The sequence below is a fragment of the Papaver somniferum genome, unplaced genomic scaffold (genome assembly GCF_003573695.1).
Source record: "Papaver somniferum cultivar HN1 unplaced genomic scaffold, ASM357369v1 unplaced-scaffold_35, whole genome shotgun sequence".
Classification (NCBI taxonomy): Eukaryota; Viridiplantae; Streptophyta; class Magnoliopsida; order Ranunculales; family Papaveraceae; genus Papaver; species Papaver somniferum.
The window spans coordinates 5,869,529-5,941,617 of NW_020645971.1; the positions used below are offsets into that span (position 1 = coordinate 5,869,529).

The window sequence follows — 72,089 nt, forward strand, 5'->3', positions numbered from 1 at the left end:
GACGGATATTCTGGTTACAACCAAGTAGCCCTGGCAGAAGAAGATCAACAACACACATTCTACACCCCGCATGGCCTTTATTGCTACACTAGAATGCCCTTTGGACTTCGAAACGCAGGGGCAACTTACCAGAGAATGGTCGATGCTATCTTCAGCCATGGATTGGTAGTACCCTAGAAGTCTACGTTGATGACATGCTCGTCAAAAGTAGGCTGCGCAAAGATCACCACCAGGACCTGAGAGATATTTTCGAAGCAATGAGGAAACATCACATGAAAGTAAATCCAGAAAAATGCACCTTCGGTGTCACCTCAGGGAAATTCTCGGATATCTGGTAACAAAAAGGGGTATTGAGGTAGACCCCGAAGATTCAGGCCATAGTGGAAATGCCATCTCCGAAGAATTTAAAAGAAGTGCAAAAGCTCAATGGGTCCTTAGCAGCCTTGGGCAGATTTATTGCCCGATCCTCGGACAAATGCAAACATTTTTTCAATATTCTCAAAAAAGGGAGTAAGTTTGAATGGACCGCAGAATGCGAAGAAGCCTTCCAAAAATCAAGGAATACCTGGCTTCAATTCCAATCCTGCAGAAGCCTGATCCTGATGAGGTTTTGGCATTGTACATAGCAGCGACAGAAGACGCAGTTAGCGCAGTGTTGGTCAAAACCAATACGAAGATAGAACAACCTATCTATTATGTCAGCAAGACCCTCAATTCTGCGGAAAGGAATTACACGAAGATCGAACAACTCATCCTGGCATTAGTATGGGCTACTCAAAAGCTGAGAACCTATTTCCTAACTCACTTCATCCGCGTCCCATGCAAAGCACCATGGAAGCAGTCCTCAAAAGCGCGGGAAAAGTAGGTAGAATAGCCAAGTGGAACACCCACCTGGACCAATTCAACATCATTCATGAAATTCAACATCCCAAAAATCCCAAGTATTGGCGGATTTCTTAGCAGACCTCCCCCTGGACAACGATGAAGAGATTAGGGGATACCAGAAGCCGACGAGGAAAGCAAGGATCCAGTTGATGTCCTCGAACCCGAGTCAAAGACATGGGAAGTCTTCGTTGATGGTTCCAAAAATAAGGAAGGGGCAGGAATAGGCATTGTCATCACCACCCCAACTGGAGAAAGGATCGTACAGCACTCAGGTTAGAATTCAAAGAGCATACTAACAACATCGTCGAATACGAGGCAGTACATGCCCTCCGCTTGATAATAGAGATGGGGGTAACTGATGTAAGACTGACAAGTGATTCGCAGCTTGTCATACGGCAAATAGGGTCGAATACAATGTGTACGACGACACCTCTCAGCTTACATGGCCTTGGTCCAAACATTGGCATCACAAATTCCGAACATCAAGTTCCGGCACTTATGCAGAAGATCTCAGGCACGCGGATGCCCTAGCATATATATCATCCATGCTGAAGGACAAGATATCGAAGCTATCAAAATAACAAGGGTATACGAGCCTTCGATTGCATCACAATTTTCCTTTGCTACAAATCAAGATACAGTGGAAGAAAATATCGAAGATCAGGTGGGAGAAGACATCCATAACGATTTTGACGAAGAAGATATCCTGTCAAGAGCAAATCAAGACGAAGATTTCAACACGAAGATGATTGGAGAATGATGATCATGCGTTTCTCAAGGATGGAACCTTACCCGCGGATCATAAACAAACCAGGAAAACTCTCCAAAGTAGGAAGATATGATCTTCGGGATGGGGTCCTGTACAAGAAATCTTTCCTCGGACCGTTACTACGTTGCTTATCCAGGAAAGAGGGGCATCGAATTCTAAACGACATCCATTATGGTGACGCAGGGAATCATAGCGGCATGAGATCACTAGCCGACAAAGCAAAAATGCAAGGATATTACTGGCCCACAATGATACAAGATGCTGCAAGAATGTCCCGACGATGTGAAGAATGTCAGCGTTTCGCCAAAAAGATACACGCACCAGCAACAACGTTGAATTCTGTGGATAGTCCGTGGCCATTTGCAAAATGGGGCATAGATATCGTTGGGCCTTTCATCGAAGGATCAGGGAAAAGACGATTTTTGATAGTAGCCACGGACTACTTCAGTAAATGGGTGGAAGCCAAAGCCTTAGCCAGGATCAGAGACGTGGATGTTTACTTTCATATTCCAAAACATTATTTGCAGGTTCGGCATACCAGCGGAAATCGTGTCCGATAATGGTAAACAATTACAGGGGAAAAATAGACATGCTCTTCGACACTTTCAAAATAAGGAAAACAAGTCCACCCCCATATACCCTCAAAGCAACGGACAAGCGGAAGCTACTAACAAGACCCTCGCCCTTATCCTCAAAAAGCAATTAGACGAACAAAGGGGCGATGGTGTGAACAGCTACACAATGTATTATGGGCATACAGGACAACACGAAGATCTGCCACTGGGGATCCCCATTTCTCCTCACTTATGGAGCTGAAGCAGTCATCCCAACAGAGATCCTCATGCCAACCACAAAGACCGAAGCATGGGAGAAAAATCTCACAACAGACATGATGTTAGAGAGACTGGACGACCTGGAAGAAAGGAGGGAAGCAGCATTGCAAAAGATGGAAAATTATCAACGAGATTAGCGAGAGAGTACAACAAAAAGGTTAAGCTTCGAAATTTTGTAGAAGGGCAGTATGTGCTAAGAACAATCCCGCAGTATCAACGAGAGAAGAAATGGGGAAAGTTAGCACCTACATGGGGAGGACCTTTTATAATACACGACATTGCGGGAAACGGTTCCTACTATCTTCGCAATCTGAAAGGCGAGGTCCTGACCCCTTGGAATGCTAAATGGCTCAAACCGTACTACCCATAGGAGCAGCGCAGCTTTGCATCTGCGTGAAGAATACCAGAAGAAGAAGGCAGCGTAACCGCTTTACATGTTTCTATCTCTGGACGAGGAGTAGCAGGCCTCAACCTATCAATCAAACAAACTTTTTGGGAAATCTTCAAGCAAACGAAATGGTCAAAAGGCCCGCTGGGTGAACGCATGTACATTACATAATAAATTAACAATATTGGGGAAAGTAGTTAATCTACAATCTCTCAGGGCTCCCCTATCAGTGTCTATGAGTGTAAGACCAGGGGGAAGGCACCCAGCAGAAAGAGATACCCAACCAATTTTAAGGCAGCGGTCGACGGAATGGGTGCATGTAAATATTTCAAATAAGCATCCCATATCCTAGAACGCTGCCTCGGCCCCCACCGTTTGGGAATCCTCTGGCCCAGGATTCGCCAGCGGGGTGACAGGTCTCAAGACGATCACGAAGGTATTTACCTTCGATGTCGCACCCAAACACTCTCAACTTTTTACAAAGCAAGTTATTTCTATTTAACTTCACAATACTTAAAATAAAATGAATTGATAACGCAGGTATGCCAAAAGGATGATCCATTTCATAAAGAGTTGATTACAAGTTCAGCAAATATAGAGCAGAAACACATCAAAAAATGATCCGAAATTATATAATCAACAAGGATCAACTTTCTATGACTAATAAAAGAAATCTACTTGGACGATACAGCTCCATCAACAGGGTTGTCTTGCGAGATGAAGGTACGCTACCACCTGAAGAAGGCCCAGAAGAACCAGGCAAGGGCGCGGGAAGGGGACGACGCGGATAATTCTTGACAAGACCATGTTCGACTTTAAGATCAAGTTCAATCTTGTCTAGGACTTTGTTGGTCTCTCAGCCAACTGACATCGAGCTTTATAAGTGATAACAGCGGTCCGCTGGTGGCCTGAGACAACAATGCAGATAGGCGTTCCGCCTCTTTGGAGGCAATCTCTGCTGCTTCCTCACGAGACGCGGCCAACCCTTTGAAATAGTTGGCTTGTCCTTCCTGCTGCACTAAGGCAGATTGAGCTTTTTTAAGCTCATCATTTGCTGCGTGAAGCTGTCCCTCGAGTGCTGAAAACAAGAAATACCAAGGGGTTAAAACAAGAAATAACAGAATCACACTCGATAAAACGAGGTTATACCTTCGACATTAGCCGAAGCCTCTTCATACTCATTAACAACTGCGTCCCGAGCCTCATCAAGAAAGTCATATTCGTCGGATAGTTTCTTATAATCCGTTTGAAGGTTCGTAAGAGCAAATTGACTCGCGTCTAAGTCTACCTGCTTCATTGAATCCAAGTGACGAAGATGGTTGACTTCATCATTCATCTCCCCCATCCTTTTATGGAGTCGATACACATTCACTTCAAGATCTCTTTCAGACTCCACTTGGCGAGCAACATCAGCTCGAGACGCTGCTAGGGCTTTACTAAGAGCACCAACCTCAGCCCTAGCATTATCTCTTTCCTCGGAAGATGCAGCATACTATCCCTAACCCCGGGGCCTAAGAAAGAACGAGCCTGTTGTAACTCTCCTTCCAAAAGCGCACTCTAGCCTCTAAGTCCGAAGCATGTCCTCGAGCACGCAGGTTGTCACGTCCATAGCAGCGTACCATTAAACAGACACGGTCATGATTGTACTTATTTTGCATATCAACCATCAGTGTTCGCTTTTCACGCCACTCAGCTGCTAAGGCGTTGTGCTCATCAGCACGAGCATTCCACTTTACGGCTTCGCTTTTCAACTTACCCACCAACTCTGCAATGCGGGATTTCTGTCGTTCCCTTTCTTTCCGAAGCCATATCAGCTCGGGGACTCCACCCACTGAAGATAGGGTGGGGAGACTCAGACAGAACACCAAAGTACAAATAGGGAATCACGAGGAGTGAAAGATCAAAATACGAACCTGTGAGGGACGATACATTTCTACGAGCTGCTCCAATTCGTTGCGGACTATAGCAAGTTCCGAACGGAGACTCTCCTCAGCGTTACCCAGCCATTCCTTTTCCTTCAGGCGGCCCCTCAGTTCACTTATTTCCACTTCAGCCGCAGATAGTTCCTCTTCTCTATGACGAAGCTTAGCCTCCAACTTTAAAGACTTTGCTTTGAAGAATTGGTATTGAACATGGTTACAATGTTCGCTCATCATCATCTATGTCACAAACAACAAACATCATTATACCCAAGGGATCGGATATCACGAAGAATACAATGTTCGGATATCATAAATACAAGGATTTATGATATCGTATTGGTACCCATCAGCTATGACCATCATATCAGCAACAGAGGAGGGAGGGTCAACCACTAGGTTAGCTTCCGAAGCTCTCAGATTCTTCTCCCACATCTCAGCAACGTAGTCTTCAGAAGACAATTGCATCATCTGACGAGTATAAGCGTCGGAATTCTTCTCACCAGGGACCACTGGGGAAGGGTTAGGGACGAACATCAGATTCTTCTTCGTAAGCCAAGCCAAACTGGCATCTTCACCTTCAGGCATTAACGAGTAAGGAAAATCCTCTGAAGGAGACTCAACCGCAGACTTACCTTTGGTTGTTATCTCTTCACCCGCGCAAGTCTCGACATCACCAGCCTCAGCATGACCACCTGCGTTTTCAGCCTGCTGACCAGTAGCACCTTCTTTACCAAGATTCCCAAGCACATCCCAATCATCATTTGGGGAAAACAATGAGAGTTCTTCGGCAAGACCCATGGCAGCGTTCACATCAAAGGAATCCCACGCGGAATATATCCTACCAAAAGAAAATTCAGGGGAAATAACGGGAAGAGTACCCACACCACCAATATTATCGCCAATAGGGGCAGATCCCCCCTCGCTAGTACCACCTGCGGTAATATTACCCTCAGACTCACCTTCACCACCCGCGGAAACTTCTTCTTCACCATTTCCATCCTCGTCATCAAGAGGAGAAGTATCAGTACGCTCTTCTCCATCATACATTTCTTCATCCTCAGCATACCCTTCGTTTATAGGACTCGTAACCTCCTCATAAACCTCAGCCTCACCGGTCACAACAGTAGAAGATTGTTTGGGTTCAATTTTCTTCTTCTTCGACACCTACAAACCAGTACACGTCCCAAAAAAGGCTCATTTTCTCCCTCGCTTAAAAAAAAAAAACTTTTTTTCAACCAAGGAAAAATGGGCAAATGGAATAGAGAATATAGGAAGAAACTGTACCTTGGCAGTAGGAGCACTCTTCGGTGGATGGGTATAGCACCAGAACCCTTCTCCTCATCTCCATCAACGACATCAAGAGCGTAAGGAAAATTCATGCCCGCAAAATTCGGACGCCAAGGACAGAAATCCCCATAACGAGCAGGAGGAGTTTCACGAGGCTTGTTGTTTTCAGAAGGACGCCAAACGCGCGGACCAGGAATCCAACCGTAAGCCCAAGGGTCAACTACTTCAATAACAGTAGCATGCCACTCATAATCATGATCAAGCTTAATCCTTTCACGAGCAGGAAAGAGTTTCCGTTTAGCAGATCCCTCAGTACCAGGAACATACTTCAGCTTGGCATCACTCACCTCACTCAAAAGACGAATTTCACCACGAGGAGCAGCAATGTTACGAAGACTAACACTCCACGGCTTACGGTTCCTACTGTTGACATAATCCCCAAAGGAACTGTTAAAATTTTGAGGAGTGTACCACTCTCTCTTAGCAGGATTTGGAACGTAGCAGGTCATCATAGTCTCTCCCTTGCTCCGCATGTAACATTCCTTCAGTGCACGAAGATAATTCCCAGACAGTTGTGACACGGAACGATTATGAGTGTTTGTGGAAGAACCTTCGCGACTAGCCAGCACGTCATAATAAAAGGAGTCACCCGACTTATACAGGGGCAACATGAGACCCGCCTCAAAGGCTCCAACCGTAGTCAACAGATGGAACTCATCAAACTGATACTTAGAGAGGAGCTCGTAAGTGATATCATCGTCAGGGGCATAGAAGCGAACCTCAAAAGCTTGAAGCTCATGTTTTTCCTTGAACATATCAAGATCAATATGCTTGAAAGTGACCTTCTTCTTACCAACTGAAACGTTGCGTATCACGGGGGCAGTTTCTTCCTCGTCTGTGGAATCTGACGTAGGACTCAATTCTGAAGCTTTCCTTTTGGAAGGAAGATTTTTAGACGGATCAGCTTTCGACATAGTACCCTTGGAGTACTTCCCTTTGAAAGAAACCGTTGGAGGAGGCGGCAAAGAACTCTGCAGGGGCACTGAAGGAGGAGCCATTGAACGAAGGGGCGGAACATCCAATGTTTCATTACGAGGAGGAGGAGCCCGCGTACTCCTAGAATCATCACGAATAGGAGCTTGTGTACTGCTAGAATCTTCACGAGGACGAGAAGGAGCGCGGTTAACAGCATACCTAGACCTAGAAGGACCATTCGGTAAATCCCCTTTCTTAGTAGGCAAATCCTTCGCACCAGATGAAAATGAAACCCTATGACCACGAGGATCCGATTGCGAAGATTTATAAGAACCTTCCCCAAGTGGATATCTTTCAGAATCCCTATGCGGAGGGGATCTTGGCGGACTAGACGGCGGGGTTTGGTAAGGAACCCGCGGACGATCAGACATAGCTACAAGGAAACACAAAAACAGTTTAGAGGAGAATATGAGGAGATCACTAAAGATCAAAAAACCCATAAACTGATGGTTCATCCGGATTAACATCAAAAACCTTAAAAACTGAAAATAACCAGAAATACCCCATCAGACTCCAGAGATGATACTTAGATACAGACTTATAGACTTTGTAACAAAGAACAGGGGCAAGCATATATGCTTCGACCTATGTGTTCTTCATCACAAAGCCAAAAGTACAGCAGCAGAAGACAAACGGGTAGATATAACAATAGAAAATAGATGAATCAATGATGAGCAGCTGATGAAAAACCCCATACCTGTATAAAAGAGGACGACAAGCACCAACCACAGTCGAAGATAGAAAGATCAGAGATATCAAAAGCAAGTTATCTTTGATACAGGGGCAGCAGCAGTCGAGAACAAAAGAGTTAGAAAATTGAATGATGTTATCTTCCTCACAAGAACGACGATAAGAAATGACTAAAGAACAAGAATAGAAAACAAAAAAAGGATGAACATTGACAAGGAGAGGATGAACACTGACAAGAAGAGGATAAAAGTTTTTTTCACATTCTCTTTCCTATTTATAAAGCTAGAGAAGACAATAAATGTCCCTCGTACCAAGGAGCAGTTATGGGGGAAGTTAATGCAAAAGTGGGAAACGTGCCCGTTTTTATAGGGTAAGTTATTTCAGGAGAGATAAAACGTGTATGACGACTTTTCTTCTTCTAAACTGCAAAATACGCCCAAGTCAGAAGAAGGGGGGCATATTCTATGTACACATTTCATCATCCACCACGTGTACAGGAAGAGACACGTGGAAGGCATGCAAAGCGAGACATCAAAACATGATGACAAGAAATCATAACCTAGAGGAGCATCTCATCAGAAAATATCACCGGTCAGCAGATCTGACGGTCAGGGACTGAGGATCACAGAGGTATGATGGCAAAGAAGAACACCATATAATACCCCTTGGGTGATAGTACATCCTATCCCGAGGAAGATCCCAGATCAACGGATGGGAGAGAGTTTGACTGACACAGATGTGACCAGACTAAGAGACACTTGTCTGACACGAGCGGACGTCCAACTGCCCGCATTGAATACCAAGAGATATATACGTGTCAATCAGCTTGTGGAATAAGCGAGGATAGCTCTTCGTATTCAATCTTAGACCGCAGCATATGCCGAAGACCTCTGCGTAATGGGCACAAAGCACAAGAAGATAAGGTTGCAACGGCATCTCAAAAGTAGGACCCACGTTCCAACCGTATAAATACCCCTCTCCACTAAGAGAGACGGGGTCGACCAATCCAGAGCAATTATATGAGAATATTGGAGAGAGAAATAGGAAGAGTAAGTAATCCCCCTACTTCCGCAAACCTATGTATACTCTAAAGTCATTCGACTATCTTTGTAATCATTCAACATATAGTGAAACACCAGCCCCGTGGATGTAGGTCTTAGTGCCGAACCACGTAAATTTGTCTTATTTACGTTTCAGCACTTTACATTCAGCGTTGAACTTCATGTGCTTTACATTTATACTTGATTCTCTGTTTATTCCTTTATACGAACATTATTTATGATAATATTCGACTAGACAATGACAAGCTCGAAGGCTTTGAGTCGATGAATCGATATAATCATTCCCTTTACATATACGGCGTACAATTTTAGAATTAGAATGTATGCGAATATTGTTTGTGAACACGTGGATGGCTTCGTGATTTATTTGTTCACACATACAGGCCTATTATAACTCACGAAAGTCTTTCTTTTCTTTTAACCCAAGTCTCATAATTCTATTCTTTCACCGGAATTTTCTCACACGTTGTTTTGTCTAAAAAGCTCTGTAGAATTGATATGTACGTATTTTAGGAGAATATTGACTTCTCTTTCACACGTTATTCCCAAATACAACTCCAAACCCGTAATACTCTTCTTTCTCTGTTTCGAAGAAATAAATATGGAAACTTGTTTTTCTTATGAGTTTGACCCAATTAGCTTCCCTATTTACACTCCATGTTTGTGATATATTCGAACCTAGGAGAAGAATCTCTCCTCTTTCACCTGTAACTTCACCCAAAACCAATCCCGGGAAAGTCTCTCCCTGTTTTATCGTGTTTATGAAACCAAACGTGTACCAACCCTTCTTTAACTAACCAACAGAAATACCGAAACTTCCTCTTTTAATCTGTTCACCGAGAGAACCATGGAATCCTCTTTTTATTCGACTCTTGAGAACACACCTATCCTGTTTTAGCATAACAGGATATTAACAATCCTAATCCAAGCAAAAATCGGACTAAATCTCTCCCCAATGATTCACAGAAACCTTCGCAGACGATGACTCAGTTTCCCGCCAAAATCTGGTTTTCTGAAAATGAAGAAGGTGCGCCCCTAACCAGAGTAGGGGTGCACTTAGCCGGGGGTGGAAATAGTAGCTCCAGTGTGCAAATAGCGGTGGATGCCCCTTATCGCTAGGGTACCCCTTATCCAAAATGGGGGTCCGAATAGTAGGTGTCCTCCGGAGGTGCCTGCAGCAACTTTCCGAGCCGATTTCTCCATGCATGTTTATTTCTCCAAAAACACCTACAAAAACATAAAATAGCAAAATAAGTCCAAAATCGAGTACTAAGAATACACATAATTGAGAACAAAATAGACACATAAATGCGTCTATCATATAGTCAGGTTGCTTCAAAACAGACTTATTAGGTCTTAAACGTGTTTTCCTGCTCTGATACCAATTGAAAACACGGGGGTACCAAAATACACCACTAATTTTTTCTTAGGAAACCTGTATGGACTAAACTCAAATATAATTCTACTTAAACTTAATGAATCTCAATTAGGAGATATATGAAGAGCTTATATCTCTTTCTCTCACAATCTGAATGTTACAGAGACTAGTCTGTGAACCTGATTATACCGTGAGAGTGCTTGGACGATTCCAAAGATCAATATCCAAGAATCAATCAAGTCGTTTCCAACAATTGCGATGGACTTATCTACTTGAACTGATTTTCACGTACAACCTGTGATATTTCAATTATAAAGATAAACGATATAATGTGGAAAGGAAACAACACAGACACCAGAAATTTTGTTAACGAGGAAACCGCAAATGCAGAAAAACCCCGGGACCTAGTTCAGACTTGAATGATGGGATTTTATTTATGCCGCAAGCATACGGCTGCCGATAAGACAGTATACAATGCGGTTCGTTCTGCAGGGACTAAATTTGTTACCTTCAATTTAAATAAAGTGCAAAAGATAATATATAAGATAAAAATTAATTAAAGTTATAATAAGAAGATAAAGAAAAACCCAGGGCTTTGATCATCACCACTATTATGTATTCCAGATGATTCAGCTATAACTCTCTACAAAACTCCTCAAAATATTACTCGAGACGATTTAGGACCGATTTGTACACCTCAGAAGATATATCGTTACATTCAATTATATTTCTCAAAATATTGACCACCCTCTTCATTTAAAATGTTAATCTTTAAGAAGAAAATAAAATCGTGATTAAAACATGAGGACACATGAAAAGAGTTATTATCGTTACTAAACGAGAATTAGGATCAAGAGAATTGTTATAAAAAAAGTATTGTAGAATTATCTATCGTACATCATAGGGCTTAATCTTAGCCCTAGTAGAAAGATTATCTAGCCATTACAAAGAAGAATAAATAAAAATGAAAATGAAAACTAAACTACAACTCTTTTGGAACACCGCCCTCTCTGGACTTTATGTACGCTTTTCTATTTATAGTGGTAGTAGATTCATTTGTTTCCTGAAATATACTCCCTCCGTCCCTAATAAGATGACCTACTTGGTTTTAAACTTTGTCCCATAAATAGATGATCTATTTCACTAATCAAGGGATATTCTAAAACTACCATTTTAATTGATTATTTTTTTTTATAAAAAACCGTGGTATAGTTTAAGAGATAAATCGTTTATAAATTTTACTAATTATTGCTCATAAGGGTATGATTATAAAAAATAGTTAAATATACTTCACTTTCCTCCTTGCCTTAAAATTTGTGCAAACTACAACTAGGTCATTTTATTAGAGACGTAGGGAGTAAGATAATCAATTAACTCCAGTTTCGAATTTCTTCTAGCCTTCAATAGACATTCCAAATTTCTAATCTCTTTATTGGGTAATAAAAATATACGCCAATTCAAAGTGGTCGTGTCGACATCACGTATGCATATCTTCAACAGCAGTAGGCAGATGTATACAGGCATTAAATTTAAATATCTTTTCATGCATGTAATCATCATTAACATGGGTCCTTCTTTCCTTTGAATGAAATGTAGCAAGTCCAACATTTAAGTAACAATGCGGCTTGCTATGATATGAACGTGACCCCTTTGTCTTGCTTTAGTATTCCACAAGCACTACTGTGTCTCGAAATGTTTAACTTGATACTGTATGTCTTTTCAACTTCCCCTAATTTGGACTCATTATGGCACATGTCATTGGATGGCATAAGATCATCACAATCTTCTAATTATTTTGTAAACGCTCATATATCACGGACGCCCGTACTTCGAGATATCCGAGTAAGTTGGACCTGTATTTAATTGGCGGGAATAATTTGGTGTTTTAAGTCCGACGAGCTTTATTTCCGGGGAACTGCAAAAGCAAACAAATGATATTAAATATGTACAAAAATGGGGATAATAAATATAAATTTGAGTGGTAAATACGTAATAATTATGCACTTATTATGGTGACGATGAAAATGGTGGTGCTAACAGTGTTGGTTGCAGTGGTGGCGTAAGAGATGGTGGTGGTACTAGTAGCAGCGATAGAGAAGAGGTTGTTGCTTTGGTGATGGCGGAGGAGGTGGTGATGGAGAGAAATAAAATTAGATCTGAAAAGAAAAGAATAAAAACGATTTATTGTGTGGGGAGGATAAATATGGAAACAAAAAAAATGTTAATGGACCCCTTATGAACTTATAGACAGAGAACGATAAATTTAAGGATATTTGTGAAACCCTTCTAAACAAGGGACAGTTATATAATTCAAAACGAAATGAATATACTTCAATAAATTCAAACTAGCACCGCAAATAATTATTACAACAAAACCATCTCTTTGCACAATAATACCCATATACAATAACACTCACATAAATGAAAATACAGAAGGATATAAGTATGGCCTTGTTTCGCAAAATTTATGATTATCTATTTATGATTATAGATAATCAAAAATAGATAAATGATTTTAGTATAATCATTTTTATAATAAATTTTCACAAACACCTTTATCAAATAATTGATTATCTTTAAAAAATGCTCCCTAAAAGTAGTGGAAAAAATAATGATTTAGAACTTTTTTCTAAGTTCCCTAGTGTTTTTTTAACTCTCTCTTGATAGTTTATAGAAAATAAGAGGAATAAACACAACTCAATTTTATTAAGAAAAAATAATTAATTATAATAATTTTTAAACAACTTTTTTCTGTTTATGGAAATAATTGATTTTTTCAATTATGATTAAAATAAGCAATTATTATAATGGTTACCAAACGCATATAGAATCCATTATAATCTGCATAATGGATTATTGGATGATAATCCATTAAAATAATGGTTACCAAACAGCCCCATATGGGTCCAGATCATGGGACTTCCCATTTGAACGCATAAGTTAGACACATTTTTATAAACGTCGATTATGGTATATCCTACGGCAGTACATTTCAATGAGATGGCATTTTTTTTAAGCTATACGGCTTTCATCCAAGCCGAGCCAACAACTTAATTAAATACCGGTCTAACTAACTAAGGAAATATATATATTTTCCCATATCTTCTGCTGTAACTTCCCATATTTATCTACCACGATCTCTTTCTTTACGTTTCTGCTTGATTCCAAATTTTGTTTTTGGAGAAATTCTTTTCGAACTTCTTCTTTGTTTCTACCGTGATTTTTTTTCCCTTTCTTGTTTATGATTATTTTCCCCTTTTTCCTTGCGATTATCATCAGATTATCACGTCAAAATCTGGTATAGACAAGCCGCCAAGTACTTTCACTTGTGGTGATGATCAAGTTCAGAGTGATGAGACTGAGGCCATGAATCATTCTTCAAATGGAAAAAATGATGTGAGCAATCTGGAGATTCTATATGAAGGAATGCATTTCAATACACGTGAAGAAGCGCAAGAGTATTATACCGAATATGGACGGAGAAATGGATTTTCAGTTAGGGTTCGATCAACAAACAAAACACGCGTTGGTGTAGACGAAGTGACATCAGTTTATATGGTCTGTGCTCGCGAAGGGAAAAAAAGAAAGAAGAGAACATCGAAGGAATAGATAAAAAATGGAGAAGTTGCAGTACGTTCAAATGTGAGTGCAAGGCAAAGATTCGATTTCTTTTTGACGGAGAACGCAGTAAATGGATAGTAACAATATTTTCAGATGAACACAACCATAAATTTGTATCACCAAGCAAGAGGAAGCGTATGCACATTAACAGATGCATGCCAGATGGTGCAAAAGATTTGACAGAGGCATTTAATAGGGAAAACTTTCAAATTTCCAAAGTCCCATCCATTTTTGGTGGTGCAGACATAGGGTTTAGTCGAAGAGATTGTTGGAATCACTGGAATTTGGAAGTTGGTGATGCCCAGTCAGTCATCAATTATTTACAGATGAAACAAAGTGAAAATCCGCAGTTTTTTTATGCGGTTCAAGTTGACGAAGAAGGTAGAGCGGTAAATTTTTTCTGGGTTGATGCTCGATCACGAATGTCATATGAGCAGTTCGGAAAAGTGGTTTTCTTTGATACTACACACAGGACAAACAAATATGAGATGCCATTTGCTCCATTTACAGGGGTGAATCACCACTATCAAACCATACAGTTTGGATGTGCATTTTTACAGGACGAGACCAAAGTCACATTTTCGTGGTTGTTTAGTATTTGGCTTGAAGCTATGGGAGGAAAACATCCATCTGCTATTATAACCGACCAAGACGATGCCATGGCTTTTGCTGTAAAGAAGGTACTCCCGAAAACTCGACATCGTTTATGTCTGCATATAAAAAAGAAATTCCGAGAGAAATTTATCTCATGTTTACCTGAAAAAGTCAAAATTTAAAAAAGATGTGAAAAAATGTCTCCATCATACCTAAAAAATAAAAGATTTTGAAGAGAAGTAGAACATCATGATAGAAGAGTTTGGCTTAAGTAACAATGATTGGCTAAAAACTTTATATGAGATTCGTGAGTCATGGGTTCCTGTATACCATCGTGGAACTTTTTATGCTGGGATGAATACTACCGGTCATAGTGAAGGGGTGAATGCATTTTTTAATGAATTTGTCTCGTCAAAGACAAATCTTAAAGAATTTGCGATTAGGTACGATCAAGCACTAAAAATAATTGTTGACAGAGAAATTGAAGAAGATTACGTGTCGGAGCATACAAAGGAATTATTGACAAAAGGAACTTAATATTAAAGCATGCTGCTGAAATATACACTCGGAATATGTTTGGGAAGTTTCGTGAACAATTGCTTGAGTCTATACGTTTTAAGTCAGAAGAAATAGATAGAGGTGATGAATTCAACACTTATTTAGTAAAATATAAAGTTGGTGGATTCCAAGAGTTCATTGTAAAGGTGAAACCCGATACATATGAAGGTTAACGTGAGTGTCAATACAATGAATTTAAAGGTTTACCTTGCAAACACGTACTTAAAGTTCTCGGAAAGCTCGAGGTTGATGAAATTCCGCCATACTTTATCTTAAAAAGATGGTTGAAAGGCGCAAACTCATTCAGAGGAGTTGATGAAACAGATAAGTCTGACGGTTACGACTGTTCAGTTGCATATAGACTAAGTTATCTATGTCGAAGATCTACTCAAATGGCCTGCATTGCATCAAAATCAGATAAGTTATACAAAATGGCAGTTGATGGTGTGAAAGACCTTTTTGATAGAATCATTGATGAACATAATAAGTTGGTCAAAGATAACGGATCTTCACAAGTTCTGAATTGTGAACCTCAGGAAGATAATAATACAATTCAGCAGTTGCATCAACCATTTGTGGAAAATCCAAACATATCACAAACTAAAGGAAGACCTCCCAAAGACGATAAAGCAAAAGGAAAAGTTAATAGTACGGGTAGGCTACTGGCGGGGATTGAATCATCTACTGCTAACAAAAAAAAGAAAGTGTTCAGTTTGCCAAGACACAACGCATGACAAAAGAAATTGCCCCAAAAAGGCAGATATGGAGCAATTAAAAATCAGTCATCCAAGTAAGTATTACGAAATCTCATGTTTTCTGTGTATCATTAATTTCCTATTCAAACCGTTTCTACATTCCTGTAGGTACAAACTCCAGCAATGAGGATGCCATTTAACTTGGGATACAATAGTGATTACCGGACTCAGGTAATAATATACCTGTGAAGTAATTTGTAAACTAAATTTTCACAATGCTTCGTACCTAATAAAATTTTCATCTTTTTCTGCAGAAATATTTCCAAAATGCGGAAGTGAGAAGAGCTCAAAGTATGGACAAATAACTGCGAAGGAAGTCCTAAAGGCTTGTAATGACTGGTGTAAGCCTAGCTGCTGATTAGTCCAAAAGCTTAACCAATTAGTGGAAACGCACTGATGGACGACCAATTGATGTCAAATGAAAGTTTAGTTTACGTGACTATATATGACATGCTTTTTCTTAAAACATTTTCAGTTTGACAATATTTTGATATTTCATTTCGACTACATTATGGCAGTGGTATGGTTATTTGACATGAAGTCTGAGTATTCCAAATGTGATTCTATTAATTGTATGTCTTCCCAAGATAAAACATCACCTAAATAAAAGGAATAAGGGTGTTGTACAAACTGGAGGAAATCTGACGTGAGTCGAACACGCAAACTTCTGGCCTGGAGCCAGACGCGCTACCATTGCGCCAAAGATTAATATCAAAATTAAACGACATTTAAGGGAAATTAACTAAGAACAGAAAATAGGCAGAACGAGAAAATGAAAAAGAATGAAGCATAGAAAATTCCCAAACTATTGAAATGTTCGCATTAATCCGTATTTGATAAAGAATTCAGATGCACATTCATGAGCTAGGATATTTCTAACCTATACCACTTAATTGTCAACTACAATGTAACATTGACATGTTCACACAGAAGATCCAACTTCAGTGCATAGTACTGTGTACGGAAAAGCCAAAGTAGCCATTGTCACTCAGAGAAATCATGACTTGTTAAGTTCGCTGACATGGAAATGGAATCCAAATTCCAACATCATATCAATGAACGATATAACCCGTTATTTTCGCTCCTGACACAGTAAGTACATAGATAGTGGTCCTCATGATGAGTTAGCTAGCTATATAGGCTAGGCAGCTACTACTCGAAGAATACAAACATAATTATATATGCAAAGATGGGGAGTCATGAATGATGGAGGAGGTAGGAGGAGACGCCAGCAATGAGGACCACTTGTACGTTTCAGGGTTTTTATTGGCTTATTAGGCGTCTTATTTCCAACTTCCAAGTAGTAAAAATTGATGCATGAGTTGGAACCTGGTACAAGAAAAGGCTGGATACATAGATTTTTGTTATATCTCTCAGTTTTCACATGCGAACTGTGTACATGGCTCTCTATCTGCATATATAAAATGTTCATTCTGAAGAAAGCGTAAGGGAAAACGTCATTATTCACATTCAGCAAAATATTCCTCTTTAGATTTTCCTTTACCCTAATGCAGAAGCATCTTTGATTCTCCTCTTAAAATTTTCTCGACCAAGCATTGACATTTGGATTTTTAAATTGCAGAGATGAAGGAAGATGTCAAATTTTACCATGTATATCGTTAGTTGTTATAAATAAACCACTCATTTTGCTATGTGTTAACTGCTTGTATGTCCTTACCCCAACAGGAGACACTTTTTAAACTCACATATATTATGAAAATTGAGATCTTAGTCCTACTCTTAGTTAGAGGTTACTATTTCACAAGCATAATCAACCCCAAGTTATTCCTTTATAATTAGGGATGAAATATATACTCTAGCCAGTCCTAAGGTTTGGTTAAATGTTCATCTGATGATAATTAAGCCAAGCACATGCTACAACAGAAAATTAAAGAGATAAATATGTAAGTAATACTAAGAAATATAGTCTTCTTGCAGGACTTTCGACAAACAGTAGAGTACCTTTGTTCTCTGATTTGATTTGAGCTTCTCTCAAAGCTTCTCCACCGTGTCCTTGGAATATTTCAAGAGATCCATATTAGCCCAATCTTCCATTCCTTCTTAACTTTGAAATCATCTCACGAAATTGTTAATTATACCCATCTCAACTTTCAAACCCAATTAAGATTTTACTCAAATCAAGACCAAAATTAGGGCTCAACTTATTTCAAATAACAAACAATAAACCAATTAAAGTACATAGTGTTAAGAAAAATCATACCTGCGCATATACTAGTACGAATTCCAAACAATAAACTCAATCTCAAGAACAATCTGGAAGCAGAACCAAAGTAAAAGAGAGAAAAGTATGCATGTAGAGCTACTATAGATTTGTTTCCAAAAATATACGTTGGTTATCGGCTCCGCTCGGCTTGGAAAAAAGCCGTATAATTTTTAAGCCTAATAGAGTTCCACCCAAGATAGTCAATTTCGGATTGTCTCTGTCGACACCGAGATACTGATACAACTTTGTCTCGGGGAAATTCCGTTTTAAAATCTCGGTAAAATCTCGGTTTCATATTTTATATCCTCGTATCAATAATCACTTAAAAGAAACATAGTATTAGTAAATCTGGTTGTTCACCTTCCTCATCATCAACACCAAATAATTATTTTAGCTCAAGAAATTCAAACACAGCAACAAGCAATAATACTAGTGAGTGAATTAATTTTTTTAATTTTTGTACGTGAGATTAGTCCACTCAATTTAAAAAGAAAAAAAAATCCGGCCAAGACAAATCAATTCCGACCGAAAAACGCGTTTCCGGCCAAAATTTTCGCAAAGATTTCGTCCGACCGAAATTAACAAAATCGTGTCTTCTTGGACCGAAATCCGGAATTTCGCCGAAATTTCGGCCGAAATGACCGAAATCGACTACATAGGTTCCACCTCATCAGTAAATACTTCCGTTGGATCAAGTATGATGGACGATCCGGAAATTATGTCCAAACTATGTGTTTAAACCAAAAGTCCCATAATCGGGACCCTATAAGTATTGAGAGATGTGAAGAACATTACTTTATGAAACTTGTCTGTTTTTTTCTTGGTATTTTGAATGACAAGGACACTTTTATTCGATCAATTTTATAACGTTTTCGAACAAGTTTAAACTAGACAACACATACAGCTGGGAAAAATAAAAGAAGGGGATAAAGGGTAAAATAGGTGTATATATATAAAACGTTGGATAAGAGACACTTTTGAGGATTAGGAAAAAATTCTTTATTTTTTCGCTGCAAATCCAAATGTTGTGCAAGACATTTTTCAAGAGAAATCCTATATTCTCCGACACGGCTAGAGCCCATTTAAACTCTACGTTCTCCAACACGATTACAACCTATTCTTATTATAGAACCAACAAAGAAGAGTCGCATATATGATTGACCAATCAATCCATCGACTCACCACAATATGACCGAACATAAATAAACTCTCACAAATGATCTATAACTCTAAAGTAGTGTCTTCACCAAACAAGATAATGTTTACCATATTCTCTTTCAGAACGAGATGATATTTTGTGTGCATGCTGATATAAATTATTCCTGGAGGCCTTCTGCTTAACAACGATAATTTACTCCGGCACCACCAAGACAATCTTCTCCTCAAACGATGTCTCGCAATATTTCCATTCATATACTCCTTAGCCAGTGACATACCTTTCAACGTCGATGAAAACTGGTCTATCACATCCATCCAGAGAGGTGGAATGTATTTCCCGCATCTCTATTGAGATCTTCATTAAGAACTTTATTGCTTATAACTCATTGCCTAGACATCCTTATATATGAGTCACATTACTTATCCTATAATCATAGGGTTTCCTAACTTCTCCTAAGTAACCAAACTTAAGGAACAAGTGTTTTTCCTTAAATTGCTTGTTGAGTTACTGGACTTTAGGAAAAAGTAAACATATCTGGAGTTTGTGCCAAGCTCTTTGATAGACTAGATTTGAGTTTATTCCAAACGACAAACTCTTCCACCGACCTGCCAACAATTTTCCACCTCGGGCCAGGCTTTTATGCATGAGACAACTAATATGAAATCACATCCATCTTGTAGGAAACTGATTCCACCAAGTAATGCCTATGTATCCTTATTGCAAGGAATCAAACGAAATGCAGTTTATTTAAATGTTCCGTAGGACCTCCACTAGCAGAAAGTAAATCAAATTTGAATGTCACCAACTAATGACTCAACAATCTATCACAATACAAATCTCCACCGCAACGAAAATTATTTAAAAGCCTGTTAGGAGGTGTAGAACGGGGGACGGAGAGTTTGGAGAAGAAATATAGGCTTAGAATAGAGAAAAGAGAGGTTACAAAAAAATTCTTTATGTTGCTGCTCAACCAAGAACACGAAGAATAAACACCTGCAAGAGACAGTTGCATATACAGTGACAAAAACTGACGTTCATCAACTACAGGAGCACTCTATCGTATACTGTTTTGGTTGCAGTAGGTCTTTCACAACTGAACTATTCCAACAACTTAGTGGCTAAACCTCTTTAGCGACTGGAAATCATTGTAAGCTATTGTAACTACTTTTTGAATACAATGAATAATCAACATTTCTCCAATTCTCGACTTATGAATAGCTAAACATATTCTATAGGGTTTTGGAAGAAGCTATTTTCGATGCGTAAATTTTACTAATTATTTTCTCCAATTTATTTACTCCAATATTGTGCTTTTAATTTGTCTAAAATTTTTATCTTCTTTGTATGCGTCGTAAACAGTTGTTTTGGGAAGTTTTAAGCTACCGATCTTTTACAAGCGAAGAAAAATTAGGCCGTAAAATAGTGACGAGAGTCATAAAAAGAGCTCGTAACTTTATATCTTCCAAAGCATGAGATTGGGTTCGAAATTTTTTTGGGTAAAGTAGGAGTATTTTGTCAAATAAATTATTATTGAGTTTATAAATGTTACAAGTAGTGGAATCCAAAACCCTAGATTCATCTCTTCTTGGTAAACCAAAAATCAAATTTAATTAGTTTGTCTTAGTATTCTCTTTTAATAATCATAAACCAAATCTTTAAAAAGAGTCCGAGAATCGAACCTTCTACTTACCACTGTTAAAATTGCATCACCTTCTTTATGGAACGTTTATACCTGACTCTTCTCTTCATTTGAGATTTTACCTTTTCCTTTGTAACATTCAATCTTTTAGGAGAAAAAGAGTTAACTTTATGTACCTCAGGATCCTACTTTTGAACAAGTTTAAGCACATTTGTCAAACGACTATCCCCTGTTGCAGTTTGTTGACATACCTTAGTTTGTGTTTGTAATTGAAACATTGTGTGAGTCTGTGACCCTCAATGGTACAATAAGGACACGTCAGTTTGGAGATCGATTCAGGAATGGCATTAGCAGCTAACAAAGGGTATCTGAAGCATTAACATGAGTTTTCATTAGTATACGGAAAATCCATTACATATCCAATGGTTTTGATAAAGAATCATCAACCAAATTATCAAGCTTGCTATGAGTATTGCTACATTCATCAAAATTTATAATTTCCACCAAGAGTGCTACACTTGATCCATCATCCTCTTCGGAATCATAATGATCAGATGTTTCATCAAGCGTTGCAGCAAGACTCTTGTTGTCTGTGTATTTTTTTATATTTGGGCACTCATTGGAAAAGTGACTAAATCCTTTACACTTGAAGCATTGTGGCATATCCTCATTGTCAGAATCGTTAGAGTCTCTGTTTATCACAGGAACACGATTATGTGCCTTTGCTGACATCTATGAAGCACGAATACTTCAAAAAAATTGACGTATCCGTATCGGATGCCTTATCAGTATCAGATACTTAGAGATACTTGGGGACACCTTTTAAAATTTGTTCATAGTAATCTTCATCTCCTTTCATGAAAAAGTAAAATTATACGAAAGGAGAAAGTACAAGCATTTGATCCACTACACGGTATGGGAAAATTTGAAGTTGCAAATCTTTCACTTGACGAGCCAGAAGCGGTGTTCTTTGATGAATACAATACCGATGAGTGATGGGTGAGCGGGATGTTAGATAGGTTTTATCTATTTTTTTAACATTCCGTAAAGTATTTATGATTTTTTTTATACTATGTGGTTCTATTTGCTAAAATAAATAATTATTAAATTAAATATTTTTAATAAATAAACGTGCCACTATGTATCACGTATCCTTATATTTAAAAATAGACGAATCCTCATATCAGTATCCCCGTATTCGTATCGCCGTATCAGTGTCCGTGCTTCATAGGCTGACATAAGAGGTTTTTCTCTAGTGAACCATTTATTCCTCTTCTTAAGAAGTTCTCTAAATTGTCGTGTGATTAATGAAACTGAGTTATCAAGATCTTCATCCGAAAATTCAGGATCAACAAGATTGTTCACGGAGTTGTCATCCCATACATTTCTCAAATCAGCACGTGATATTTGAAGATGTGTGTTACTTGCGTTAAGGCAGCCCAGCTATTGACTTCTCTTGGGCAGGTGACAGTGTGATTTGTACCGTAGGAAGCTGATTTGGTTTTGGGAGGTGACGAAGGGAAAGAATGTACATACTCAAAGGGCTATATGAAGAGACATGTTATTTTCTCATATCTTACTTGTACTCCTGATGGCAATGTTGGTATCTGTACAGCTTGTAGCTTATCTTGCCATGACGGGAATGAGGTAAAAATCTTATGTTTGATTTGTTTAGAAATTATTTTGATTTAAGTTTTGTTAAGAATGGATAAAAACACTGGGTTTAATTTGTTTCATTTGGGTTTCTCACGTATGTTTATTTGAGATCCTGTTTGATCTGTGTAGATTTGGTTTTCAAATTACTTGTAGGAGTTGCTATATGTTGATCAATTGTGTCTCAGTCTTTGAAGTTTGAATATTATGCAAGTGTTTCATATAATCTTATTACTGACATATCATATAGTAGCTTCCCCTCTTTTGAAGTATGAAACATTTTACTTACATATTAAGGCTTATTCTTGTTATTTTTCCTGTTATGACTTGCATAAGATTGTAGAATTGTGGACGAAGAGAAACTTCAGGTGTGATTGTGGAAATTCAAAGTTTGGAGAGTTCTAATGCAAGATCATGGCAGATAGAGAACCAGTAAATTCAGAAAACTCATACAACCAGAATTTTAAAGGTGCATACTGCACATGCCATCGCCCTTATCCCGACCCAGATGTGGGAGAGTAGGTGGAGATGATACAGTGCTATATTTGTGAAGATTGGCTACATGAGAACCATTTAGGCTTTGAACCCTCTGACAAGGTGGGTCGAATTATGTTCCCCGTCCTTGAATATTTATTTTATTATTACATTTTTTTTGTTACTGAAATAGTAGTTGTGTTGCTTTTCATGTCTCTGTCACTTAAATTTTGGCTTCGGCATTTATCACTGTCATTCATCCTGGTATTAGAACATCTGCTTATAAACTTTTGAAATATTGGTATTTTCAAACGCAGATGCTAGTTTATACAGCTATACCCAGTCTTTGTACCTGCTTGCTAATTTATATCTAGCTTAATTGGTTAGTAACCCTGAACCTGTTACACAACTTAAAGCCTCTTCCCTGAAGCAAATTGGTTGTAGTTTCCATCTTGTAAGCTGGTTTCTTGTGAAAAGCACTATAATTGTATTTTCGGATGTTTGTCAGTAGTTTAGAGATGATTTTCACTTGCTAGCCGACCAACTTAGTACCACGGGTAATGCCTGCAGCTCAAGCAGTGAGTAAAGTAGTCTTCTTTTCACATAATGACAATCTTGATTTATCATGGGTGAGGGTTGTGATCTCTTTAATATAATCAGGTGAACTTATCAGGTTGTTTGATGCCCATTCCTAAAGTCTGCTTCTTGTACTTATGATGGGTTGGGCCGTGTATAGTCCTGGAGATGAATGATGGACTGCCATTTTGGTGAGGTGCAGAACACCAATGGCAAGGTTTTCATATTAACTTGTTGGCAAGTGTCACATGCCCATTTAATATCCTAAATTTTTTACGGGACATGACCGACAATGATTGTGGTTCAGTGAACCATCTTCACCCACAATCACTCAGCCTTGCACACTTGCATCAAAGTATGCATCTGCCTTCACTCATAAGGCTCTACGCAACGGAAGTCTTCATCTTCTTTCTCTCTAACTCTCCATGCCCCCATAAGCATAAGAGGTTCTGCTATGCACTTCAACAATTCTCACACAAGACCAGCAGCATAATGAACACAAAGAACTAACACAATAAAGCCATTTCATTGCATTAAGGAAGATTATACAAAACAGTCCATCACATGGACCAAACAGGCCATCACCTTCTTGGTGATGCCTTTATTCTCTCAAATATGGGACTACATGTCTACAAAACTCTCCCATGTAAGCCTACTGACTATACCACTCCTTAGGACTATTTATAAATCAAACTCACTAGCCAAAACCGTGCACAATACTTGCACACGCATGGAACAACCATGTGTTCCATCAGGTAGTTTTCCTAACCGCCAGCTTACTTTTCAACTGCCACCTTTTGTGTTGTCAAGAAAAATGATGCAACATCTGTTCCTGGTGGTTGTGAACACTCCCACATGGTTATAAACTCCTTTTATAACCGTCCTTACTTGTCTTGCACCATTGGCACGCTTGTCAAGCTCGCAACCAACTCCTAACCGTCACTTGAGCTGTATTGCACTACTGTTTGCACAATTATGAACTTAGCCTTGATTATGTGCCCAACCATCTTGTCACTTCCAACTTCTTGCTCTAAGCTCATGCACGTATCATCCTTGTGCTTCCATCATCAAAGCCAATTTCTTAAACTCACTCTAGTTACTCATGGCGCCATATGCTTCACTTCGCCAACTTGCATGATAATAGTAATGTCACTCTTGCATTACTAACTTGTTTGCATTATTCAAGCTTTGGCTTGCAACTCTGTAACCCGTAATCATTATGCGCCACTTGCATCCCTGTCATAGACCTTCCCCACCTAATCTGTTCAACGACCTCGTTGAACGCAACCAAGTATACTCAATATACTTGTTCTCTGGCCCTGTACGCTTCTGAGCCCTTCTCAGAAATCAACAAACTTTGCTTGGCCTTTAACCTTGCCAAAACTTCTCTGCCTAGTACTTTATACCATCACTTAGCTTTACTTCCTTGCCATTGATCCTACTGATCTTGAACATTTTTGTTGCGTCGCGACCGCTTTCAACTCCATCTCAAATCATATATCAACACCCAAGTGCAAACTTGAAATTTCTCTTGCCAATTTCCTGAATTAGGCTTGAATTTCACATGAATCATTTGTGCCCAAGTGTACACAAGTAATGTTTCTTCCCAACTGATCACAATGATCATTGTCATAGTCTTATGCCTTCATTTTCTGACTTTAGTTGCACCACGCAACATAACAGGACTTATACAAAACTTGGCCTCATTCTTCAATCATATGCGCATATGCCAAATCATGACATGCCTTAAGGTATGCATGCTATGATTCTATACCACTCTGGTATGCGCCACAATCCATAACCATTGCTGCCTTCAGCAATGCAATAAAACTTACACTAGATTTGGCCTCTAAATCATATTGTAAATTACGCCTCCTAGCTTCGCACCATTTGTATGCCAAAGAACCAGCACCTTGTTGTTCTTTGCTTGCATTGTCGCTACACCCTGATTGAAATGCATGACTTCGGTATAGTCATGAATTAGGATACGCGGGGCTCTCCTCCGTCGCTTTAAAAGCAATATCCTCTTCATGCGCCAGCAATTTAAGTATCACTTGCTCTTTCAACTGCTATGCTTGAATGTGGCGGAAAGACAACATCATGTTCTTCCTAGCTATGAGTTACTCTTAACTCATATACTTGATGGACTTAAATCTTCATTCTTGTTGCGTTACTCCATGATGTTTCTGCCATATGCCGTAGCACTTCCACATAACTCTCAACAGCAAATTCGACTATGCCACCAACTCCTCTATTTTCTTCTTTCACTTTCAGCGTCTTCTATTGCATATTATGGCTTAATATGCTGTGTAGCATCTTCCACGCGAACTATCTTTACTTTGAACAAAAGAGGCAAGTTCTTTCACTTCAAATACCCTCATTCACAACTACCTTACGTAGAGACTTCATTCGAACACCAAGGTCCACTCGACCCAAACTAAAAGTATAATCAAACTTGAGCAAATACTCGCGTCAACTGATTGCAACTTATAAGACCTAACAAGCCTTGAAATATTACTCATTGAATGTCCTCCTACACTCATTATGGCATCAAATCTGTTCTTAAATACAACAGTAATGGTTTCTTTCCTATCCAGGTAAACATCAGAAATTCATCCATTTCTCCTAACCTAAATAAAGCCTAAGACTTAGTCTTATGGTGTGCTAATCTAGCAGCTAGATTAGCAGTCCACGTCAGTTAGGACAACCTCCTAAGTCTTATGGTGGTTTTAATTTAGCATGCGAGTCGCGGAACAAAACAGCACTGGCGCTGAAATCATTCAGCGCCAACACATTTCTTCTTTTGGCGGCATGAAAAAGCGTGACAAAGTTTAAATAAAATTGTTTATATTCCTTTCTCTCCCTACGGGACCACCAAACCATGTCAGACCAATTTACAGACTATGTTCATCAAAAGCAATATACACCAGCAGTTTATTACTCTATGGGACCAAAGTCCAGGTGTCCTATCTTTAACCATCTGTTCTATAGTCTAAATGGAACCATCTTATCTTACTGTTTCAACTATTGCATGTGACAAATTTAATTTTGCTCATCAATCGTACAATATTCCATTCAGCGTTGAATGAAATAGCGAAAAGCAAAAAAAAATTGCGCTGAACGGAACATCGTAACTATCTCGCTACTAGTTCAAGTGCGAGCAAATGCTAGGAGAGAGAACTAGTGTTAACAAATAGACAACACTTTTTTTTTTGAATTGCATCACTTTTCTGCTAATCTTGAAGCTCAATCTAGCCCATAATACTTAGCCTAACTATGGTTGGTAAAACCCTGCTTGAAGGGTAGACTTGGAAAAATAAATTCAAAACTTAGATACAAACGGACAGAATCGCTTATCCTTTTATATAGGTTGAATCAAAATTAGGATGGATCGGTGGGAAAATCCAAAGATTTGGATTCGGTGAGGATTGCTCAAGCTACGACATACAAAAAGAAAAATAAAACCAACAAACAAACAAATTTCTCACCACAAGGAAACAATCTTATATTTTGATCCCAACTTCAGGTTCTGTTTATTGGCTGCTCTAAACATTAGGCTTATTGCTTCAGGCACACCGTCGTGATGGGAATAACGCATAGAGAAGGATGCATGATTGAGTTTATACGTTGAATAACAAGACATCAATATTACTATTAGTTATGTTATTTGAGTATTAGATATAAATACTTGGCCAAACTATATATACAAAGATATAGACCAAAATATGCATAAAAATATTAAGAAAAGGATGAAAAAGAATTAGGAATCCGATCTAGCGTGGATTTTTTAGCTCTCTATGGGCACTCCTCGATGGAACTTCATTCAAATGATCATCAAATTGATGAATTCACCAAATCACATCTCCATCTTTAGATTATTTCCCTCCATACTTCCTGTAAAATTGCATGCAAGTGTAGAGCAAATATTAGATGTAAATTGACGGATGAATCTCATTTTGTGAAACTTGAGACCCAGTGGTCCAGACGAACTACAACTAGTGATCTTACGCCCCAGGGAAAGATTACTTAACTATGTTCAGTTGTTTTTTTGCTAAGAAACACAAATGAAGTATGGAGGGAAATAATCTAAAGATGAAAGTAATTACTTGATGTTTCTTTACTTTTAAGGTTTCATTATCATTAGTTATCCGATAATTATGATAATAAAAAGTAAAAAGGGATATTTTGACTTTGGGTCCCATAAAATGGTATACCTTTGCATTTGGAGCCTAACTTTGTCCAGCTTTGAGTTTGGGTCCCGATCAAAGGTTGACTATTCTTGACCATCCAACAATCAGTTAAATATGGGTTATTTTAACGAAAATATTACTTTTTATTTATTTACTAACTCTACCAAGTTATCCAAGACAGTGAAATGACTAACGAAAACGTTTTATTTTTGTTAAAATATCTCATATTTAACTGATTGTTGGATGGTCAAGAATAGTCAATCTTTGACCGGGACCCAAACTCAAAGCTGGACAAAGTTAGGCTCCAAATGCAAAGGTATACCATTTTATGGGACCCAAAATCAAAATGTCCCAAGTAAAAATAAAAGTAACTGAACATAGTTAAGTAAAAATAAAACCTTAAAAGTAAAGAAACATCAAGTAATAACTTTCATAATTATTCTTTAATTAATATTGTTACCTGTATATGATTGATGTGGAAAAACAGATAGACGAGCTCTTCCATGAGGAAACTCCACCATACTGTAAATGTTTTGCAGATCTGTTTCCCAAGTTGTAGAAGTAGGTTGATCTTGCTGTAAGGCACAACAGAAATCCAAAAGTAAGAAATTTTATGTACGTACAAATCGTAAATATGACTACATGTATTTGAGAAAAAAAAAGTTCAGAGAAATTACAGTGAAGCAAGACGTGTCCAAGAATTCGTCGGGCAACGGTAAGGGTGGGGCGCTTATTGTTCTCCGTAAATCTGCTGCCATTTCGGGGGGATTTATCACCATATCCAAACCACGGGATGAAATCATTTCTTGCATTGTTGGATTAAACGACTGAAGGTAAGTTGAGGAATTGACCATGTCTGCATTTAACATTCCCATATTTGGAAAAACACCGGAGGAAGGAAACATCTGTTTGTAACATCCAATTGTAAATTTTATCAATAAGAATTGCTTTAAGATATCTAAAACAGTTTTTCACCAGTTGATAATAGTGACGGACTTGATATTTTTACTAGTAACAATGCCTGTGGTCTTACATCTTTAGCGAAGAAGTTATCAATGTTCACATCGAGTCTTGGATTGACTGTAGCAAGTTTCATGGACAGAAACTGGTGCAGATGAAAACAAAAAGGAAACATAATTAGTTGATGATATTGACAGAGAAATACAACCATCACTTTGGACATTAACAACCTTTACTTAAGCTGCTCTAAAACTTCGACTTGTTGAGAGAGATAATTATTAATGTAATAAGGGAATGCTACACATACCGAGGATTTCCTCTGGACTATCCCGATACACACAGCCATGGGGCGGGTTTTTGGTCCCAACATTTCGCGTGTGTTGCGGAATTTTTCCGGAGGAAATCCTCGGACACCTATCATTTCCGATGTAAATACGGATCATTGATTTAACTTTTTTGGTCAGATTCATTCGACCCCATAACCTAAATATGATAGTATTATATGGCTTTGGGGCATATTTTCACAATCGATCGAGGACCCGCTGAATTATGAAACCTACATTACCTAATCCTTGGGATCTTGATGATAAAAATGAAAGCAAAAAAATATACCTCAACTTGTCGTTGAAGAGACTGAACATAATTAATAATTTCGTCAAGCATCCCTGCTTTGCCTGTAATCTTATTGCAACCAGGGACTAGATCTTGCAAATATTTCATCCTTTCACTAATCTTTTCCCTTCTCACCTACACAAAAAACTTCATCAAATTCCATATCTGAACGAAATCAATACTCCTATAAACAATAAAGAATCATCTACGTAGTGGTTGATTAACTTACTCTTTCGGCTAAGCTATGGCTATCGGTAGCTTGACCACGCCGAGCTCGAACATGGATGTAATCCGGTTTTTGAACTTCAGAAATCTTTGAATTATTATCTTTAGATGTATCCGAAGAATTTTCTTTATTATTGATATTGTTGTTCTTATGTTGTTGGGGTTGTTCATGGGTGATCTTGGATTCTACTTCCTCGGCCATGTCTACTTTGATTCTCTTATCTCTTAGTTCCTCCGCTACACCATTAACCTGAGTAATCAACGACAACAACAAAAACTTCTCATCATGATATTATTACAGACCAAGTACAAGTAAAGAAAAGACCCAACAGAGAGTTGAGATTGATGGAGACCTAAGAGACTGATTCAAATTTCGAGGACGAAAATTTTACAAGAAAATAAGTGAACATATATACGTCTCAAGACGTTGAAAAAAATAAATAATAACAGACCTTTGAGTTGTGTGCCTTATCAGCTTTCCTCTTCCTTCCGACAATAGAAGACATTTTTCCCGGTGAACAGATTTCTTTACTTTTTTCTTCCGCAGCTGCTGCAACTATAGTCGCAGGTAAAACAGTATCACCCACCATTGGAGGACAACTAGTAGTTCTAGAAATGGAGATATTTGACATCTCATTACCAGAATTAATATTATTACTAACAAATCCGTTGGAAGTACTTGAAAATCCTGTAGTGATAATTTCTTCACCAAATCCAGTCTTGGGCACTGGGTATTTACCAAAATCAGCACTCCACCCATTTTCTAAACTTGGATCAGTTTTCATTGAGCGATTAACAAACTCTCTCATCACAGAATCATTCATGAAACCTTGATGATGATCAAAATTTGAAGTGGTTAATGGTAATTGGAACAAATTATCAAAATGGGCATCATTACTGAGATACGTTTGAGGAGCTTCAGTTTCTTGTTGCTGATGCTGTTGCTGCTGCCATTTTTGTCTAGCTCTTTGTCTTTCAAGTACGGTTAAGTCAGTTCCATTACTAAAACGGTAATTATTATTATGATTCTCAGAAGTAGATGAAGCTTGCATACAGTGTAGCATCTCTTGTGTTAGAACCCTATTCATCCTCGCCCAGAAAAATCAGAAGAAGAATCAGAAACAGAAAGTAATAAGAAGAGGCGGTTCAGTTACTGAATTACGCAATGGGTGTTAAAGTTAAGGCACGTATGCAAACTTTCATGCCAAACGCGTGTCTACTTCTTCCTTTGCGAAATGAACCAAGTATTATTGTATCTTTCTTCTGATCAAAAAGGGAGAAGAAGAACTTGAGTTTATATAAAGGAAAGAAAATGATTGAAAATTTGTTTATCTGACACCGAATGGCCGGTATCTGACACAAATAGCCGGAATAAATAGTGAGGGAGGATAGAGGGATAATTGGAGGAGGAGAGAAGTATCTATCGGTTCAGTAAGGGCTGTGGGCAGTAGGACCTACAGACATAAGGACACGTGGGAGTGTCGAAAGAAACGGGGTTGTAGCGAACGGAGGGGGTTTTACGAAAAGAAAATTAGGGTTCTAAAAGGAAGTGGTGGAACTCTACGTATACATTCACGTGGGGGAGATACATGTGTCTGCAAAGAGATGGAGTTATTCTGACATGTCAGCATGGTGACATGGTGAAGGAGTTGGGATTGATTGGGTAGTTTTTCTTAGACTTTGGGTTTTCTGTTGGAAGTTTTAAGACAAAAAAGAAAACTGGAAACTGCTTACATAATTAAGCCGAAGATTCTCCGGGAATTATGGGTTTCCTTTTATCACTCTATTTCTTTTTTCTTCTTTGGAAGGCCTCCATTTCTATATTTAGTATGTTCAAATATGGCTATTCCCAGTGATTCTTAGTTACCATCCACTCCAAATCTGAACCGTTGGATAATTACTCCTACGCTTGCCGATGCAGGTTGAAGGCTTGAAGCAAAGACATACTTCGCAAGGTTTACAAGTGGTGCGAATTCATCATTTTTTTTTCTTCACCCCGGATGCAAACTAGGTTCAAATGTACCACATACATTCGCTCTACTCCGTATTTATGTCACTCTTGCGTTTCCATTGTACAAAGTTTTTACATATTAGATAATACCTAACCCAGCCTTTAATTTGATTCCAAAAAGATAAAATCTGCAACAACTAAATTATTATTAGTAACCAATTTTCTTTGATTTCTAATGTCCATTTTATGGGAAAACGACACTACAGTAGGACTAATTGAAGATAGGGTGCAAGTAGAACTATTGATGAAAGCTTTAGGTCATTGAAACAAAAGGAGCTGGGGCTTGAGGAAAGTGGTACAGACTACAGGGACATGATCTGGATTAATTAGTGGGAACAAATCCAGTAAGGATAACAAAAAGGGCAAAAAGAAAAAAAAAAAAAAAGTAAAACATCCAATATCATTATATTGTATATCCACCGAATATATAATGGGCCACTGAAATCTCTCTGTCTATGCAAGATTAATAATAGGAGTACCAGTTCATCAGGGGGCGTGCCAAACCCACATCCCCAAGCAAACTGGTACTCCTTATTAGCATCCATGTGTCTATGTGAACAGTCCCATCGATATCTGTCCGGAATTCGGAATCCGTTTCTGAGTATTCAAAATTTTATAGGATTTTATCCGTTTTATCGGATATCGGGTCGGATGTTTTATCGGTATTTTTTCCTTAGTATATCGTAACCAGATTAGGCTTCATCCCAAATGTTAATATCTGATATCCGATAGAACATGGACTTATTTGTAATTTGTCCTAACCATATTAGAGCCGAGTAGAAGAGTAAGGAAAAATATATGATATCCGATATGCTATGTTTGAGAAATTGAACTTAAATTTCAATTATGAACATGTTTTACAGGGTTTTAACATTTTTTATCAGAACCGGATATTATCGGATAAATATCAGATATTCGATACCTTAGTCTATCGGAATCGATATCTGATTTTTGATATCCTATAGGATGTTATCGGATATCGAATATTCGATAGCGCTTAACCTATAGGATACGGATTTCTAAATATCCGACGGATATTCGTTGACAGCCCTATATGTGAACAACTTATTTGTACTTCCTTTGGTAGGTTCATCATTTTGTAGGATCCAAATATCGCACAACGGTAAGAGTTTGCGAAATTATAGATTGAGCCTGCGAAGTTATAGAGAAAGCTTGCGAGAATGTAGTTTGGGCGCGAGATAATATGAGTTGTACCCCACTACATATGAGCTGTCATCCACTATGTAAACACCTATATAAAGGGAAAGTCAGAGAGAGAGAAGACAAGTTTAGAATTTGTATTATTATTATTTCTTTCTTCTTCCTCTACCAACTTAGAGCTCCAAATACTCATTAATGGAGTCTCCATGTAAACAAGATGTAATTACAAACAATCATAATGAAGATCCCTAACCCCGTGGATGTAGATCAAATTGATCGAACCACGTAAATCTTGTGTCTTATTTTCTATTTTCACTATCTTTATCTTTATTTTCATATCAAATAAGTTTAGATCTAGAAATCATAATCATGATAATACAAGGGGTGTGTTGTAGGATTTCCTGCAACTACATAATGACGCTAGAAACAGGGAACGAGTAAAGGATTTATCCTTCCTGTAACTTGTTGATTCAAGAAATTTTCATGAAGATTAACTATTGTTCATATTTTTCTAGATCTACAAAATTTAGGTTCAAAAATGGAAATTTTATGGAAGAAATCACACTTTCAGGGAGTAAACATCATCAACAATTCAAAGACATGAAAAGAGTGAGAGAGAAAATTAGTTGTTGTGGTGAAATTTAAGGAGAAAATGGAAGTTTCGGTGGAAGATTTTCATGTTCAGGAGAGGAAGGAAAATGTGAAAGAAGTTAAGGAAGGACGAAGAAAAGATAAGAGGCAGATGCTGCAATTTCTATCACAAACAGAAATTCGCACAGATGGTTTGAGCTGGAGCGAGTAAGCGATAGGTCACGGGTTCGAATTTCGCAGAGACATATATTTTTCATTTTCTTCTCATTTGCATGGGAGAATAAAAGAATAAGAGAAAAACATTGTGCGTTTATTTCGCAAAGAGATTCTTGAACAGTTGGTCAAGAGAAAAATATGTACGTTTGTGGTCGCAAGTTCGAACTTCCCTACGAGCATAGTTTTCTTCTTTTTACAGATAGCGAAAAAATGAATAATTTCGCAATATTGTTTCATTAGTTCGCAAACAAGAGGTAGCACAGTTGGTCAAGCTTCGCTAGTGTGATTTGTAAGACTCGAGTTCGAATCCCTCATCAAGCTTAATTTTTCGCACATTTTTGAAATCCTAAAGGCGAAGAAATGGAATAAAGTACAGCATTGTGTGTTTCTTTCGCAAGCAACAAGTAGCGCAGATGGTTAGAGAAGGAGTATGCAAACTGGAGGACATGGGTTCGATTCTCCCTGCGACCAAATAATTTTTGCTTCGCAAATATTCATTTCGCAGAGTTGATATTTGATTACTTCGCACAGTCTTTGATTATTTCTCAAGAGAGGGTTAGCACAGTTGGTCTGGAGGCATAATGCAAACAGCAGGTTGCCGGATCAATTCTTGCTTCTCGCATGTTTATTTTTATTATGCAGAGTTGATATTTGAGTACTTCGCACAGTCAAGAGAGGGTTAGCACAGTTGGTCAGGAGGCATGAATGCAAGCAGCAGGTCGCGGGATCAATTCTTGCTTCTCGCATGTTTATTTTTATTATGCGAAATTTATACATAATTGCCTTTTACACAGTTGGAATTTGATTAATTCGTAAGAACTTTGATTATTTCGCAAAAGAGGCTTAGCACAGTTGTTATGGTGCGAGAAAATCCAAGAAGCAAATCAAGGGTTCAAGTCTCACTTCTCACACTTCTTTTTCCTGCGCGAAATTCATACATTTCAAGGCATTTATTCACTTCTTTGACAACAACAGCGTCTCACATGAAAGATAAGTACCATTTCCTTAAACATTTTACTTTATACTAAGAACGAATAAAAAGATTTTTGATTTGATTTACAAAAAAGCGATTCAATCGCACGATAACAAAGATTTCAAGATTTCAAAGATTATAAAGATTACAAAGACTTCAAAATTACAAAGATTGCGAGATTTCAAAATTACAGAAAACTGAGAAAATTTAATTTATATGTTTCTCTAGAATATTTATTTTACAGAGAATAAAAAGATTTTTTATTTGATTTAAAAAATGCGAAACAATCGCAAAATTACAAAGATTTCACAATTACAAAGATTTCAGAATTATAATGTATTAGAACTTCTCTTGAATATTTACTTTGCTTCAAATGATATGATATTATGAGAATGAAAGAATGAACGAAAGAATAAAATAACAAAGAAACGCGAAAATTTCGCAAGAGACAATCAAAGATCCATAAAAATCTAAGATTAGAATGGGGCGAACCTTTATGGCGTACACCCTAGTTCGCGAATAAAATTTCGCAAGAGGCAAATGTAAGACCTAAAGTACGTCATAGAAGGGGGTACTTGTAGCATGACTCAGGGGAATGGTTACACCGCCCCTGGAACCTGAGTCATGGAGATTTGGGGTCAATAAAGCCCATCCGGGAGAGGCACCTTGGATTCTCAGCCTAAGCATATGACTTAGGTTGGGAGACTAAGGTAATAAGGACTCTCCCACGGAGTGCATAATCTAATCAAGGCGCCGAGGTACACGGTTGAGTCAAGAGTGCCAGGGGCGTTTGAAGCGTCCTTGCCATTCTTGACAAGTCTTGGCTTATACTGCACTCGGCCCGAAGAAAACCCCACTTAGGGTGCAGTCTCGTAACCATAAGCCCTATAGGTAAAAGGGATAAGAGGCTGCGAAAACAACTGGTTGTTGTTAAGACCGGATGGGAGGAGATAACCTTGTATGGTAGAAGTACGCCTCCTTGAAGGGGAAACCAGGGGTGGAGATAAGGGCGACACCCTCCATTAGGGAGCTGATAAGTGTCTTAAGACGCAAATGTCATGAGGCTTTTTACCCGCAAGGGTATTAAGGCTTGTCATATTTGTGCAACAATCCTGAAGAGGCAATAATACTAGAGAAAAAGATAAGACGAGATCAATGGGTCATTACATGAAAGTGTGAAGACGTCCTGCTATTTCGTCGCAAGACGGCAATGTCATGGGGATTTATTTTCGCATGAATATTTAGGCCTGTCATATTGTCGCAACAATCCTGAAGAGGAAATAATACAAAAGAGAAAGTTAAGGAAAGATCAATGGATTTTTGCATGAAAGTGCAAAGACGTCCTGCGATTTTGTCGCAATGACAAGAGGTGGAAAAATAAGACCTTTAACTAGGAAGGCAAAATAAGACCACATAAGAAAATGAGTAAGCAAGTAAGCTTGCGAGAATGATTATATGTAAGCAAACAAGCTTGCGAATATGTACATGGAAATGAAACTGAGGCAGTGAAAATGCCGCAGACTTGATATTATGATCATATTGTTATGAGATACTAATAGTGCAGGAAAAAGGAAAGATGAAACACAAGTAAGAACTTGTGAGGAACAATAAATACACGAAGAGGAATGCATACACTAAAGAAAAAGCCAGAGAAATGGAGAATGGAGTCAATTTAAAGCTACATCAATTTTAGCGTGCAAAATGAGCTAAGTAACGCAAACATTAACTATACATTGCAATAGATAAGCATTCTCATCATACAAGCATCATACTCGCATCATAAAAGCATTGCACAAGCATTTCATGGCATAAACATCGCATACACATTTCATAACATAATCATCACATAACCATTAGATTCGCAGAACTGTTCAGAATTTCGCAGAATTGTTCAGAATTTCACAGAATTGTTCAGAATTTCGCCGAATTGTTCAGAATTTCGCCGAATTGTTCAGAATTTCGCCGAATTGTTCAGAATTTCGCAGGATTGTTCAGAATTTCGCAGGATTGTTCAGAATTTCGCAGGATTGTTCAGAATTTCGCAGGATTGTTCAGAATTTCGCCGAATTGTTCAGAATTTCGCCGAATTATTCAGAATTTCGCCGAATTATTCATAATTTCTCAGGATTATTCAGAATTTCGCAGAATTGTTAAGAATTTCGCAGGATTGTTCAGAATTTCGCAGAATGGTTCAAAATTTCGTCAAATGTGTCAGAATTTTGCAGAATGTGATTATTCCGAACGATATGATTATTTCGCTCAATTATTTCACACAATTATAAGCAACTTGAAGAGATTATACTATCGCATGAGCACAACACATGAGACAGAGGCAAGATAAGAATGAGGAAACAATTCGCACATTCAACATTTTCTCAAGGATTCTACCTTCATAGATAAAGAACAGAGGCAACTATGGATTACCAAGAAAACATTTTATGTTCTTTATCTCCTCGGAAAGAATCATTTCCAAAGTGGACGTACAACAACAAGAATCCTCACCAAAAATGAAATAATAATTTCGCACGAATAGAGGCAATACTTATTATTCAAGGACAGATACTTCTTATTTACTTCGCAGAGTTCTTCTTATATTTCGAGGATTGAGTACTTCTTATACTTCTTCAAGGATATTTCATACTTCGCATACTTCAAGAGATGATACTTCTTATTTACTTCGCAACGCTCCGGAACTTCACAAAAGAATAGAGGCAAGTACGTACTTTTCAAGTCCAATATTCTTTCGCTCGTTCCTTCAACAACTACTACTACAAAGTGGATTTTTCCTTAAAGATCGCTCTTCAAGCAATATTCAAGGAAAAAGAGGAAAGATGTAGGATCCAAATATCGCACAACGGTAAGAGTTTGCGAAATTATAGATAGAGCCTGCGAAGTTATAGAGAGAGCTTGCGAGAATGTAGTTTGGGCGCGAGATAATATGAGCTATACCCCACTACATATGAGCCGTCATCCACTATGTAAACACCTATATAAAGGGAAAGTCAGAGAGAGAAGACAAGTTTAGAATTTGTATTATTATTATTTCCTTCTTCTTCCTCTACCAACTTAGAGCTCCAAATACTCATTAATGGAGTCTCCATGTAATCAAGATGTAATTACAAACAATCATAGTGAAGATCCCTAACCCCGTGGATGTAGATCAAATTGATCGAACCACGTAAATCTTGTGTCTTATTTTCTATTTTCATTATCTTTATCTTTATTTTCATATCGAATAAGTTTAGATCTAGAAATCATAATCATGATAATACAAGGGGTGTGTTGTAGGATTTCCTGCAACTACAATCATTTATTTACTTCCTTTGCATTTTATATCGGATGACAAAAATATAATGAGTTGTACCTTAGATCTACCAATTTAAATTATTACAACAACTTTCTCTCCTCTTTCTCTCCTTCTCAAAGTCGGAAAAAACCCTCACCACCATTAAAGTTTACCAAATGAGATTACAAAATATCCAGCTTTGATTTCTTGACAGAGAAGTTTGGTTCAAAATATTCTAATTGGAGAATTTATTTTGTAAATCATACTGGAAGAGTGGTTCTTACGAAATCAGTCTTAGCTTCAATTCCGGTTTTCTTCATGGGGATTTGCGTTCTACCTAAAGGTACGTTAAAACAGATTGATAAGATTATGGGTGATTTTTGATGGGGGCATTTAGGAGAGAATAGGAAAATACATCCGATTAACTGGGACAAAGTCTGCATGTCTCAAACTGATGGTGGTTTGGGTATCAGAAACATTGAAAATGTTAACAAAGCTTTGGTCTGTAAATTGGATTGGAGATTTCTTGAAGAGAAAGATGCCATGGGTTCAATTACTGGATGCTAAATACATAAAAAATGATTCATTCGGGACAGTGGATGAAAACAAAAAGGGCTCTTCAATATGGAATAGCTTAATGGGAGTTCGTCCTATCTTAGTCAACAAGATTTTCTAACAGATTTCCAATGGCAATAATATCCATATATGGCAGGATCCTTGGGTACCAAATCAACTAAAGCATTTACTTGCTGCACCGGATTCTCCACCAAATAATATCCAATATGTTTCGGATTTAATTGATCACGATAACAACAGTTGGAAGGAGAATCTGCTGGAAGATATTTCTTTTAGAAAATATGGTAACTTTGGTAAAAGAGATATTCATTCCTGGAGATATGTACAAAAATAAATTAATTTGGACTCCAAGTATATCTGGGAAGTTTTCTGCCAAATCTTGCTATAAACTTTTATCAATGGATTCTCCCTCATCATCGGCTGTTAGTGAATTTCCATGGAAGAAATATTGGTCCTTTGGAAAAGCCATTATTCCTAAAATCTTGCTCTTTGGTTGGAAAGTCATTCATAATGGTTTAGCGGTCAAACAAACCATTGGCAGATTTAATGCTCTTGTGGATCAAACTTGTGTTCTATGCAATCAGGAAGTGGAATATGTTGGTCATATTCTCTTTAATTGTCCATGGGCTAAGACAGTTTTAAGCAATGCTTCTACTGATTTTTCGTTAGTTGCTGGTGATGATTATGTAAAAGTTATCTTTATTCAATGGATGGAGAAGTTGGATAAGAAATAATTTGCACTGGAGATATGCATATTATGGAATGTTTGGAAAATGTGAAACAAGGTTGTGTTTGAGAATGCTCCTTTCTCTGTTGGAAAAGTGCTGAAGAATGCGTCACAGGGTTTTATACAATGCTATCCTAACAACCATGATTTAGATGATCAGTATATCTCAACAGGTTGTTTGCAAGTTTGGACTCCTCCTCCGCCTCCTTTTTTTAAGATCAATGTCGATGCGTCTTTCATCCCTAATCAAGGTGTGGCAGGAGCAGTGGCTAGGGATCATATGGGTAATCATATTGGAAGCGAGACTATTATGTTTGATGCCACTTTTTCTCTCATAGCAGAATCAAAAGTTGTTCTCTTGGGTTTAGATTTGTCTAGAAGGTTGAACATTAAGAAAGTCATTATTGAAGGCGATGATGTTAACGTGACTACAACAATATTGGGAAATAATAATGATATTCCATGGAGTATTCATTCTCTGATCCTAAAAATTAAGAATATTTCCTTAAGTTTTGAAGATATTAGCTTTATTGCAGTTCCGAAAAATGTAAATAATGTAGCGCACAATATGTGCCAGTTTGCAATGCATGAAAAAATGTAACTGATTGGTGGCTTTGTAGTTATCCTCAACCTTGTATTCACTCAAACCTCAATGATAATGAGGTTGTCTTTTATTATTAAAGTTTTGGGGATAGAGCCCCTTTTCCCTTCAAAAAATAAAATAAAATAAAAAATCACTTAGATCTAATCCATTTTGGCGATCTGAGCAGGTTTCTTTTATTTTTCTTGTTGTCCAGGACAGCTAGTACTTTAGGTTAGATTTGTTTAAGTTTTTGTTTCAATCTCCATTGTTTTTAGGAGATTTTATGGTTGTTGTTTTTTTAGGAGATTTTTGTGGTGTTCCTGGGAGTGTTTTTCCTTTTTTGTTTATGACTTCTCCTTTATGGAGATCTTTTCTATGCGCTTTTATAGCGTTATTTTGTCATTTCAATGGAGACTTTTGGTGGAAGTTCAAATGTGGTGATCACGATTCAAGACTTTGGGCATATTACTCTTTTTTTATTATGAAAAGATCTCTTTTTAAGAAGAAAAGATCCTATCAAAATGGTTGGATTATAATCGCAAAACCATTCTTTCAATCTTCGGATTGCTTGGTACTCTTGTTGGTAGTTCGTTACTTCTCTTCACGAATTATTCTTTGTTAGTACTTTTTAATTTTATTTCGATCTCTGATCTTGATATTATTGAAGTCCATGCAATATTCATTTATGAGATTTATCAACCAAAAAAAATATTTATTTCAACAAATATTTTGAACAGGAAAACAATCTATATCCTCAATTGGTCCCTACACTCGGTAATATGGGACTTTTGGATGCAGGGTTCAGTAATACGTTGGAATCAAGCTACATATTTAAAACATTCCAAGCTGGGTTGCACAGACGCGGACACGACGCGGACGCGGACGCGGACACTACAAATTTCCCAAAAAACTAGGATGTGGACACTTAAATACATATTTTATTTATATATTATTTATATATACAATTATGTATTTATTCAACAAAGTCAAGTGTTTTGATCCTAAAAATTAGAAAATAATGCTACATGTGTATAAATTTCAAAAGAAATGAGAGATCGTTTGTTTATGCACGTTGAGGGTCAAACAATTACCAGTATTAAACACATGGCACAATCAAAATGCATTCTTAGAACAACACATGCCCAACCAAAAATATATGTGATGTCATTTCCAATTACAAAATCCTAATAAAGACTTAAATGATTGATCTAAATGTTTGTCTTTCTTCATTTAGTTAATAATAGTAAAAATAAAGGAAGAAGTTTAAATGAAAATGAAAAAAAAATGTTCCAAACACGAGTCGTCGGTGCGTCCAAATAAGACGCGCGCGGGACACGCATATTGGTACGTCGGACACGCGTCGTGTCAGCGTCTAACGCTCGTCCTGTGTCCAACGCGAGTCGGACGCGGACACGACTCCAAAAACGGAAAGTCCGTGCAACCCAGAATTTCCAAGACATAATCCTGGAATTTTCTTTTAAGGAACACGCACAAGTAAACAACTGTTTCACCAATTAATATAATTCAACTTCGCGATATGATCTCCCACCAAAATCCAGAACAGAGGTAGGGTTGCTTACCACCTATCCAACCTTTGATTAAAAAAAAGTTTTGTTATTTTATGCATCCGTGCACAAGATAAGACCCAATCATTATAATAGAAAGTAGTCTAATAAACAAACAGGAGAGATAAAAAAATATAATAAAATCCAGTCATTTTATTATTTTACCCATATTTTAAACCTTTTAAATAAAGTAATATCACTAATCTATAGCGGAGTGGCTTTTTAGGCCACCCACCGTCAGTTGTCCATGGGACAGATCTGGGCGTAGTTTTATTCACCTACCTTCACAACTAAATGCGTATCTCTTCTACTTTATTGTAGTGGGTGGTTCAGAACACAATTTTTTTCTTCCAAAACGTGTATAACCCAGGTCCCACTCTTCAATTTATGATGTATACGTGGAGTACTTATATGCCGTACTAATCCCACTGTTCGGTTTTTAACTTACAAAACAGTGAAAACCAACTCCAACTCTCCAGGTTATATGACTTCTCCCCACTTTTCTTTTACCCAGTTTCATTACCTGTTTCAAAAACATCAGAATCTTTTGTTCTCATCACTATGGAATTTATTTGAACTTTGTTGTGTGCTGTAATTTCCGGTTTCATTTCTGTTGGGTGTAATTTTGTTTTTTCAGTTTTGCTAGATTCATGGATGCAGTGAGATATGTCCACAGTTGCATCTTTAACACCCCTAATCGCACAAAGAAAGTGATGAGAACTGTTCCCTGCAAATGGCAATCGACAGCCCCGGTTACATTTAGGCACAACTACATCTATCAAACCAGCAATCACAGGAAGATTGTACGAAATAGTGTGACCGGACCAGAATTTGGAATACCTTCAGACTCAACTATAGCTGAGTTTGTAACAAAGCTAATTCAGTTAAACAAAGAGAAAATGCAAAAACAAAGATGGGATGCAGCCATGCAAGTAGAAAAGATTCGCGCATCAAAAACGAAAGGAAGGAAAACAAGGAAGAATACATCAAAGGTAGTTTTTAAAGATTGTATTGTTGTTTCTGACCATATCTTACTTTGGTTTAGGCTATTGAAATTTAAAAGTCTATGGCTGATTTTTCAGACAAAAAAAAACGGAGTGTGGCGAACAACAACTAATGGTTTGTTCTTGGACACAAATTATCCATGTTTATCTATATATGGCGAGGTATGCTAATTTATTGGCACACAGTTAGTTCAACAATACCTAATTCTTAGTGTCTCACGCTTTTTAATTGTTGTAACAGATGGATCGGGACTTGTATTACGCGGTAAGAAAATCCAATAATCATATTTTTATATGTCTTGCGCTTAGCTTTCTGACTATCATATTAACGGAAACTCTCGATTTCACAAGATTAAACATTTAGCAAGAAATGGTGTTCTGATTGACTTCCATGATATGAAGGTTTGTTCATTTTATTTTTTCTATCGATTTATTTTATTTTATTTTCCATGGAATGTAATCTACTTTCCATGATTTGACGATAACAGCCGATTGAGGACCGACTGATTGTGACTGATTTGGGGAAGAAAAAATACGTTTCTACTCCAGAGGTAAACGATATCACATTTTCAAACATTCTTACCGGTTCAAACATTCTTATTGGCAAATGGGAGAATTTATCTTAGTTTGCACTATGGGCCTGAGTGGAAACAAAAACATAAGCTACTACTCATATCATTCCCATTAATTTTTGTAGAAAGTCCGGCAAATGACAGACCGCATTTATCTTAGTTTGTACTATGGGCCTGAATGGAAACAAAAACATAAGTTAACTCATATCATTATTATTTTCTGCATATGTGAAGCAAATTTGCTAATTCAGTGTATGGTATTCTCAGATTGTTGTTCGTGCCCCTCATTGGATACACATGCTGCTTATAAACACTTTCATATTCGCAAACGTGGTGAAGAAAATGTACACTTAAAAGCCTGAGAAATGCGCACCAAGTCAATATTGAGCTTTCTAATTTTTAATGCAATATTGAGAAATTTACCTGTAAAAGTTGTTGTGGAAGCATTTGAACTTGATTGTTGTAACTCTACTTTGTAAATAAATTTTAGCACAATGTTGACTTTTTTTTAACATATAATTTATTCTCAATATTTCTTTTTACATACATTCCGTCGCAGTCACTTGAACTTAACTTAATCGGGCTTGGGATCCAAAAAATCCCGGTAACACATATACTTAGTACTAAATAAAATACTAAGAAAAAATGCGGCTCCAAGGTTTCACTCATAACGGAAGATCTAAATTAAATTAGTAGGGAAAAATACTCAGGTTTGGATGTCCATAGTCACGATAATATTGATTTGGAATTGCAAATGAACACGTTTATAAAAAATGAAGCAACACAATTGCAGATTAAGGAGATTCCCTCAAAATTAATAATTTATAATGAGAAATTGGTAGCTGTTTGTTTGCCAAACTACAGAAAATTGGTAGGTGTTTGTTTGCCAAAATACATAATGGTTTTTAGTAAAGGTGGTTCCAACATATAAATAAACGGTTATTATTTGAAATCCAAACCATAACTATGGTCACCCATTACGTTGCCGTTTTTTTACTTTCTTTCCCCACTATGCTTTCCCCACTATGCAACAGTTACTTAGTGGGGCTAACTTACACTGATCTTCTATAAATGGATTGGTTTATCGCACTCAAAAATTAATTCAAGAATACAGAAGATAGCCAAAGAAGATATAACATGTGAGCAGAAGATAACTTAGCTATCGGATCCTTCCATGGTCCATCAGTTCATTTTATGCTGCAACAGTTTTGATTCTCTTTTATTTTCTTTGTATACTGAACTTATTCAATGTTTTCTTATGTTTGCTCATAACCATATCTGTGCAATTAATTTTCTTTGCACAGGTTATAGTATTCTTTGCTTTCTTTGTTCAAAATACTTTTTTAGGTTCAAAATTGGAAACATTACTAATCCAAAAAAACAACATCATAGTTTTGTGTGCTTGGGAAAACTTAAATTTTATTTTGTGGGTCACTGTTATTTACGAAACTTTGAAGGACTTCGCACAAAGGGACCTTATTTTGATCAAATGGTGCGATGCCTATACATTTTGATCAAATGGGAGAATGATCAAATGGGAGAATACCGTGGACAATTGTGAACTTCGCACATAATCGTTTCAGTTTAACCAATAACCAAGCACTTATGATTGCTTTTATAAGTTATCCAGTGAATTAGTGTCGGATGCATATCTTTGGTCTTATTTGAAGTAAGACGTTAGCAACACTGACCGGATATTTCATGCAGAAACGATCAAGCGGCAACGGTTAATGAAAATCCCCAGGAAATTCACATAGCTTCCCAAGTAAATGTATGCATAATCTATACATTTTTAATTTGTACAGTTAAAGTTTAAAATTTTATTGATATTATATATCGACAGAGAGCGTCGTTAGCACAGCGGCAACGACGTGCAAGAGAACGAGCAGAAAATGCAGCGACAACCACCATCGTTGTAGATGTACGTGTTTTAGTGAGTTTTGTCTTAATGATATTTAATATTTTTACAACAATTTTTTTGATCCACCTTTTCATTAAGACTTTACCCGGATATTTATTATGATTACGTACCCGAAATATTGGTCAATATTTCAATCAACTGCCGATCCAATTTCAAAACTTGCTTCAGTGAACTGAAAGCTAATCAATAAACTAATAACCCAGTTAACCTGAAGATTATACATGCATTGCTTCCAATATAAATCGTCGATATACTTTTTTTTTCCCACCATCGCATACATGACACACACAAAATGGAAAATTATCAGGATAGAATTGCTCCTACACGAAGGTCAGTTGGCCAACAGAGGCGTCGCATGAGAGAATTGCAAAATGATACACAAATGGTTAATGAAGATTCTCATCGCACTGAGGTACAAAAACAGAGCGATAGATTACCACCACAAGTAGCACTTCATATACAAACTCAACAACCACAACGCTGTTTCACGGAATCAAAACAGTTGCAAAATGATACGGAAAGAGAAGCACGACAACGTTTACTAAAGGGTAAAGGAAAAGCTATTTATGTCGAGGTGGGTACATGCACCATAATCTGTGGAAATTATTCTCAAATTGAAAGCTACATTTTTTACATCTCCTGATTAAATTGTCGGAAATTTAGAATCATAATTCGAAACGGATGCGTCCTGGAAGTATCATTATTAGAGAGAGAGAGAGGGAGGAAGAATCATATGCGCCTCATGATACTGATTCTGACGAAGAGGTATATGTTTTTGTTTTTTTTTTGAAGCATATGAATAGGTCTATGTAGTAGATCATAAAAGACTTCAATTTTTTTAGCTTATATGAAACTACATTTTTAGGTTTCAAATAAGTCCGTAAATGCTTATAAATTTCATATGCAGTCAACATTTTTACCTAGAAGAAGTGATATTATGCCCGACATGACCTTACAACGGACACCTTTAGTTGGTACCACATTCTCATCTCAAAACATTCCAATGTAAGAATCTAAATCTTCTCTAACAATTTTCACCTGGGGGCATGAGTATAGGTATATTGTTTTATATAATGTAACGCATGTGCATGCCCTCAGTTACTGTTGAAGAAGAAAATGTTGATTATGATAGTGATGAAGTAGATTACGGCGACGACGACATACGTTCCCAAAATACAACCATGAACCAGATCCCGACTCTTCACACCAATATACGTCATTTTCTGGGACAAATGGATGTTGAGTGTCGCCATTGCGGGGCATTGCACTGGATGGCGGAAAAACTAACAAGTTCATCTTTGATAAACCCAAAATTTGGTATGTGTTGTCTTCAAGGAAAAGTTCGGCTTCCTTTACTGCGTGAACCTCTAAGACCCTTAAGAGAATTATTTGAAGGCGATGACGCAAGATCAACTTCTTCCGTAATTATATCAGAGAGTATAATGCAGCAAACGTATATACCATACTTGGATGCAAATTGGCTGAAAGAATTTTGAAAGGAAGAGGTCCAAGACCTTTTGCAATACATGGGGAACTAAGACATTTGACAGGAGGAATTCTGCCACTGCCTGGGAATGAAAGACATGCGGTTTACTCACAACTATACATCTATGATCCTGCTTTTGCATTGTTTGTTCGTGGCGAACGAAATCCTAATTTAAATGTGGATGTCCTTCAAACAATTCAGGATACTATGCTCCAATTTAATGTTTTCTATACCAAGTATCGCCAAGCCTATGCAATATTGGATCAAATGAGTCATGGAGACCTGAATTTCCAAGTTTCCCTTCAGTACAACAAATCAACTGATGTAAGACGTTATAATCTACCGGTAGCGGAAGAGATTGCGGTTATCGTACCAGAAAAAACTTATAAACAGACTGGGCAGCGAGATATTATATTGCATTTGAGAGAAAATAACGGGCTACAACAAATTTCGGAGTGTCATCCAGCATACTTGCCTTTACATTATGTTTTTCTCTTTCCTTTTGGAGAGCTGGGATGGTCACCAACATTAAGGCACTGGGATGCGGCCGCGAATACCTATACGAATACCAAATTATCTCAAATGTAGTATTATAGTTACCGCATATTTGAACGTCGTTCAGAATATTCTACCATATTAAGAGCTGGAAAACTATTTCAAGAATTTTTGGTTGATGCATGGGCCGCTACAGAACAGAGTAAACTTGCATGGCTCAGATTCCACCAACCGACTTTGCGTTCGGATTTTTACAGTTGCATCGCAGATATGACAAATGATGATTTGAATCCGGGGGATAGAGGTAATCCTTTTATTTTACCATCTTCACATACTGGGAGCGGAAGGCATATGCATGAGATATATCAGAATTCAATTGCGATTACACGTTTTCATCACCATCCCGATATTTTTCTTACAATGACAGCTAATCCTAATTGGCCGGAAATAAGAAATGCACTTTTTCCACGTCAAACTGCACTTGATCGTCCTGATATGGTGGCTCGCGTTTTTGAGCTTAAAAGAAAAGCTCTGATGAAAGAAATAAAGGAAAAAAAGGTTTTCGGTACAGTTGTTGCCCATGTTTATACCATCGAGTTTCAGAAACGAGGATTACCGCACATGCATTGTCTTATATTTTTAAAAGATTCCGAAAAAATTCGTACGTCAGATATGGTTGATAAATTTGTTTCCGCTGAATTTCCGGATGAGAAAAATGACCCCATACTATTTGACACGGTCAGCAAGTGTATGGTTCACGGTCCATGTGGAGATCGAGATCCGGGTGCACCGTGTATGGCAAAAGGAAAATGTACCAAAGGATATCCAAAGAATTACACAGACACAATAACTTTGGATGAGGGTGGGTATCCAAGTTATCGTCGGCATCGGGATGGAAGAGAAGTAACGGTCAGAAATAACAAAAAGGCATATAATATTGATGTTGTTCCCTATAATCCACATCTATCAAGAATGTTCAATTGCCACATCAATGTGGAAACATGTGCGGGCATAAGAGCGGTTAAATATATTAACAAATATCTTTTCAAAGGTGGTGATCGAACTACGATGGTATTGGGAGAACATGACGAGATTCAACAGTACATTGATGCGAGGTACATTGGACCAGCCGAGGCAGTATGGCGTTTATTGGAGTACCAGTTACATGAAGAGAATCCGAGTGTACATCGGTTATCCGTGCATCTACCAAATAAGCAACGAGTTGTGTATAATTCAAAGCGGTCAATGAGCTCTGTTATACAAACAACACAGGAACATAAGACCACTTTGATGGGTTATTTTGAGTATTATGCTAAAAATCCAACAACTCCGGCCTATACTTATCAAGAGTTCCCGCAGCACTTTGTATGGAAAAAAGAAACTAAAGAGTGGAAAATCAGACAACAAGGTTTTTCAATTGGAAGAATGTATTTTGTTAGCCCTAATGCTGGCGAGTTGTACTACTTACGTATGTTACTCACAAATGTAAGAGGTGCCCAGTCTTTTGACGGGTTAAGGACTGTAACTAATGGAGAAGCGTGCACGGTCCATGATACGTTCAAAGAGGCATGCATTACACTGGGAATATTAGCAAATGATGGAGAATCGGAAAAATGCCTTCAAGAAGCGGTGGTTATGCAAACTGGAAATCAGCTAAGGAAACTGTTCTGCATTATCCTATCAGAATGTAATCCAACAAAACCGGAGCTTTTATGGGCGAAATATGGAATGAACATATGTGATGATCTTTAACATAGATTACGATAGATGTTTAATATCCCAAATCCAACTGATGAACATGCTATGGATTACGGATTATACCTGTTGGATCAACTGCTTCGACAATCTGGAAAAAAACTAGAGAACTATAAGTCAATGCCACGACCAAGACATGATTGGGGTCAAATAATGGGTAACAGATATATTTGGGACCATCGAAAACTTCAATTTGTAGTAAGGGAATCTGTGCTCAATACGGATATTGAGAGATTGAATGTCGAACAACGGACGGCGTACAATACAATAGTGGATTCTGTGAATAACCGCGATGGTCGAATGTTTTTTCTGAATGGAAGTGCGGGTACGGGGAAAACTTTTTTGTACAACACAATAGCAAGAAGTTGTCGTAGAGATGGAAACATAGTTTTAACTGTTGCTTCATCGGGTATTGCTTCATTACTTCTTGATGGAGGTCGCACAGCCCATTCGACTTTTAAGATACCATTTAATGTCCAAGAAGATAGTAATATTGGGATTATTAAGGACTCCGAGTACTCCCAAATACTTAAAGAAGTCAGATTGGTCATATGGGATGAAGTTTCAATGCAACATAGATTTTGTATGGAGGCGGTTGACCGTCTACTACGAGATATTCGTAGTGATGACAGACATTTTAGAGGTGTAACAGTTGTTTTGGGTGGAGATTTTTGACAGACTTTACCGGTGGTCTCGAACGCAGGTCGTGAACAAACTGTTGGAGCATCTATAAGAAGTTCATTTCTTTGGGATTATATTAATGTCTTGACACTAAACCAAAATATGCGATTGGAACAACAACCAGAAAATTTGGAATTTTCTAACTTCTTACTAGAGGTAATAAACCAACTATATCTTTTTAACGTTTATACAAAGTAAAAATATACATATCGTAGGTGTAATAATTTTAATTTTGTTTCGTTCATATGGTAGATCGGGACGAACCCTAAAGAAGTTGTTAACCTACCATCGACAATGAACAAATGTCAAAACATGCATGAGATGATATCTTCAGTGTACCCGCTCCTGGGAAAGGATGGACCAATGTCAACAGAACATTTAACCGAGAGAATTATTTTATCTCCACGTAATGAAGATGTCCATGAGATTAATCTGGAGGCATTAGGAAATTTGCAGGGTGAGGCTTATACATATCTTGCTGCTGACAAGATGATTCGGGATGACCACGGAAGGGATTCAAGGTTCACAACCGAATTTCTCAACAATTTGAATCCACCAGGATCACCTCCATTTAAGCTAGACATTAAAGTTGGATGTCCGGTTATGTTATTGAGAAATCTTGCACCAAAAAAAGGTATGTGTAATGGTACTAGACTGGTGGTCACGAGGTGTGGACGATATGTGATTGAAGCTAAAATCATAATAGGGAAAAAGGCTGGTGAGATAGTATTCATCCCAAGAATAACTTTTCAACCTTCACCTTCGGAGCTAGACATACAAATGGAAAGACTCCAATTTCCCATACGTGTTGCATATGAAATGACGATTAACAAATCACAGGGACAATCGATGAAGTATGTGGGCATCGATTTACGCACTCCAGTATTTAGCCATGGTCAACTTTATGTGGCATTGTCTAGGTGTACTGCTGCTAGGAGAATAACTTTATTGATGTCAAATGAGTCGAATGAGTGTTTTAATCTGGAAACCAAAAATGTAGTTTATCCCGAAATTTTATTGTAATATCAAATTACTTCATACTTCTTAAATATTTCATAGTATGATACATGTAATTTTTAGTATTGTTTAATATTTCGCATCATCAACAATATCCCACCAGCCAAATAGAATTGGATATGACAAAACGTGATCGACTCATTAAGTCCAAAGCGCCGAAGGCGCACGAGAGGTTGAGCCCAGGCCGAAGGCCTGGGTGATACCCTAATTGTTTATATAAATAACCGAACCAAAACATATAGATCCTTCGTCTTCTTTCTACTATTGACTATGAATATCGACAAAAAGTTGCCTAAAAACTTGGGAAGTTAATTAGGAAGAGAAACTTATTCATGGTTTTACTTGCTTCAAAAAAAAAAAAAAACTCATGGTGTAACAGAATCAAAAATGGCTGTGGTGATTGCAATCTGCATCTTTTTAGCTCGAAATCATTATCATTTCTAGGTTATTTGTTCCACCAAAACCAATAGAAATTTATATTGTTCTAACAAATTATTTAAAGATTCACATGAATGCTAGTGATCAATCAGATCTCGATGGGCACATCATTGTAAGATTTGTTAATAAATATATACAAAATCTTGATCATCATACCAGTCTGAAACAAACACATGAAATTTATAATTTAGGGATTTTATTAAAATCATGAATCTATCAAGATACACTATCAATAAATAGCGAAAAATTCTCACATAGCCTAAATATGATCCCACCTTTTAGAGATCTAATAATGATGAAGAAAACCAAATTCAATTTATAAGCCTTGGACCAAACGTGTTGGTATCCATGTTTTACTTCTATTTTAAGGAACTAGCGAGAGAAAGTGAATGGAAGAGGAACATATGAAATTGATCAGAGGAAGAAGGAAAACAAGTCAAAAGGTATGCATGGAAGTTGATTTTAGTTGTGGAAAGTAAACATTTTACCGAGAAATTACGTAATTTCATAAAAATGTTATGAAAACAAAAATACCACTAATACCCTTCTTAACTTGTGCATGGTTGCACAAGTTAACAAAACCCATTAGAAAATAATAACACATAATTTCAGTAGTTAAGAAACCAAAACTTCCTAGTCCCTAAGTGGACACGTATATTTGGTACAATTAGTCGTACATAGATTTAGGTTATGATAAGTTTAGAACTTTTTCGGAAAATAATATCCACTAAAAGGGTCACATCCATATACCGTGGCCGTGAGGATTTTTATAATGCGGATAAATAGGAAATAACGGTAGTTTCGTAGGACCCTTTTTTTGCGAATATAGTAGTTTTGTAGGACCGTTTTTTGGTTTTCACACACGTTATGACCGGTTTTCTAAAAATTAGTTTGAATGTCTTTTTCTTTTTAATAACACTTTAATGTGTGTATTTTAGAACTATTTGACGTTATCACACACGTTATAATCGTGTAAATAACTTTCTTACAATTTATTTTTTGAGTATTTTTTCTCTAGAATGAAATCTTAAAACTTAGAATTAAAAATAATATAGGGAAATTACACGATTAAAAACTTCAAATTTATAAAACATAAAATTATTAAACTAGTGTCCATCATTTAAAAAGTTACGTGAACCAACTATGACCACCACATTTTTTCAGACTACTCATACATTTTTTATTTTCTCGGCGGTTCCTTTCCTCATCATAGTCAGAGTCATGGGGGTACTGGGTATTAGTGGGACTATCAAATTATACATATTTTTTACGGTGACCATAATCAATTGAAAGGGTAGTTTTAAAAATGAGATTTTTAGGCTAGGCCCCACTCATGGGTTACCGATAATATGAGGTCCTTAATTAAAAGAAGTTTAAATCTAGGTCCCAAATTATTAAAAGACCTTGATACCCTTATGCATATTGTCAAGCCCATAATTAAATAAAATTTAAATTTAGGCCCAAAATTATTAAAATATAGTGCAATGATATTCCAACCACCTCCGACCACCACTGTCACCAACCACCTCCGACCATCGCCACCGCCATCGCCCACCACCGCCACCAACCACCTCTGACAACCACCACCGACAACCACCACCGGCTTCGACGACCACCACCGACCGACAACCGCTCACCACCACCGTCATCGCCGACCACCACCACTGTCGACCACTACCAACCACCACCTCCGACCACATGCAAATTGCAAGTGTATCCAGAAGTTACACATGCGTAAAAATTACACATTCATGTTGTGTATTCAAAAGTGTGTAACGAGAAGTTAAACATGCATATGGCATATGTATCCCAAAATTACACATGCATATGGCATATGTATCCCAAAATTACACATGCATATATAGAAGTTACTCATCCATATGGCACGTGTAATAAGAATTTACGCATGCATATGACATGTGTATCCACAAGTTACACATCAGAAAAAAAATATACAAAAAATACATGTATTGCTTTAATATTGTTTTACAATAATTTCTCTGTTTATCTATTAATTGGATGTTATTGAATACAACAAACGAGTTAGAACACTAGATATGTAAAACGAAATGAGCCACGAAATACTCTAATCGAGATTGTTCCTTCCTTCTTGTCTTCTTCATTACAAAATACTTCCATACCTGCAACAAAATAAACATCCATGGGATTAGATTGGATGAACATAATACTTCCATATCTAATTAGCATGTGTAACTACTAGTTACACATGTATCTTACTTGTGTAGTAAAGAGTTACACATGTATCTGATCAGTCTAAGAAAATAGTATCTATAAGAGTTAACATGTGTACCTAATATCTACACATCCATAAGATATATAAAAAACGGATTCATAAGATAATTGAATCAATCTTAATAACAAACTGAATGTAATAAGCCTATATTAAGTACTATTATCATCTCAAATTAAAAGTTACAATCAATCTTAATAACTTACTTGATTCCAAGCCCTATATTTTCACTTTATCTGCAGATCATCCACATATCATTCCCTACAAGCAACAAAAACATAATATTATATAAAAATTGAGATTTAAAACACCACCACAGCACCAGCAGCGGCTCCAAAATTATAGAGATGAGTTTCAGTTAGATCAGCAGGTATGCCTCTAAAAGCCGTTATGGACTCCAATCTACGAGGTCTACTTAATGAATGAGATCAAATGACACTAACAGTTCATGGAAATCAAACTCAAGCTTAAAATACAAATAGACCCATATTAAAGGGACGCCTAAATAAAGCTCATCATAATGAGAAATTCAATCCCATTATAACATTTATATAAACATAAGAACAGTAAACTCAAACCATATAGTTTGACCATAAATGAACCAAGAATCATATAGACATACCATTGTGTAAGCTTATACCAGCTGACTTGTGTAACTGAGAGTTACACATGCATATAACATGTGTAATAAGGAGATACACATGCATCTGACTTGTGTAACTGAAAGTTACACATGCATATTACTAGTGTAACTAGGAGTTACACATGCATATGGATGGTAATGATAGATGGATGGATAAATTCAATCAAGACTTATTGTTTTGTAAAAGAGCTCGCCTTTAATAACGAATTCCAGCACTGTATACATTTTAGGATTACTTGTCATGGCCTGAACACATACATCATATCCACTCAGTAGTCTAATTTAACCTAACAAATGAACTTAACATACAACAATAGCAAGATAACACAGAAAAAGATGAAGTTACCTGGCGCTCAGCAGGTTCCCCTTTAACCAGTGGAATAAACTTGAAATTGAGCTATTATCCAATCAACAATCTGCCATGAGTTAAAATAATCTTCCATTACTACAATCTTCCATGAGACAGTCCAATCAATAAATCACCTGAATTAATTTGGAAAAAGTACATACTAGAAAAGATTACGAGTAAGCGATTTACCAATAGTCTGAATGGGTTCTCAGACATTTTTCAGCGAATCCAAGTTGTTCTGGTGCTCGTAATTATCACCACACTGTTGATGGTGGATTTTCAACAAAGATCAAAATCATAAAATGGTGATACTGCATGTTTCTGACATGGCTTTAGGAACGCATGTGACGATTCATATTTTACGAGCCATGATGCATATGTCACTCGAAAGGCCTCCCCGGAGCGTTCGATGCTGCTCATTTCATCATGCCCTCTATGTAGAATAACATAATTGGGCGGTTCTCCCTATGATTTAGAACTTAACGCCTTCAGGACATCGGTGATACTCGATGTTCCCTGACTACATAGAGAGACCCCCCTCTAGATAGAAGAACGATTGGGCGGTTCTCCGTAAGATTGAGAGCATTAACGCCTTCAGGACGTCGGTGACACTTACTGTTCCCTGACTATGTAGAGAGGCCGTATATAGATTCAGGCGGTTCTCCATACATGATTGTTTAGAGGGCAAAACGCCTTCAGGACATCGGAAACACTCGTTGTTTCCTGACTATGCACCTTTCAGAACGGGTATGACGCTCTAACTGGCTAATATCCCTTATGCAATAGATTAATTCTACCGTGACATTCACCACTGAATTCCTAGAAGATAATCAACTTTATCTCATTACTCCGATTTCATGATCGAATCCACGGCTGATCTCATGGAATGGTAATAGATAATTTTATTACTTCGATTCTATGATCGAATCCACGATCCCATGGAATGGTAATACTCGTTTTATTATTCCGAATTCATGGTCGAATCCACGACTGATCCTATGGATTGATAATAAAAAACTACTCACCTTTATTACTCAGTTTCATGAATCACTCTCCACTGAATTTCATAAATTAGTAATAAATACTCAACAACCGGGCATCTGGACCATCACTGAGTAAGCCCCAAGAAAATGGTGCAAGTGTACTCGACAATGATACACGACCGAGCACTCGAATGCACGAACTAGCATTCGAAAATATGGACAAACGAGGAATCCTACACAAAATAGGAGAGAGAAAATAATATTAAAATAATAAAAGTGGCGCCTAGGGGACCAAGCCCACCGTGGCTGGTCCCCCACACCTTTTTCCTTTATTTTAAATTATTTTATTATTTTCATGAACTCATGAAAACTCCTTCATTCTAGCAATTTTCCTTGTTTGAGCAAAACTCATGGTTTCTCCATATTTCCACGGTTTCATGAAAAATAATAAAAATAGGGAAAGGTGTTGCGAGACCGGGCTACTGGCCGGCCGACCATGCCCTAGCCGTGGCCGGTCCCACACCTTACAATCCCTAGTCTTTCATAATTATTATTTCCCTCATCTCATGAAATTCCTCAGTTTGAGCAAAAATCATGGTTTCTTCATATTTTCTAAAATATTGTTCAAACATGAAAAAAGCCAAAACTCAAATGGTCACATGATCGACTAGGCTATTCACGAAAAATATTAAAATATTATTATTTTAATATTCTCAAAAATTGATGAAACGAGCAAAGTAGAACTTTGCTCATTCGAGCAAAATCAAGAATTTCAGTCAAAGATCAAACTCTTCTGAAAATCCAACATATTGCTCAAACGCACACCAGAAAATACCGAAACTCTCAGGACTGAGACACGAACATTGTGGTGACACGGGCATGCTCCATTGACCGACCAAGGGCAGCCCTAAGTCTTGCAAGGAGACGGTCCTACACATTTTCACGATTTTGACCTAATTTGCGCAATTGCTCATATTGGGTCCAAACTCTTTCCAACCAACTTGGAGTTTGCTAAAACGTCCATCAGCTGGTCCCACGACCACCAAGGGTCGGTCTCATGCCCTCTTGGTCGGTCCCTCACTTTTCCATAATTAGGTTTTATCACTTAATGCTCAATCGAGCACTATTTTAATAAATGATGAAACAAACATTTAATCATCATTCTTTCACCAACTTGCCAACTAAGGACCCTGGTGCACGCTCACTCGGGCACTTGGGTGCCACATGGACGTCCATCATCCCATGTGCTCGGTCCCTACATCACTCATGACCTATTTTCAGCAATTCATCAATTGACAGACAATTGATCAAAAATTAGGGTTTCAAATAAACGCTCCACAAATCATCATTCTGAGCAAGATTCAAACAATAATAAACTTATGTTGATTCAGCAAACAACATCTCGATTAATCATATAATATTTGGTAGTCTATCAATATTTTAATTAATATTTTATTGGGTCACGTTACCAATAAATAATCCGTCGAATTGAGCTATACTTGCTCAGTTACTTGAATATTGATCCAACTATCAATATTTAGTAATTTATCAATATTCAGAGATTTATCAATATTGATCCAACTATCAATATTCAGTAATACGTCGAATCGAGTAATACTTGCTCAGTTGCTCGAATTTAACAGTATTTGCTCAGATCCATGAATCACTGAGCACTCATCACTCATGCTCAATTCAACAAAACTTAAAATCACTGTCTAATCAGTCAACAACTGACTAATTAATACACGTCTGCCTTGCAGACTTCACAAATCATGAGACATCAATCATGTCACATGGGGGGATATCAATTAGGGTTTTGGTCTGGCGGCCTACGGCACGTGGATTCATCCACGATGAAAAATGTGAGTAAGTCGTGCAAACGGTTTAAGGAGTTAGCAAAGTAGTGGGTGGACGGTTAACCAAGTCTCTGCACGACCCGGAACTGGTTTCACCATGATTGACGCTTTCCCACTCTTTCAATCAAGAAACCGTAATACTTGTAGGGATCAATGTGTTTATTCTGACAATATAAATAAGTCTCTGTATCCATGATTGAAATAAGACAATTTTTCGAGTCATCACTCTCAGAAATTCCATCAATCGACCAGAACTTACTTTGAACTCAACAGTTCATAGAAAACTTGCATAAACCTTCAACACATCCACAATCCTTGATCATCATTGATCCTACACAATTCACATCTTCCCTCCTACAGATCAACCCATCTCCCTCTTTGTGGCCGAATTGACTCTGGAACGACCATTGACTTGGTTTAGCCGGAGTCCTACAGATTGATCTCTCGAATCTAAGCACTCCCTTTGAAGTGCATCTGCGTAAGGTTGAGCAGTTTGCTCGGTTGAGGAGTCTCAACAACACGTCCGTCTCTTCAATTCCCTAAAAAACCAACGAACCGTTTTTCCCCATCTGTAGATTGGCGACCACAGTGGGAGATTAATCTCTCGGTTGCAATCTAAACTTTCACAAAATGGTTGTTCTTAGGTCAGGTTCAGTTACAAATCCTAACACAAACAACTCTAACACTAGCAACAATGATGGTACTCCAGAAACTACTCCTACTTTTAACACCGGTGTTGTTGATACCACTCCTCCTCAAACCAACATTGGAGACCATCCCTTGTTCGGCCGCTCTCCCGAAGAAATCAGAGAAAATCCACCTACCATAGCTGATCTCATGAAGGTGCAAGAGACTCTCTCCAAAAATCAGATTGATATATCCTCCATTCATAAAGAGCTGTGCAATTATCTCAAAACTCTCACTGATAAGATGTTAGAGAAATCTCAGGAGAAAGGAAAATCCAAAGAAACATCATTGCTGATCTTGAAGTCACTCTGATCCATGTAGCAGATGATGATGAGGTGCACAAAGTTGCAGATAACCCACCAACAAAGGAACCTGCAGGCCTCATAACTCGTGAGGACCTGGAACGCTTCATGAAGGATCGAGGAAAAGACAAAGAATCATCTGTTCATCGTCATCAACCTCCATATCCTGCTTCTATGCAAAGAATTCCTCCCCCGAAGGGATACACTTCCCTAACATTCACACTATACAATGGAACAGGGAACGTTCGAGAACACGTCTCTCGATTCCTGGAGGCACTAGGAGAGCACGAACACAATCATGCCGTTCGTCTGAAGGAATTCTTGAAATCTCTGACAGGCCGAGAATACACCTGGTACAACAACATTGCTCATGGGAGCATCGCTAGTTGGATAGAAATAGTTAATGTCTTCTACAGGAAATGCTTCTTCGTCTCAGAGCATATTACTTTCTCCGACTTAGGAAGAATGTCTCAGAAGAGCAATGAACATATGAACGATCATGTGAAGAGGTTCAGAATCCAAGCTTTGGATTGTCATGACACGAATGTCACTGAACAACAACTGGTGGACTTGTGCATCAACGGGATGATCCCGGTTTACAGAGATTTGCTGGAAAATCTCCGATTCCAAACATTTTCAGAACTTCACGAAGCGGCCAAGCGATCACAACTAACGCACCTACTTTACAGGAAAGAGCAAAGTCTGCAGGGTGGAGGAAATTCGAAGCAGTTGATGAGTTCCAAATATTGTATATATTTGCACCTTTTTATTGGCATTTAACTCATCATTTGTGCACTAACGCTCCATTTTATCCCATATTCCGTGTTTTCGTTGTTTTAAAGAATAAATACTTTTCTCAATTAATTTTGCATTTTTAGGTACTAAATAAAGCCTGGTTAACTCACGTAGCGAAAAGATCAAAGAAACGACAAAGACTCCCGCAAAAAGGCAGCGAAGAATGATGTTTGCAAGAGCCGGATCAACTAGAAGTGGGCTTGAAGAGGAAGAATTGTCCTTAAAGAAGATATGGGCTTGGCATACCCAAGGCCCAAAACCCTTACCCAAATCCATTTCCATTATCCATACCCATTTCCATGAGAGCCGTCAGATTGGATCCATCTCATCATCCAACGGCCACCTCATCATTGTGCATCAAAATCCGAAGCTCCTGTCAAACACCATAGTACCTAACTCCATCTGAAGCCGTCAGTTTTGTTGTATCTCATAATCCAACGGTCGCTACATACCTCTCCATCGTAGCCGTTCGATTCAATCTATATGGGATCATCCAACGCTCTTTACTCGTTGTGCATCAAAGTTCGCTACTCCCGCTCAACACCCAAACGCCAAACACCTACACCACAAACCAAACAGCCCCTAACCCATTCTTCATCGACCTCTTCTCCTCTTCTCCCCAAATTCCTCTCTTCCCTATCACCTGCAACTTCCGCCACCACCATCTCCTGCCATCACTGCCACCACCAGACCTCGAACCACACCACCACCACAACCACCCGAAAACTCCACCATCTCTCTACCTAGCCTAGGTGTTTCATCAAATTCACATCCCACTGACCTAGGGTGTGGAGTTGATGAGACGAATCGATCTAGGGTTCACAGTTCACAAAGAAGAGCAGCAAAAGCAGAAGGACAAGTGGGAAGAACAGAAGAAGGTATGGGTCGAGGTGAAATCGCAAGTGGGTACGTCAAATTGAAAATCCCCAAATCAAATTTTAGGTTTTAAAAAATTAGGGTTTAGAAATTTGGGGATTATGCACTATAAATAGAACATGGTGTTTGTAATGTTAGGGGTATGCCTGGGCTAGCCAGAGCACCAATAGTGTTAGTTTTAAGTTTTTACTTTTTTTGTTTCAATTCTAATTTTAATTCACAGTTCATGTTCTAAGTTGTTCTGCTAGGGTTAGATGAAACCCTAATTTTCTATTTGCTGTTCATGTTCATGATAATAACCTTGTTATGCTTGATTGTTTAGGATGGAATTTAGTCTTAGGACTTCAACACTTAACTTTCACAGTGTATGTAATGCATCCATTGTAGTTAGATTTATTCGGTGTTGTAGAACTGCAACTCATACTTAACAGTATATATGAACCTTTTGATTAGCTGTACCTTGAAAAGACAGTTAATGCTTAGGAGGATTATCTTAGTTGTGATTGAATCATCCATATCAGATTGACCTTAGATATGTAGAGGATTGGCATCCCTTTCATTATCAGTTGTAAGGACAAGGTTAGTGTTAGGATCAGAACAAGTAATGTAAATTAGTGGTGGACTCAAAGGCCCTAGTATACTTCCCATTGTTTAGCTCTTGTCACTGCCACTTTAGGAAATTAGTTAGGAAAACACAAAGAAATAGCATTACACCCTCCTTTTCCCTGAGGACAAACCCCTTCTTACCTCACTCACTACAACTGACCCTGTATACTTGCAGGTCTAAGTTGTAGGTTCTTTTAAAACCATACCAAGTTTTTGGCGCCGCTGCCGGGGACTTGGCTGCTGTGTAGTTGAACTGTTGTCCTAACTATTTTCTGGGCTAATTTTTGTTATAGCTGTGTAGTTTTGTTGTGCATCTTAGTCCCTGTATCTTAGTTCCTGTGCATCTTAGTTCCTGCATCTTGCTGTGCATCTTAGTCTCACTTGGCATAACTTAGTTCTGTAAGCATTAAGCTCACTTGTTGTCTTGTTCTTTGCATCTTTTAGCTTAGTGCTATTCTTGCATCTTTTAACTAAGTGTTGTTCCTGATTCTTGCATATTCATCTTACTTGCATCATCTTTGCTGTTCTACATACTAACTTGTCTGCATATTGTTTTGCATTAACATGTTCATCTTAGCTTGTTCATCTTCATTGCTTTTCTGAGCTAGTTCTTAGCTAGTTCTTGCTGTGTAACTGCATCTTAGTGTAACTTGCATATCTTGCATAGCATATGTAGCTTAAACCCACGTAGTAGCTGTAACTTTTCTGATAAGCATCTTAGTGTAGTAGTTTTCTGTAGCTTTGTAAGCATCTTAGTGTAATTTTGCTTGTTTCTTTTTCCTACACACAACTGAACTTCCCTATGTGAAGGTTCTGACAAGCTTCTTTGAGCCACTAGGTACCTGTGGTGCTGCTGAGGAAGAAGCTTGTACTGTTGTGCTGCTGCCTGTTACTGCTGCCAGCTGCTGTTGCTGAGTGCTGTGTAGCCCGGCTGCTTCCGGTGCTGCTGTGGCTCTTGTTGTTGTTGAGTTGCTGCTGAACAGACCTGCAACATTGCTGCTGCCAAGGCTGGGAGAAAAGGGAAAGGAGCAGGAGCTTGTGAACTGTGAGTTGCTGCTACAGCAACCAAAGCATACAACCCAGTTTATTGGGTTTGGTGTTACAAGCTGTTGCTGGGCTGCTGTTGGAAGAGCTAAGAAGAAGTGGGCTATCTAGTTCTATTGCTGGGATGTGCTGTAAAGATTAAGATCAAAGCCCAACTGGGCTTGTGCAACAAAAAAGGGATAAAAAGCCCAACTGGGCTTCCCTCCAAAAATCAGGTAAGCCTAAACTCAGTAGGAAAGCCCAATTGTCTGTTGGGTTTATATTTTTGAATTCTGGGCTTGTAATATTAAACCCAACAGTTGGGCTTGTATTTTCTTTGGGCTTGTAACTTTGATTATTTGTGGGCTTGTAAAAACTTTTGTTTCAAAACTTGAATAGTTTTTAAATCCCCAAATGGGCTTCACTTCACAAAATTTTTAAAACCCACTTCTCAAAACCCAACAGTGGGCTTCAAAACCAGGGCTTCCTTCCAACTCCCAACAGTGGGCTTCAAAGTACAAACTTTTAAAGACCCAATAGTTCAAAGTTTTCAAAAAAGCTTTTGGGCTTCTTTTCAAAACCAAAAGTGGGCCTTGCTCAAATTTCTCCCATTTTGAAACCAAAAGTTTCAAAACCCAACAAAACCAAAACTTTCTCCCATACTCAAACCAAATTTGCTCCTAATTCAAAACCAAAGCTTTGCTCCACCAATGTGGGCTTGCTCCCAATTTTAAAACCAAATTTGCTCCCAATAACCAAAATTTTTCTCCCACATTCAAACCAAATTTTCTTTTCAAAACCCAACAAATCCAAAAATTTCAAAACCCATCAAAACCAATTTTTTCTGAAAACAATGGGCGAGTATGTGAATAAACCCCGTAGTCTCCATGAATACGTGTACTCTAACAGAATAAGTCAATTATCATGTATCGTCTTACCCCAGACTGATGGCCTATTTGAACTAAACGCAAGCATGATACAAATACTTCCTATATTTCGAGGGTTCGATTCTGAGAATCCCTATAATCATGTAAGAGAGTTTGAACAAATTGTTCGGGCTATACAACCTGACTATATGTCTGAAGACTCTTTGAAATTGCGTTTGTTTACATTTTCTTTAAAGGAAAGGGCTAAAACATGGTTTTACAGTCTGAGACCGCAGTCAATCACCACTTGGGACCAACTCACAAATCAATTTGTCAAAAAGATCTTTCCCCATCATAGGACCATCTCTATTCGTCAAAGTATTAATTGTTTTGTCCAGTTAGATGGAGAGACACTTTCTCATTATTTTGAACGGTTTAATGATTTGTTGTTTGAGTGTCCTCACCATGGCCTTGAGAAGTGGAGACTGGTCGCCATTCTTTATGAGGGACTAGACTTTAAGTCTCGAGCCTTAGTTGAATCTATGTGTAATGGTGAGTTCATTGATAAAACTGTGGACGATGCATGGTCATTTCTAGCTGAAGTTGCAGAGAAAACCCATCAGTGGGAAACCTATAGGAAAACTAGGACCATGCCACATGATATGGGTAATCACCATGAGTCAGATGTTGATTTTCCCAATGAGCTTAATTCTGGATATAGTGTTTCATACCATATTTCTGAAAATGTCAATCCATATTCACCTATTTTAGAGGCAGATGTATGGACGAAAAACACTAATGGTTTTGACAAAGTAGGATTTTCATATATTTGTGATGATGATGATGATGATGTTATGTTAGAAGAACATTTGTATGCTGAAAATGTTATGGAACCTTTGGGTTCAAATACATTAGGCTTTTCTACCCCGACCTTCATGAATGATGTTTCTTCTAGTATTCCATATACATGTGATGAGGCTACCGATTTAGATATTGTGCAGTTATCCTGTGAAGAGCATGACTTAGGTAATGTTGAATCTTCTGTTGACACTAATGATCATATGCATGAAAATATAGTTGATGTGTTTGATTCCATACTTAAGCCACAATATATTGCTTCTCTTGATGCTGATTTGGATATTTCGGATAACCATCATTCTGAATTTGGACTTGTGCAACTGTTTTGTGATGATAAGCATGCTACACAACTTAATTATGACTTAGAAAATGCTGATGTGACTGATAATATTGGTACTCTTGATATCATGCATGTGAGAAAATTAGATGTCACCTTCCTACTTAAGTCACAATTTGATAGCCTTCCACCCAACCTAGATTTGGTTTGTAACAATATTGTAAAACCAACTTTTCTGAGAATATCTAATCTAGGCCTGGAAATGTGTGTCTCCCAAGTCCTCTTGGACTATTTTGCATCTAAATACAATACCTTTAAGGAGCCACAGTTGGAATATGCATGTTTGCCCGTCCCTAGCAAAGTCCATTTCGAGTTAGACCTTGTGCATGATGAACCCCCAAAACTGCGAGATTTTGTATCCAATAGTATATCTAGTGTAAAATCCAGGTTTAGGGGTAGCTCATTCGGTTTTTCACTCTCACTTGCATTTCAGTCCAACTATAGTTGTTTGAAACTGTCTATGTTTCAACACTTTGTCTTTTGGGTTGATCCTCAACTCTTTAGACTGTATGTATATAGTGAATTGTTTGTATATAATCTGGTAGGTAATGTTTAGTGGAATCATATGTTTCTTGTATATATTGTGCTAACCCAATGTGAATTCAGTTGAGTTACTATTGGGTCTTTCCTTGAATAATGGAGTTCAAAACTTGTTTTCGCCAATATCCGGTAATCTCTTTCCTTTTTCTACACTTAACATCGTTCTCATGGTATGTGTTATAATCATGTTTATCTTTTGAAACATTGAGGACAATGTTTAGTTTAGGTTTGGGGGTGAAAAGTAGATACTTTGATAACATGCTATAATTGAAAACAGAACTCTTTCTTTTTGAAAAAAAAAAAAATGAAAAAATCAAAATGAAAAATTAAAAAATTCGAAAAAAAACACATAAAAATGGAGCTCATTTACCTTGAAATGTTGACTCTTGTGCATGTATGTAAACATAAGGATTCTTAGTCTAGATATTTAGGCACCCTGATTCTAGCACAATTCACATAGTGATAAGAAACTTGCACGCGCACGATCTACCAATACATGTATAGCCTCATCCTTGAGGTGTTCTATCGGAAGTCACGATTACCAATCACTTTAGAATACTGAACAAAACTTGACTAGATTGTTCTTTGGTTGGTTGGGATAGAAGGTGGAGGTTACATTAAGAAAGACAACCATCGAATTTAACTGGGTGCATCAAAAAGGGCTACCTCTTGCAAAGTGTCATGTAATTTTTTGTTTCTTTTTGCTTATGTATCAAAAGAGTTACCATGTTGTAAATAATGTTTTTTCAAAAAAAAATAAATAAAAAAAAATCAAGTATTTATCAATTCCATCCTCTCTTGTTCCAAAAATAAAAGAGAGTAGTCAATGTAAATAAGAGTCATGTAAAGAGTCATCTTTTGTGTTTTTGTGTTATAAGCAAGGAAGGGTGTATGCCATTGATGTACAACGCGAGTAATTGTGAAATACCTCCAACTCATTCACAATTCTCGTAAAGTACGGACAGCTAGCTAGATTTCGACCTCGGTTCTTAGACTGAGAAACTATCTCTTGGTGATTAGTAGTCATAACATCCGATCTTTCTTTACACATGTGTAGATACACTATACACTCTTATCACATGTCTTTATTTTTTATCAGTGCTAGGATTGTGCCTTTGATAGCTAGATTGACATCTCCATTTTGCTGTGAGCTTCTACTGTCTTGCACATGTCACATTTCATGGAATCTGAGCTTATATTTTGTCCTAGAAATTTGTAGGTACGTTCGAAGCAAACCTTCACGAGACTTCAACTCGTCCATTAAGGACACTTAGTGGTTTAAAAGGCTTATTGCATTCGCTAAATGCAATCGAGAGACCAACGACAGTGGTATAGGTAGGATTTCCTTAGTTTTGTTTTACTTGAGGACAAGTAAAATTCAGGTTTGGGGGTATTTGATGAGTGCCAAATATTGTATATATTTGCACCTTTTTATTGGCATTTAACTCATCATTTGTGCACCAACGCTCCATTTTATCCCATATTCTGTGTTTTCGTTGTTTTCAAGAATAAATACTTTTCTCAATTAATTTTGCATTTTTAGGTACTAAATAAAGCATGGTTAACTCACGGAGCGAAAAGAGCAAAGAAACGGCAAAGACTCCCGCAAAAAGGCAGCGAAGAATGATGTTTGCAAGAGCCGGATCAACTAGAAGTGGGCTTGAAGAGGAAGAATTGTCCTTAAAGAAGATATGGGCTTGGCATACCCAAGGCCCAAAACCCTTACCCAAATCCATTTCCATTATCCATACCCATTTCCATGAGAGCCGTCAGATTGGATCCATCTCATCATCCAACGGCCACCTCATCATTGTGCATCAAAATCCGAAGCTCCTGTCAAACACCATAGTACCTAACTCCATCTGAAGCCGTCAGTTTTGTTGTATCTCATAATCCAACGGTCGCTACATACCTCTCCATCGTAGCCGTTCGATTCAATCTATATGGGATCATCCAACGCTCTTTACTCGTTGTGCATCAAAGTTCGCTACTCCCGCTCAACACCCAAACGCCAAACACCTACACCACAAACCAAACAGCCCCTAACCCATTCTTCATCGACCTCTTCTCCTCTTCTCCCCAAATTCCTCTCTTCCCTATCACCTGCAACTTCCGCCACCACCATCTCCTGCCATCACTGCCACCACCAGACCTCGAACCACACCACCACCACAACCACCCGAAAACTCCACCATCTCTCTACCTAGCCTAGGTGTTTCATCAAATTCACATCCCACTGACCTAGGGTGTGGAGTTGATGAGACGAATCGATCTAGGGTTCACAGTTCACAAAGAAGAGCAGCAAAAGCAGAAGGACAAGTGGGAAGAACAGAAGAAGGTATGGGTCGAGGTGAAATCGCAAGTGGGTACGTCAAATTGAAAATCCCCAAATCAAATTTTAGGTTTTAAAAAATTAGGGTTTAGAAATTTGGGGATTCTGCACTATAAATAGAACATGGTGTTTGTAATGTTAGGGGTATGCCTGGGCTAGCCAGAGCACCAATAGTGTTAGTTTTAGGTTTTTACTTTTTTTGTTTCAATTCTAATTTTAATTCACAGTTCATGTTCTAAGTTGTTCTGCTAGGGTTAGATGAAACCCTAATTTGCTATTTGTTGTTCATGTTCATGATAATAACCTTGTTATGCTTAATTGTTTAGGATGGAATTTAGTCTTAGGACTTCAACACTTAACTTTCACAGTGTATGTAATGCATCCATTATAGTTAGATTTATTCGGTGTTGTAGAACTGCAACTCATACTTAACAGTATATATGAACCTTTTGATTAGTTGTACCTTGAAAAGACAGTTAATGCTTAGGAGGATTATCTTAGTTGTGATTGAATCATCTATATGAGATTGACCTTAGATATGTAGAGGATTGGCATCCCTTTCATTATCAGTTGTAAGGACAAGGTTAGTGTTAGGATCAGAACAAGTAATGTAAATTAGTGGTGGACTCAAAGGCCCTAGTATACTTCCCATTGTTTAGCTCTTGTCACTGCCACTTTAGGAAATTAGTTAGGAAAACACAAAGAAATAGCATTAAACCCTCCTTGTCCCTGAGGACAAACCCCTTCTTACCTCACTCACTACAACTGACCCTGTATACTTGCAGGTCTAAGTTGTAGGTTCTTTTAAAACCATACCAGCAGTCGACGCCTAGTCATCAACAATCAGTACAATCTCCAGACTTTAACAAATGTTGTTGCCCAAAGGAATGAAAGGAAAGCCGAGACACATCACCAGAGCGCTTCTCCAACATCCCAAGATCCTCTGAAGGCGCGAAGAAAAGATAACCAATCCTGATATGCACAAACCTCGAGCCGGCATCAACGAACGGGAAAATGATCATACAGACTCAAACTTATGTCTTATCATGAAGAAGTGATCGAGTTACTGGAAGTCTGGGTTCAAGATGGTGCAATCATATTGTCATTCATCAGGAGAGATCCAACTGAAGAAGAAATGGAGAATCCCAGGTACTGCCTTCATAGGTTCATCGATCATCCAACAAGCAAATGCAATATTTTGAAGCACATCTTCAAAGATAAGGTTGATCCACAATATCTTCAACTGGGGACTGAAGGAGCACACAAGAATCCTCTCTCTGTCAGAACCTTTACACTCTCTGAACAACCAATCAAAGAAGCAGTTCAATCTTTGATCGAACTTATCTGTGAAATTGCTCTATCTGTATAAGGCACAAAGGAAAAACATATTCACAATATCGAATTACATTGTGTCAGACATCTGTCCATCCCGGAGATACTCCTTGAACCTTCATCCATAGACAAGGAGATGTTCGACTAGGGACTGCTTACCACAGTCCATCTCAGAGGAAATGAATTCGAAAGAATGTTGATCGATGCTGACATCACCATCAACATCATTCCACTGAAAATCCTCAGAGCCGCATGCATCACTCGGCAAGAAGCTACTCGTGATCCCATCTCAATCAGAGACCTCCAAGAAACACTCGAAAATACTTATGGCTACATCGCTCTCAAAGTGAACATAAGTTCAACCTGGACATAAACCAAGTTTCACATAATCAGGAAGATCCAGGATATGACATGTTCTCGGATGAGCGTGGATCCATGCTGAAAAGATGGTTACTGACAGAGTTCTTTTGGTTGCACACCTCCCCAACGAAGAAAGTTCTGATCCAGAAGATTTGGCGGACGTTCCATCATCAGAGCACTTGGAGGAAGTTCGAACTTTGACGAGGTTGAAACAAGAACCTGCAAAAGATGCATAAACATTCATCAAGAGGTTTCACACTAAGGCAAGTCTCATTCCTTCCAAGTCTATGTCATTTACTTTCTCTCATACTATCCTAGCATGGGACTCAATTCTTCTAGCAACTCCGCTATTGCAAGACGAATGGTAGCTTCATCGGATTAGTATTTTACTAAGTTGTTGAATCTGATATTTCTCTGAATCGAGCATCGAGACGTTCATTACTGAGATAATGTCCAAGCATGGCAAAGAACACTTTGGGCGTTTATTCATTGCCTTGCAGGAGTGTCCATGTGTGCCACAAAATCAGAAAGCTCTGATGACTGCACAAGTGTTGAATCCCACTACCGCAACGAAAAGGATGCTGAATTAACAGAAGATACTCAGGGCCTAGACGATCAAAGCTAAGATATTCGATGCTTAAGGGATATGACGCTTCAATGCTCAAGCATCTAAGAAGCCTTCAAATTGTACTCCCAATCAAAGAGTACACCTCCTATAATGGCGCATCTAGCTTCAACACAAATATCTTGATGATGACACACTGATTCAACACCAGCGCAATCAAAGTGTAACTAAACTACAATCGATAAGTCTTCATTATCCCATGATAAGACTTCTGAAGCAGATGCAACATCATTCATCCACGGATGGCACAAACTCCTTAACATACACTGGGTACTTAATCTTACTGGAGAAATCGATTCAAATCAATTTCAATAAATGTTATCCACATAACAAGTTCTTGCAATCTATGTGGTTTCATGAAATTTCATCAACGGGACCTCTCTACATCACAAGCCCCTGCACGACTGAAGAACTTCCTCTCTTCACCAATCACATCCAGATTAAAGACTGTTGTTGATATCTATCGCAACACTATCGACTCACTATCGGATCCAGTTCGTAGTAAAGTCATAGTGTTCAGGAGATTTCAGATTGAATTCCCAGTTCACCTTCATCTTAGGTATGCTCAACCCACCAACTAGTTCGTGAATGTAAAAGGCTCACTGGATGGAGGAGCAAAGGCTATGTCGATAATCATGGTTCTAGCCTTTTCGGTCTCTGGAGAAACTCCGTCCATGGTCTCAGCATCAACAACGGTCTCAGGAGCAACATCCTCATGACAGGGTTTCATCAACTAACCATTCTGAAATGTTACACATGAAGCGGAATTCTCCAAGAACTAATGATTCATATCAAGATGTGTAGACCTGATAACATGCTTACATGAAATTCTTCCCAAAGCTTGCACGACTGGTGGGCACAATCCAAAGTCTTCTACAAGATGTTCTCATCACCTCTACAAATGAGACACAACACACTTCAGTCCATGGGCTTACAAAAACGTACCAATGGGTGAGGAACGGTACAATGCTTCCTCAATCAAAGATGTTCGTCTATGTCTCCTCTACAACATATCCAAAATTCATAGCAATTGGAGAAACTAGCAAAGAGACATGGCCAAAACATTTGACTACATGCCAACTGAAAATTCCTGGAAGTCTCCTGAAAGTTTACTGTTTCGACTATTTCGGCCCCTAAACATGCTCAAAACTCAAAAATATTCTTTGCTAAAGCTTGGAAGTTTCCTGGGCATGAAAAAACATGGGTAGATCGTGAAAATCCGACAAAGATTCTACAGTGCTTTTACTGAACGACTGAAGTCTGGATTTTTCTGGTGACGTATTTCGGCAAAATTTCTCATTCGTTCATGTGGATTCTCACTTATTCATCCCCAAATCGTCAATTTCATACTTCTATGAAGAAAGTACAGTGTAATACTTACTTGAGGGGTATCTAATCCGTTCGGAGGATCAATATTGCCGGAATCACCATTAGTAGCATTATTTCCTTCATTCGGTCTTGGGTTTTAAGAATTCTCCGTCTCACCATTTCCAAGGAAGAATGATCATTGTCAATACTTTGTTCATCCACGAAATCTCCTCCTGGATACATCAGCAACAATTATTATTACTTCATTCGGGGAGATGCCATGATCACTTGCACGAAAAGAGATACTTACACCAACTCCCTCATCGGTACTGGATTTCCTGAATTGTTTGCCCAGGAGCAAGATGAAGACCGTCAATGATCAATGGAGAAAAATCCTGAGATTAACAAACATTTGTTTGTAATCCTAATTGTGCGGATAAGAAAATTCATGACTGAGGAAACATCGAAAACTCACCAAAGAAACGGCTGGGGACTGCACGTCATTTACTAACATCCCGTAATCCTTACTTATGGGTTATCCGCCTCGAAGACTTTCTTCCATTGCCGTGAAGTATATATTGATTTGGGATCTCACTACACAATCATCCTGTGATAAAGTTAATGAAATAACCAAGAGTACAACTCAGTATGAAGAATCTCTCACCATCACTCAGAGGTCCCAGAAGTACCATTTCTTGAAGTTGCATCCGTAGAAATGTCATCTCTGGAAACACCATCTTTGGAAGTGTCATCATGGGAGTCAGTCATTCTTGTAAAGTGGTTGTGACAGATGCATAACATTTCTACTTCAGCACATCATTCATACAAAGTGCAGGATTCAACAAAACAATGAATCATGGAATAAAGATGTTCACATCAGCATCTACAAAAATGGTAACAATCCAACTCTTACCTATTTATAATTTCACTAGCTGTCGTGATTATAATGTCAGAATTTCGAAAAACTTGCTTGTTCCTTCAAACCTGCAAAGACGAGAAAAATCCATTATTCAAAATCATGATTTGATTTTTCATAAAACCGCGAACAACCCATGTAAATTTTACTGTGTGAACATTCACTGGTTTTTTACAAAAAAAAACATATTTTAACGTGAAACTCACGTAGAAAAACATATATATATATATTTGGCTCCCTCGCGTGAGCATCTGTCTTTGAAGTAAGCATATTTTCAAAAATTTATGAAAGCTCACATATCGAAAATAAAAAATTTCATGAAAGCTCATGGAAATTTTTTTTACTACTAACAGACGCACGTCTATTAAAAAAAATCTTTTTCTCTCGTACAAGCATCCACCTTTGAAACGAGAGTTTATTCCATTTTGTGAAATATCACAGATTTTTTTTTTTTTAAAAAAAATCTCTCTCATGTTGGGATCATTGTTTGTTTCTTAAACTAACGAACGAACGCCTATTCCTAAAACAAAGATTTCTTCTTTTGGGCCTGGGCCAGTAAACGCTAAACCGACCAAAACTGAACGTCTAACCGTCCAAATCAGCAGTGCCTCATCTCTCCATGCTCATGGGATGACGCTCTATCATACTATCAGGGTCTTTACCTGAGCATTTGCTTGTACATGACACCATTAGAGCAAATCGAGGATTCTGAGAACACCTTTGTAGACTGAGTTCAACCACCGATCTCGTCGACTGAAAACTACCATCTAATGCTTACTGCGGAACATGATTGTCCCTCACTAAGCAGTATACTTAATGTTCATGGTGGATTTTCAACAAAGGTCAAAATCCAAAAATCATGACACTGCATGTTTCTGACACGGCTTCAGGAACACATGTGACGATTCATATTTTACGAGCCATTATGCATACGTCACTCGAAAGGCCTCCCCTGAGCGTTCGATGCTGCTCATTTCATCATGCCCTCTATGTAGAATAACATAATTGGGCGGTTCTCCGTATGATTGAGAACTTAACGCCTTCAGGACGTCGGTGATACTCATTGTTTCCTTATTACATACAGAGACCCCCCTCTACATAGAAGAACGACAGGGCGGTTCTCCGTAAGATTGAGACCATTATCGCCTTCAGGACGTCGGTGACACTCACTGTTCCCTGACTATGTAGAGAGACCATTTATAGATTCAGGCGGTTCTCCATACATGATTGTTGAGAGGGAAAAACGCCTTCAGTACATCGACAACACTCGCTGTTTCCTGACTATGCACCTTTCAGAACGAGTATGACGCTTTAACTGGCCAATATCCCTTCTGCAATAGATTAATTCTACCGTGACATTCACCACTGAATTCCTAGAAGATAATGATCGAATCCACGGCTGATCTCATGGAATGGTAATGATAATTTTATTACTCCGATTCTACGGTCGAATCCACGATCCCATGGAATGGTAATACTCGTTTTATTATTCTGAATTCATGCCGAATCCACGGCTGATCCAATGGATTGATACTAAAAAACTACTCACCTTTATTACTCAGTTTCATGAATCATTCTCCACTGAATTTCATAAATTAGTAATAAATACTCAACAACTGGACATCTGGACCATCACTGAGTAAGCCCCAAGAAAATGGTGCAGGTGTTCTCGCCAATGATGCACGACCGAGCACCCGA

The 72,089-nt window shown here is 37.9% G+C and overlaps 2 protein-coding genes and 1 long non-coding RNA gene across 3 annotated transcripts; 2 read left to right on the forward strand and 1 right to left on the reverse strand.

The window, feature by feature from the left end:
• Positions 1-15,428: 15,428 nt before the first annotated feature.
• LOC113342168 lies at positions 15,429-16,375 on the forward strand. Its single transcript, XR_003356468.1, has 3 exons — positions 15,429-15,811; positions 15,885-15,947; positions 16,031-16,375. It is a non-coding gene; the product is annotated as an uncharacterized LOC113342168 (long non-coding RNA).
• Positions 16,376-27,115: 10,740 nt separating this feature from the next.
• LOC113342208 (transcription factor HBI1-like) lies at positions 27,116-30,840 on the reverse strand. The gene is made up of 7 exons (XM_026586825.1): positions 29,941-30,840; positions 29,493-29,738; positions 29,264-29,398; positions 28,725-28,796; positions 28,369-28,596; positions 28,152-28,266; positions 27,116-27,395 (listed from the first exon to the last, which is right to left on the reverse strand). Exons 1-7 carry the CDS (start codon positions 30,574-30,576, stop codon positions 27,358-27,360), a joined length of 1,470 nt encoding a protein of 489 aa, XP_026442610.1. The 5' UTR covers positions 30,577-30,840; the 3' UTR covers positions 27,116-27,357.
• An 18,353-nt stretch (positions 30,841-49,193) lies between these two features.
• On the forward strand, positions 49,194-50,114 carry LOC113342261 (ATP-dependent DNA helicase PIF1-like). The gene is made up of 2 exons (XM_026586857.1): positions 49,194-49,247; positions 49,344-50,114. Exons 1-2 carry the CDS (start codon positions 49,194-49,196, stop codon positions 50,112-50,114), a joined length of 825 nt encoding a protein of 274 aa, XP_026442642.1.
• The last annotated feature ends 21,975 nt before the right edge of the window (positions 50,115-72,089 follow it).

Bases quoted from the DNA above. Each gene is read 5' to 3' on its own strand.
- LOC113342261 (XM_026586857.1), top strand. From the start codon at position 49,194: ATGCGATTGGAACAACAACCAGAAAATTTGGAATTTTCTAACTTCTTA. The intron at 49,248-49,343 runs GTAATAAACCAA...TTCATATGGTAG, and splicing joins TTTCTAACTTCTTACTAGAG to ATCGGGACGAACCCTAAAGA.
- LOC113342208 (XM_026586825.1), bottom strand. From the start codon at position 30,576: ATGAATAGGGTTCTAACACAAGAGATGCTACACTGTATGCAAGCTTCA. The intron at 29,399-29,492 runs GTAAGTTAATCA...TTTTTTGTGTAG, and splicing joins GCCATAGCTTAGCCGAAAGA to GTGAGAAGGGAAAAGATTAG. The intron at 27,396-28,151 runs GTAACAATATTA...GCAATTTTACAG, and splicing joins TCCACATCAATCATATACAG to GAAGTATGGAGGGAAATAAT.